The 72,089-nt window shown below is 37.3% G+C and overlaps 6 protein-coding genes and 2 long non-coding RNA genes across 10 annotated transcripts in view; 6 read left to right on the forward strand and 2 right to left on the reverse strand.

The window, feature by feature from the left end:
* The first annotated feature begins 23,432 nt into the window (after window positions 1-23,432).
* Window positions 23,433-25,707, forward strand: LOC141910246 (uncharacterized). Its single transcript, XR_012619882.1, has 4 exons — window positions 23,433-23,553; window positions 24,466-24,594; window positions 25,232-25,378; window positions 25,649-25,707. It is a non-coding gene; the product is annotated as an uncharacterized LOC141910246 (long non-coding RNA).
* A 4,828-nt stretch (window positions 25,708-30,535) lies between these two features.
* Window positions 30,536-31,549, reverse strand: LOC141910016 (allatostatin-A receptor-like). The gene has a single exon (XM_074800706.1). The coding sequence runs from the start codon at window positions 31,547-31,549 to the stop codon at window positions 30,536-30,538; it is 1,014 nt and encodes a 337-aa protein (XP_074656807.1).
* Window positions 31,550-37,510: 5,961 nt separating this feature from the next.
* On the forward strand, window positions 37,511-40,772 carry LOC141909827 (uncharacterized). Of its 2 annotated transcripts, none has more exons than XM_074800469.1 (9): window positions 37,511-37,766; window positions 38,177-38,493; window positions 38,594-38,719; window positions 38,840-39,038; window positions 39,478-39,649; window positions 39,742-39,887; window positions 39,956-40,144; window positions 40,256-40,350; window positions 40,438-40,772. In XM_074800469.1, the coding sequence occupies exons 1-5, from the start codon at window positions 37,549-37,551 to the stop codon at window positions 39,491-39,493; spliced, it is 876 nt and encodes a 291-aa protein (XP_074656570.1). In that variant the 5' UTR covers window positions 37,511-37,548; the 3' UTR covers window positions 39,494-39,649; window positions 39,742-39,887; window positions 39,956-40,144; window positions 40,256-40,350; window positions 40,438-40,772. The 2 variants fall into 2 exon arrangements, with proteins under 2 accessions (XP_074656570.1, XP_074656569.1); XM_074800468.1 differs by having other exon boundaries at window positions 39,971-40,144; window positions 40,438-40,770.
* A 795-nt stretch (window positions 40,773-41,567) lies between these two features.
* LOC141910018 (uncharacterized) lies at window positions 41,568-51,927 on the forward strand. Its single transcript, XM_074800707.1, has 11 exons — window positions 41,568-41,582; window positions 47,586-47,623; window positions 47,717-47,792; window positions 48,251-48,348; window positions 48,966-49,056; window positions 49,150-49,337; window positions 49,559-49,647; window positions 50,508-50,596; window positions 50,882-51,007; window positions 51,336-51,652; window positions 51,808-51,927. The coding sequence occupies exons 1-11, from the start codon at window positions 41,573-41,575 to the stop codon at window positions 51,925-51,927; spliced, it is 1,242 nt and encodes a 413-aa protein (XP_074656808.1). The 5' UTR covers window positions 41,568-41,572.
* On the reverse strand, window positions 43,367-44,329 carry LOC141909900 (P2X purinoceptor 7-like). The gene is made up of 2 exons (XM_074800584.1): window positions 44,048-44,329; window positions 43,367-43,790 (listed from the first exon to the last, which is right to left on the reverse strand). The coding sequence occupies exons 1-2, from the start codon at window positions 44,311-44,313 to the stop codon at window positions 43,367-43,369; spliced, it is 690 nt and encodes a 229-aa protein (XP_074656685.1). The 5' UTR covers window positions 44,314-44,329.
* Window positions 51,928-55,536: 3,609 nt separating the features above from the next.
* Window positions 55,537-58,146, forward strand: LOC141910180 (uncharacterized). 2 transcript variants are annotated; one of them, XR_012619852.1, is made up of 3 exons: window positions 55,537-55,631; window positions 57,680-57,784; window positions 58,096-58,146. It is a non-coding gene; the product is annotated as an uncharacterized LOC141910180 (long non-coding RNA). The 2 variants fall into 2 exon arrangements; XR_012619853.1 differs by lacking the exon at window positions 55,537-55,631 and adding an exon at window positions 57,257-57,597.
* Window positions 58,147-61,139: 2,993 nt separating this feature from the next.
* LOC141910020 (uncharacterized) lies at window positions 61,140-66,545 on the forward strand. The gene has a single exon (XM_074800709.1). It carries the CDS (start codon window positions 61,140-61,142, stop codon window positions 66,543-66,545), a length of 5,406 nt encoding a protein of 1,801 aa, XP_074656810.1.
* A 103-nt stretch (window positions 66,546-66,648) lies between these two features.
* Window positions 66,649-72,089, forward strand: part of LOC141910021 (uncharacterized) — an 8,374-nt gene continuing 2,933 nt past the window's right edge. Inside the window, exons 1-3 of the mRNA XM_074800711.1 lie at window positions 66,649-66,773; window positions 68,067-68,170; window positions 68,669-68,901. The gene's annotated coding sequence lies outside the window, so the exon portion shown is untranslated. The remainder of the gene's footprint in view (window positions 66,774-68,066; window positions 68,171-68,668; window positions 68,902-72,089) is intronic.

Here is a 72,089-nt window from a genome sequence, read left to right on the forward strand (position 1 = left end):
GTTCTATTACAATACCGATGCATGTAAGAAAATTCAATAGGAGATGCGAATACTTTGACTTCCGATTATGGAATGCCTACTTCTAAAAACTAGCATCAGCATACATAGCAGGTTTCCCCTAATACAAATATCTAACAACCCGCAAAACCAGCTATCCCGCCAGATGGCGTGAAGAGCAGTAGGTCATCCGTTGTCAAAATTAGTTCATTTTCACTGAACTTTGAACTGGATTTTTTTGACTCCCGAATCCATATATTATCACAGCATCATCGAATACAAATACTTTCGATCTTTTACTCGGATATTGGTATAATAGTTTTCTTACATAATTGAGCTCCAGTTACTGATACATTGATTGAAAACTTACAGTTATATATCGGTGACGATGGAATAATACATTCAAACGGCAGAATCGACGATGCTGACATTTCTGATTTGGCAAAGAGTCCTATCCTATTTCGTTGCCAAAGTATAAAAAATTTGTGGATTCGGTGATTTCGAGATCACATTCTTGAATTTTCATCTACGTGTAAATGCTACCATCGCCGATGTACGAACTCGTTATTGAATTCCAGATCTCAGACAGCGCGTTAAAACGTAATTAAAGCCATGTTTTAAATGCAAGTGTATTCAGGGTCAACCTTCCACTACATCTGCCTTTGCCTAGCAATCGAGTAGTATCGGTTCTAGCAGTCGAGTAGTATCGGTCCCATATTTCGATAATACGGATTTTACTTAGGCCCTCTTGTGATAAAGTCTGGTCATAGTGAATCGAAATGCTACGCTTGCCTTTTATATGTGTCGACCTATCGGTCGAGCTATGGTGGCTGATTCGGGAGATGTAAAAAATTTTTTCGTCCTCCACGAAAACGCGCAAAAACAAATCTGACCGCGCAAAAACAAATATTACTGCGCAAAAGCAAACTTATAACGCGCAAAAACGAAATAATCCGAATATTTTTTTTAATCGCCAGCGGTCGTGAACTTAAAAAATATTACGCCTGCAGGTATGCTGTCGCCATCTATTAGATCAAACAGTTTCTATGTGATAACTTGTTAGATCTTCCTAGTCCCACCCCTAATTAACATACGATTTGAATATAAATTGGAACTGGTAGAACAATCTGAAAATAGCTTTTTCAATCTAACCCTACTATTTAACCCAACTGGTGAAACATTGCAAAATGTTCAATAGGGTTAGTCATAGGGATAGAGATCTAAACGACGTAAAGCAATGTAAACAAACAAACAACGTCAAATTTCATTTATTTTTATTAATTCTGTATCTACAAATCTAACGCATGGTCTAATATGGGAATTGTTTTTTTTACTTTAATATAACGTGCACGGTATTTATATCTAACACGTTCGGACCAAGTGCTGCAGATACCAATTCAATGTTCTGCTAGAAATGTCTCTCAGAAAATGAATCTTTCAGAAATGAAGATAAATATCTGTATTTAAGGTAGAAAACTAGCAGAAAGTTGTGCCGATATTTTCCTTAGTATTTTGAAAGGTTTTGTGACACCGTAAAAACCGATACGATATGTTAACATACATTAATAACTACCACGCGTTATTAATATGGTTGTGTGTTGGCTGGTGTGCCTACGTTATCAATATATAATGGGGCTAGACTGGTTGCCGGTCAATCATATTCAACTATCGGTATTTTCAACAATAAAACTTCATTGTATTGTGATCAATCGAAGACAATAACAAACGATATATGCATATATTTATTCATCAAGGGGTCGTAAACTTGAATCAAGTTAGTTTTTCTTTGAAATCAATTAATACAACTACATAGATTAATCATTTCTTAAGTTACTGTTTAATCTAATAGATGGCGACAGCGTGACATCATAGTAGCGCGCGTAAATTATCTAAATATATGTTTTTTTTTCGCGTTACTTGACGACCGCGAAAAACAAAGTTTTAGCGCGCAAAAACGTTATATTCCGTTTTGCGCTTAAAGTCTGTTTTTGCGGTCGCACAAAACAAATCTTACCGCGCTAAGACGGAGTATTTCGTTTTTGAGCGTTAAAAGTTTGTTTTTTGCGCGGCAATATTTGCTTTTGCGCGCAAAAGATTTGTTTTCGCGCGTTCTCGTGGACAGAAAATTCAGAGATTTAAATACTGACGAGATTATTCTGGCTCTTAAGCGGTGCACTATTCGCCGGTCAGTTCCTAGAAAATGTACATCCGACAATGCATCTACTTTTACATCGGCCAATGAAGTCTTGAATGAGATAATTACGTCGCATGAGGTTGATAGTTATTTGGCTGAAAATAGAGTTCAACGGGAGTTTATAGTCAAACGTAGTACCTGGCAAGGGTTTTTTTATGAGCGGCTAGTGGACTTGGTTAAAGGCATGAACAAAAATGTTTTATGCATATTACTTGCTTTATTTAAACTTACTTTATTTACTTGCATTACTGGTATTTTTTGTCATTCGGGAACAAAACTTCCCTCCCGCGTCTGCTCTATAAGTCTCGGGTTGAGCTTTTTATTTCAACTTTTTATTTAAAAAAAAACAATAAAAGTAAAATTCGCCCGCCCTCGTCATAGAAGAGAATCTGATGAGAAACTAGGGTATTTCTGTGTGGCCTAACAGACTTGAGCCATTTATTAATTACTGTCATTAAGTCAGATTCGGTTCGGAAAAAGACACCTTTAAGTATCCACGTCGCGTTTATCAGAGACGTCCGCCCGTCCATTTAACCCTGGTCTATTCATGGTCTATTCAGACTGCCCATTTTTGCAAATGACACACTCGACGTATGTGTTAAGGAGATGAAGCGAAATATCCCCGACAAAAATCGACTTAAGAAGTGCCTCGTTTCTCGATAATTACCGAATCTTTGTGTTCAATATTTATTCACTGCTCGACGATTATGCTATTCCCGAAAGTAATTTGAATTGTTTTACAAACAAATTAATTCAAAACCATACATATTGTCATACGAATGAGAGCCATACATGTCTTATACTTCGGTAAAGTTGAGACTTGTAAGATAGTCTACCCCGAGTGAAGTTTAAAGGGGTGTTCACACGACATCGTTAAGACCGGCCTAAACTTGGTCCGGTCCAGTTTGACCAGACCAAGCGTTCACACGAACAAACATTCCATTCCGAATTTGCCTTTTCCATTTTAGACCGGTTTTTGACGGACCTAAAAGAGCGAACCCAGGCCCGATCCAAATTTTTAACGGACTAAATCTGTGGTTGGAACTGGCACGAGGTTCGGTCTAAATCGTATTCTGTGGTATGAATTCAACTGTATTAAACTCGTCACCAATTCGACATCAAGCTGATCAGCATAGTTTTTAGATTACATATAATTTCTATATTGCCTAAACGTTAATTTCTTTACTAACGGATTATTATTTATCTTAAATCCGAACGTGTGTTTCTCGTTCAAATTTAGACTGTTACTGGTACAACGTTTACATGAAACACATTGTCAGATATCACCTTTAAGTGGCCAGCCCTCTCAGAGGGAACCGTGGTAAAATAATTATTACCACAGTTCGTACCGACAACAATACCTGCAAATCCATGACACGCCTAGATGAAAGTGCCAATCAAAATCTTACACTTAACTCACTATTGATAGGTGAGTGTTGGAGCGTGAAATTTGACAAGTCACTTGGCTCTATAATAATAATTCTCAACCAAGTCAGAATATTGTGAGATGGCCAGCCATTTCATTCATACATGTTTTCATTCAGTCTTTTTTCGTATGAAGGTCAAAGAATTTAAAGACGTATAAAGATATCGAAAGGTGTCAATACGTACGTATTTCGTTTTGCCTCCAAGAATTCTCATAAGGCCACACAAAAAAATCCTGTTTCTCGGCTGGGCAATCACCAAAATGGGTAGGTCGGTAGGGAATTTTTTTTTCTTTGTATAGAAAAAATATTTCGGGTATTCTTCTGACAGCGGGTAGGTCGCCGTAAATAATTTTGACGGGACCAAATTTCCAGTTAAAAATAGGATTAGCAGCTAGACGACCACAATAATAAAGGGAAGTTGATGTTTTTTTGTATTATATTTCACACTTGGAAACTGTTTATAAAAAGGAAAACATCAAAATCTTGAATAGGCGTATAATATATTGTATACGGAATTCCTGGAATTTTACAATCCAAGGTCGCCAATATCTGATTAGCATCGTTGTCTATATCCAGTATAAAATTGTTAAATCCGATGTAATAAGATATTTTTATCATGTCGTCTCGGTGCCGACATCACGATTTCACGAAAAAGAAAAAATATTTACGAGAATGGAGAGCTTTGTAGTCGGTCGGCCACATATATATTTTTGAAAATAGTCATTTAATCCACAATTTTGAAATAGGGTCGGTAGGCAATTTTATTTTATTTCGAAAATGGTTATTTCAAATGACAAAATATTAGGTCGGTCGGGCCCGAGAAACAGGGTTTTCTTTTGGTGTGCCTAAGGATTGAGTTGAGACACATGAAAGACACAAGTCAGTCAGTTCTTAAAGTGATTTTTCCTATAAAATGACGGTACTGTAGACAAATAACTGAATTTAGTGAATCGAGTAAGGTGGTTTGATTTGAACACTGTCATAGTCATGGCCGCGAGACCAAAAATGACGAGTCAGGAGTCTAGCTGAAGGTTCGAATTTATTTGACAAAATTGGAATCGGGACATACAAAATTAGCTTACAAACAGGTAGAAAAGTATTGTTCCCGAAACGCAGGTCTAGTGAATATTAACAAACACATTTATATCACAAGGCAAATGCATGGTGGATGCATTCATTGAGCCGTGAATCAGCTTATAATATTTGTGACCTCCTGGTTACGCCTTAATCATTATAGACCTCGATCTTTACACTTCTAACTGAATAGAAATAATGAGATTTCAACTGAACGCTGTTAAATATCTCCACAGCTCTTACAGTGAACGCAGTTGAAATCAGTTTTTATTTTATAACATTGACCGTGGGAATTAGCTTCTTCAACATCGTTTAAAATGTTACCATTAGTGGCCGCGACTCGTATTACAGTACATGAAACTTTTTAATGAAATGGCGCATCCCTGCTCCTCGTCATGAATTCAGTATAATATTCTTTATCAATACATGTACTACGCGCGTAGGAAAGATGACCAAAAGAACACATTCTAACAAAATAATCTAATGCAAGATTACATATCGTAGAAATAAACCAAGTTCAGGTTTCCGGGGTAGCTCTATTTAACTGATTCGTTAAGTTTTTGATTAAATTAGTAAGTTAAAAATTGATCACATTGTGCAATGCTAAGATGCTCTCTACAATAACGAGGAAAGAGATTGATTCCGGGGTAGCTCGAACGAATTAACGCTGTAATTTTTATTTTATTTCACAAGACAGCGTGGGTATAAAAATGTTTAAGCACAAACCGTGTCACGAAAAAAATTCGACGACTTCATTATGAGGGATCATGAAAAAATCGAGAAAAGCAATAGAAGATTTGACAAGACAATGAAATGAAGAGGAGGCAGAGAATTTAGGGGAAGTTTGGGGATTCTTGTTTCAATGTCTGGACACGCAGGAGCCGTGGCAACCCGATCAGATGTACGTGTGACGTGTCTCTGGCTCGTCAATCCCGCCAGTATAAAATTACCGCACGCACGACGTCGGTTCATCTTCGTTTGCCGGACATTAAGGCAGAGCTTCTGTTTTTGCGGCAAGAATCTGGACATAAAACCGTATGTTTTACCTTAAAAGAAAACTTTCGCTTAGTGACAAACTTGGCATACAAATTTCATTGGATTATGACGGGTTAGTGTAAAAAATCAGATAATATTCGTTTTTGACGACATCTACACTTTCGAACTGCTAGCTGCATTAGGATCGCAACTTACACAAAAGGTTTTTTTGAAAAAAGGCAAAACCTCAATGCGCTCTCAGGAAGGTAAAACTAAAACTTAATTAAATCTGGAATGAGCCACTTCCCCGCTGAATATAGCGTTGCCATGACATAGAATAATTTGTAAAACCTTACAAAATACCGATAATTGATGGAACACTATATGTAAATATCAGACAGATCCGTGATTTTTTAAACGATGCTTGAACCTTTCAAAAGTATGAATTTGAAAATTTGAATGCCTATATTCTCCAGGTCAATCATTCTCATTCATGGAAAATTATATATTTTCAGAAATTCACTTCTATTTTTTGCAAATTCCATACTAAATCTTATTATCTCCCATATAATGATCCCTGTACGCAGTACATGAAAAAAATCTGAATTTCCCGTACAAGCATAGTTTAACAGGTATGCAGAATAACATTTTTCCTTCTGTCTTTACGAGCGTGCAATCGGACTACTTGGAATAATTCATCTGTCCCAATGTGTTGAATTTGTATAATATTGCCATCAATCGCTGGGGTTCGATTATCTTTTTGGAACCAATTACATTGAATTGCATTACTCAGATATTTCATGTCATTTAACTAACCAATAGTTTCACTTGTTTCTAAATTTTGCAAAAGAAAATTTTATTTTTCTATAAGTGATATTCCCGGGGTACCAGTCAATGGATGCACTGTATTGACGTAAAGAAACATGATCCAGAAATATATCTAAACTTTATCCTTAACGCATGAAACATACTTTAAAAATATCAAAACCTACCGTGTCAGAGGCTTCCCGTATGAAAGTGGTAAGAAAAATAAATTCAAAAAGAAAGAATGCGTGTGTCACTGAGACAGGTTATTTATAGTATTACTGTTTCAGTCCCCTCGCCGTTACGTATCTCCTGCAGTGAAATATAACCCAGTTCACATGTTCGGACACTGTGATATCGTCCAGTTTCAAAACGAAGATGGCGGGACCCAAGGCGTAATTCGGAGAATTCGCGGCGATTTGTGAAGTTTTTGGCAAGAAAATGATTTCTTTAATAAAGCGCGATTTAAATAGTTTTGTAGGATTGGTGTTTTGGGTTTACTGTTTGAGTCGTTCATTTCATTGAGCTAGATGAATAAAGGGCTTTCGTTTTAGATTACAGAAGATTAATTATTTGTTGGGATGGTTTAAACCAATTGAACCAAACACCTGAGAGGTCGTGGCATCCTAGAAGTGAGTGGAGATTTGTGCACCAGTTCTGGGTAGAGTGCATAGACATTAGGTCTTCATGATATGCTTTACATACCATTGTCGAAATGTCTATTTAAGAGATGCGCAGCCAGTATTTGACCGTAGTGGCAAGAAGGTGCAAGCAGCTGCATTAACAGAGCGTTTCTTTACGCCGAGTAGAGACTTGCCTAATTTGATGAACGATTTTCGCAGGGTAGATAGTTTCATAATATTGTAAAAGCGAGATGGGTATATTACACATGGATTGGTTACAGCCAGACATTACTTGCCAGATCATTCATTCAATCTATAAATGTCCGAAGCTACGATCAAGTTACCGATGGAAATTCATTCATTATAAAAGGGAGCCTATGCAATGTAATTCAATGGTTATAGCATCTTATAGAGCAGACATTCATGTGATGTCATGGTTATAAAAAGGCAGGACCGCGACGAGTGAGGGTTCGGGGTAGCAGACGAACCACCTTAAATTTTTCAAAATTAACATATTTTCATGTTTTTTTTTCTTTGATAAGCCTTTGATAAATGATAAGCCTTAGCTTTGTTTCTCATCTTCTTCCAGCGGACCGAATTTCAGCTATTCCGACCGTTCCAACTATAAGTGGATGATAGATGGGAGTATATTTCGCAAGATTTCTGATATTTTATTCGTGCCAAATTGTGTCAACCATAAAGTAACTTTATTTCTCTAACGGTAGATAGCTATCAAGAATAAGACTGTATTCCTATCAAATTAATTAAACAAATATGCGAGAGTGCACCATCAATCCTATATGGCGAATAGTTTGACAGTATCTCTAATGAATGAAGAATAGCTATCACCAGTAAGACTTGTAAATAAGACATTTTGTAACCACACGGATCTCTTTCTCGTGAAATTAATTTATCGATTCATCAGAGGATGCAGCCATTCCATGCAGCGGAGACGACCATCCATTAATATTACATGGAAATATGAGGGGTTAAGATTTGGATGCTAATTTGATTTGCTAGAATTTGAAGGCAAACAAGAAATTACAATAGGATATAACATTTAGAAGTTTCTAATAGATTTGTTACTCCTAACGTGCTACTTGTTGATCCGAGATGAATTATACTGAGATGCACTTAGTTGGACGACCTTACAGCAGTTACATCGTTCTAATGGCATTGGTGAACAAGTCTGGCACCTACCGTACAGTTTCATTGGTCATACTGCTTGTCATGTTCTTGTTAGGAGCGTTTGGAAATTCGGCTACATTCCTGATAATGATAAGTCGCAGATTCCGCAGTTTATCTTACGCTAACTACCTGATCGCTTTGTCTATCAGTGATTTAGTGTTCTGCGTCGGTTTTACACTGATGCCTATTTTACAGTTTGTTCTCTTTAGTCCAAAGACTGGTGAAATAATCTTGGTAGATTCACTGATCAGTTGTCAAATATACGAATTCTTAATAAATTCGATGGGCGCCAATAGTGCCTGGTTAATAGTAGCGATATCTCTAGAACGTGCGGCAGTTGTCCTCTTCCCGTTCACATCTCGTTTGATATGTACACCAAGATTCGCCCGATGCGTCATTGCTTTTATGTCAACAATAAATGCATTCGTAATTGGTGTTCATCCTGTAGCAACAATGAAATTTGTTTATCCTTTCGGATGTTACCACAAGTCTTCGGACCAAACCTTACTTTTTATGGTATGTGTAATATACGTTTTTCTTGTACCGTTAACTTTCATAATAATATCAAATTCAGTCATAATAATTCAGTTATTCAGAGGTTCAAAAATGGTTTCGTCCGATCAGAAAACTACAAAATCAAAACGTACAACAATAATGCTTCTAACAGTTTCACTCGCATTTGCAATTTTTACACTGCCAAACTCTCTGGTCGTACTTTTACCAATCTCACCGGAACATACAGACTCCCTCATAGATATTTCCTCCCAGTTCGAATCGTGTAATTATGTCGTGAATTTCTACATATACCTTTTACTGGGACAAGAAATTCGTGAATATTTCTGTATGATAATCCGCTGAAGAAATTTATTAAAATAACCATCGATTTCAAGTTTTTGATTTATTCAGCGAATATAATATAACGCTTTAAAACAGTTTCATGAATTCTTCGTAAAGCTAATAATTACTGTACCGACCAACGGCCCCTATATGACCTTCCCAGTAAACACGCGACCTGAAATCAATGTTGATTCAATGTTCATGTTGAGATATCAACGTTGATTCCATGACACCAGCTCTATTTCAATGTTTATTCCATATTTTATTATGATATTTGAGATAACGATGATGAATCAATGTCCCAATTTGCAACCGTTGCCACTTTGATCAAAATTCAACCTAGATTAAACATTGCTTTTTAAATGTCGATTCAATGTAATTCAAAATTTGTTTATTTTCTACATATAAATAATTTATGTTGTTTATTTTCGTGTCTACTTTACCGTGCGAGTATTTTGTGTGTATAATATTTGCTAGAAAATAGCATGCTGGTAGTTTTTTTGAAAAGCTTAAGCAGGATTCGAACCCATCTAGAACATGCCGTCTTCGAGGTGAAACTGAGAGATCTGAATTATACCACACCTTGCAATAAGCTGATCATCCAATATGGCGTCTAACAGCGACGTTTCTTGCTCATCAAGGACAGTAAGTTAATCCACCGCCATCCCGGCGTTCAAGAATTAATATTAATACACAGTTTTTATAAATGATTGGGAGATTAACGTTCGAGCCTATTTTGAGTTTCCTCAACTCTAGGGCCTATGCCGTTCAGCAGTGCATGCCATCCCATGCGGATTTATTTATATTTGCCACGCCAAAATTAAAAAGGCGGCGCTAGTAATGCGGTTTCCGGTGTTTAGTAACCCCACATGAATTTTTTTATTTCATCGTAAGATTTAGGCCTATCAAGGTTTAAGTAAATCAAAATTTTTGATAATTTTTTCAATATCAATTAAAATCTATTTTATTGAATTTGAATTATAAACGCGAATCAAAAATTATAGGCCTACTGAAAATTATAGGCCTAATAATTGACAATTGTCACGCTGTGTACCCGCACGTGACCGTAGGCCTACTATTCAATTCAGTTTGTTATGAGTAGGCTATATGATTCATTCTGGGCATGCTTTGACTTAAAAAATTACTAGAAGCCTGAAGTCCAAAGCTGCGCCAACACTAACCGTCCTGGATTCGCCGGTACAATGACGGATTCATTTGTCACAGACATTTACTGGTTGTCCCGGTTACCCCTTCATAAACATCCCGGCGATATTTTTGTTTACCTATTCTGGGTTTTAAAACTTTGTGGTTTCGTAATGTTCTACCGGTATTTCATCATCGTCCCATGCAGAGCGACTCCTTATCTGCCCATGTCACTCAGTCCCAGATTTCTTTCAGGTTTATGGGTAATTTTCACTATATCTGCACAATTTAAAATCCTTGTTGTAATTCTTTTTATGCATTAAATGTTTTTGAATATGAAAACACTCGTGCAGTTGAGTAATTTCCAACAATCAATAATTTGTACCATGCTCTCGTCTATGCGTATCATTGCAACATAGTTAGGGTTGTTGAAGTGTTTGAATCGCGGCCCGTGCAGCGTCCCCAGTTTTCATAAAATCTTGTTATTTTCAAACACGCCATTTTACCGAAAAGACGGGTTTTGAAAACCTTGCAATTAAAGAAGGGTTTGAACCCGCGTTCGAACCGAGCTCTGCGATTTTATTGTGTGTAGATGGTGGAACCCGCGTTCAAACACGGCTTTGCATGTGAAGCGTGTGAACTGTATGTGGGATGCCGTTATCAAAATAAACAATGTCTATTATTATACACTCTAATGGAGGTGTAAGATATCTCGTGTGTAGACGCTACAGCATTCAAACACGGATTATAAGCAGAACCCCGGTCCGAGGAAACCCGCATTCAAACACAGGTTTACGCGCTAGTAGGCTATAGACAAGGCTTATGTTTCAGACTAATTTTGCACTGATAACTGTAGAATTAGGGGGTATGGAAGTGAATTAACACCAACCTTCCCCGATTTAAGTCTACAGCCACACTGAAGTACACCATTCTGCAAAATTGACAGTCTGGAAGTCAATATGTCCTTGATTAGACGCAATTATCAGTGTCTTAGATATGATAATCAATCATACAATAAAGCTCGAAAGATATAATCCCTCTCGTTGGGATTAGATCTTTCAGTCCTTATTATAGGATTATCAATCATATCAAATCAATGTAAAGAATTTACTTTCTTGTTCTTAATTTTCTTACAGTAATCCTGATTCAATGGCCTCAGGACGCCAAAGACGCTGGCGATTTGTTGACAGACAGCTTGAGAACTTATTATCTCATAGTGAGGGGGAGTTACAGTTATCATCAATTGATTCTGATACTGAGGAATACTCTGATCATGAAATAGAGTTTAATGAACCTGATTTGTTAGATCAGAATGTCGTGTTATCTGGTAATGATGAAACTGAACCTCTTTCTAGTGATGGTGTGGATGATAATGATGATGATGATGTTTTTGATCCTGATACCAGCTTGCATCAAGATTTAGCTGCATGGGCAGTTGAGAGCAAATGTTCGCAGTATTCGCTTAATAGATTGTTAGAGATTTTGCGAAATCATGGTTTTGATGAGCTTCCTAAAGATTGCCGAACTTTGATCAAACGGCCTAAGTGCATCGAAACCACAGAATTAAGTGGGGGCCACTACAAATATTTTGGTATCAAGACTGGTGTGATACAATGTCTAGCGGCAAATCCACAATTTATTCAAGAGAATAACTCTATCGATTTGGTGATTAATGTCGATGGACTACCATTGTTTAAGTCTAGCCGGAAACAATGCTGGCCGATCCTTGCGTACTTCTCGGATTTTGTTCCATTTATCATAGCTTTATGGATCGGAATTTCTAAACCAAATGATGTAAATAGCTATCTAAACGACTTTCTCATTGAATATCAGCAGTTACAGGAATCTGGCATCATCCACTCTGAAAAACATTTAACCGTTGTAATTAAGGCATTCATATGTGATGCTCCTGCCAGATCTTTCGTTAAATGTACAGTAGGGCATACAGCTTACTTTTCTTGTGAAAGATGTAAGACCAAAGGCACTTATACCCGAGGCAGAATTGTTTTCAATAGTTTACGGATCAAAGATTTAAGAACTGATGAGAAGTTTAGAGAGTGTGCGTATAACAAACATCAAAAGGCAAGGTCCCCATTGATAGATATAGGGTTCAATTGCATATCAGCCTTTCCTCTAGACTACATGCATTTATTGTGTTTGGGTGTTACCAAGAGGATGTTATTGTTCTTGACTGGTAAGCAAAAAAATGGATGTCTTTTATATGATTTTATTTTTACAGGTTTTCAACAATAAATTTTAATTTTAGTTCATATGAATCTTAATACTTTGTATTGATGTCGGAGTAACGTTTGTTTAATGTTGGTGTATGAATGTTACTTATACACTTACTTATACACCCAAAAATCAACTTTAATTCAATATCAGGATTTAACATTTCATTAACATTGTAATAACATTGACATGTTTACTGGGTTATTTCCTATGATACACGCGCGTTCCCCTCTCATTCCATAACCAACCTCCACTTTAAAATCGTATATTGCCTGCCTACAGTCCGTTCAGTCGGAGTATCTGGTCCGGTATACGGAAGAAATGACCCGAGAAGAAATGTCCCCAGAAAAAATAACAATTATAATAACGACAATATTTTAACATTTGATTACAAATAATAGCTCTACTTTGATTTGATCATTTGTATTATAAATGTAACATCTTCTCAAATTTGACGTATCATGTAATGAGTTCATATGATCTCAATAAGCATAACTATTTAATGCCAAAATTCTAGGCCTATAATTCTCATGGCCACTCAATGCATTTTTTATGGTTAGTGTTTGTGCTAACAAGTTTGTTCTCTGGTATTATTTTGAGGTGAAATTGACTTTCAGTTTCAAACACTGGAGTCCTCTGATCGGGACAAAAGCTGTTGGAATTCAGTTCTGTGATACCACAGGCACTTGAATATCGGCTTTGATAATGGATAAATATTTGATAAATTACCAGCGATACGTTAATCCTACTTCGATAGATCCGCCATGTTTGATAACGAATTTACCCATGATGCAATGCGCGCCCGTCGTTTAACTATACTATATGGAAAGGCTGGAAACGATGCTATCTCCGTAATGCTTAAATCTACCCGCAATTATCGGGACAGCGGTGACGTCACAACCAACCGAAGAGCCATGTCGATGATGTCCATGCTACTTCGGGAAAGTTCGGGATTGTTCGGACCACATCGGATGACAGGAAATATGGCGCACTGATTGGGAACACGGCAGGGATGGATAACCACATAATTTTACTGCTTTTACGCATGTTTGAAGGCCTTTAAAAGGAAAGTACACATAGTTATTGCTGCTGACATGCCTAGTTGTCTATTCTCCCATTTATTTTTATCATGGGATGGAGGGGGTGCCGTCAAAACTTGTAGAGTGCAGTACCACCGAGCCAGCAGCATGAGGGATTCGATGGCATATTTTGTCCATAATACTAATAGTCCGTTAGTTTGAAGTAATAATTCATAATTTTGGTTCTCTCACATTCCAGTAGGCCTTTACATGTCCATTTCTTGAATTCGGCTGATCTTTTCCACGAATGTTCGACTTTTGGCCTGGTGTTTTAAAATGCTGATTCTGGTTTGAGCTTGCCTTATAGAAGATGGACCCAGATCGTTTTTGCCGAGTTCTTATCAAGTTTAGTTTGGTTTTTCTTGCATTGTCCATTTTCCGAATTGGTTTCGTATCCAACTTTTCAAAAGTTTCACCGTGCCCATTTAGACTGAGTGGGGTAGTCTTTTAATAGTGTATTAAGTGCATTTACTAATGCGTTAGTGAGGCTTGGCCAGGTTTATAATGTTTCAAACAATTCATTACGTTGTTTATGAGAATGGGCTTGTGAGCAACCCATTGAAGACTAGGTCACAGGCAGTTGCTGTTATTGCATTCACTTTTCCGTTTTTGAGATTTTGCAAGGTGAGTTAATGTTTCATTACCACACTGGGCTTAAAATGGGCTTGTGATCTCTCCATAGAAGGCTGGGTCTGTGTACCTGCTGTTATTGCATTCACTTTTCCATATTTGAGATTTGGCCATGCGCTTATTGGTTTTAAAAAACATTGACTCGGTAATGCTGTTTCTCGTTTCCATATGAGAAATTGCTGAAATATGCTTAATCAACAACAATCAAACATCATTTTCTTAGCGACCGCTGGCCATAGCCTGTGTATTTGTGGTCAAGCAGGTACTGGCAAGTTGTTTTGTTTGCACCATATATATAAAACCATGCGTAGAAATGGTAAGGTGGAATCAGTTTGTGCGAGTACTGGCATAGCATGCCTCCAGCTAAGCAATATGAATGCAAAGACTTTACATAGTTGGAGTGGTATTCAAGATGGACGATATTCGAAATCTGAATTATCTCATCGGTTTTTACATAATTCTTCATTATCCAATGTAAAGTCTGCTATATCTGAGACAGAGGTTTTGATCATTGATGAAATCTCGATGATATCCCATCATGTTTTCGAACAGCTAAAGTAGGTTTGTCGGTTAGTTCGTAATAATGATAGTAATTTTGGAGGATTGCAAGTATTCTTAGTGGATTGCAAGTTATTCTTACAGGCGCGCATTTGATCAATGCGCATGCGCTTATCATAATTATAAATTTATTCTGTAAAATTGAAATGAGCGAACATAGAAAATTCAAACGCATGCGCACTGGGCAAAAGCGCGCACACAGGCGCGCTTTTGATCAATGCTCATGCGCTAATCATAATTATATATTTATTCTGTAAAATTGAAACGACGGAACATAAAATATTCAAACACATGCGCACTGGGCAAAAGCGCGCCTGTAAGCGCGCGTTTGATCAATGCGTATACGCTAATCATAATTCAAACGGCCGAACATTCACCAAGCAGATTTACACAATACATTTACAAGTATGTTCGGTTGTTTCATCCAATACATTATTTGATTTCTATAAATAATAAAAAAAACCAATATTACTGAAATACGCGTAATTATTCATCTCCCGTTGAGGAAAAACTTGGTATGTGTTTAGTCTTAACTAAACTTGACTAGACTGCTATACTAGACTATCTATCTTTGTAATCATTATTATCTGTGGCATTTGCTTTCTCCATATTTGTAATCAATCATTATTATTATTATTATTATTATTATTATTATTATTATTATTATTATTATTATTATTAATCAATCATTATTATTATTATTATTATTATTATTATTATTATTATTGTTATCATTATTATCTTTATATGTATCTATCACTTAGTTTATTTTTTTTTCTCAGGGCAATCCCCCTATCAGGCTCAGCCCCTAGGGCTTGGGGTTGTCCTTCTTATATATGTCTATTTATCTATGCAATCATATCCAAAGAAACTATGTTTATAATCTTGTACATATTATAAGTAAATAAATCATTCAATGTTCATTCAATGTTGGATTAACATCAAAACAATAAAAACCCTGCCCTGGTGTATAAAAAAATTAACTCATCTAAATTTATATCCACCAGAGCGGACTGAATCAAGAACCCTGCCCTGGTGTATAGAAAAATGATCGTATCTAAATTTATATCGACCAGAGCGGACTGAATCAAGAACCCTGCACTGGTGTATAGAAAAATGATCTTATCTAAATTTATATCCACCAGAGCAGACTGAATGAAGCCCAGGCCAAGGGGAATCATGTCCTGTGATTGATCATGTATGAATAATGGATTCGTTAGACATAGATTCAAAAATTAGTTATCTTACAATAATTAGGCCTATTTGAACGTTGAAAATGAAGTAGATTGGATGTATTACTGTGATCACAAACTTCGGCGCTCAAACTTCAAAATTACGAACTGTTGAAGTAGCATACCTATCGAGAAGGGTCCCTTGTCTTTTTACAATAGTACTAGGATACACTGGGGTCAAAAACTGTTTGTTTCAGGCCCCTATGCGCCGAATTTACGACATCCTCGTGTTCGAACTAACCGCCGATCAGTGTGCACATTTGTAAGCAAAGTATTAAAACGCACCCCGCATTGGACTAGAGCATGCGCAGAAGAAATATGCTGTAGCAGATAGAAAACAACGCGCTCCCACATACATTATCGGGTGTGACTTAATTGATCACTCACAACCACCTTTTGAAGGCTAGTGGGGAAGGTCTTATTCCAATTCAGTGGCTCTATCGCATGCGCATGAAGGTGTACGATTCAACGATAGTGTGAAAAGATGATGAAGAGAAAATATAGCGTATAGGGAGAGATTCGAACCCGGGTCAATAGTAGTTTGCTAGCGTAGCGTCTCCCCACTAGACTATTGAGCTCGACGAAATCCAATCGATTGTTTTAACTACATATTTAAAGCCTCACCTTTCTTTGCTTCACAAATGATTGCATTTTCTAAAGCTCGTTCCTTTGGTGAAATAATTAAAACTCATTGAAATATCGGGTTTAGTATGGTATATGGCGAAATAGTTCGCGGAGAACTTACATTGGAATGAGTAATTCGGTCCTATTCACGACCGATTTTACTTGTCGGCAATGTCTCCACAATCTTGGACGGCATTTCCAAAGCCGGTGTGAAGCTACAATTAACAGCGTGCCATGCTAAAATTTGAAATCTAACTGGAGGAATAAAACCCAAACAACAAGTTCAACATAACCGTCCTACGGGATGGGTTTTTTAGGCCTGGAGTAGCTTCAACGGTCGGTTAAGTTCGTCTCACTGCTTGTTAGTAGATAATTTCCAAAAGTTTTCAGCTGGTTTTTGCGTTATGCTGATATTGAAATAGGGATGATCATCCCTCTTAGTTACTGTGATTTGATTTATACTAATTTGCTGTGTAGCGTACAAACCCGACATCAGTCTCACCGCCCGGGCACTTGTCACACCTGCCAGGCACCAGTCACAACGCCTGGGTACAACTCACACTAGCCGGGGATGAAATGGGGGCAAGATCAGAAATTGATGAGGCTTACATGTACTCAAAAGTTTTGATTAGCCCAAAGTAAAATTTAACCGGAAATTGTGTATTGTAAAGCATTCTAAAGAACTGTGGTCTGCGGGTGGTGAATGGTTGCAGGATTTTTCAAGCAGCGCAACCTGATTAAGGAACCAATGTATCAAAGCAAAATAAACCGGACGTTGGGGTTCATTTAATTTTCATTTAATTTTCTTTTGATTTTCATTTCATTTTCATTAATTTTCATTTCATTTTCCTTTAATATTCATTTCATTTTCATTTCAGTTTCATTTCATTTTCATTTCATTTTCATTTCATTTTCATTTCATTTTCATTTCATTTTCATTTCATTTTCATTTCATTTTCATTTCATTTTCATTTCATTTTCATTTCATTTTCATTTCATTTTCATTTCATTTTCATTTCATTTTCATTTCATTTTTGTCTTATTTTCATTTCGTTTTCATTTCATGATCATATCATGATATTTTGATAATTGTCTTCTATCTATATAACGTTTAACAGTTTATTTTCAAGAGAGTGCGCGATATGATCAACGAGAAAAACGCTAAAATGCGTATTAGTCCACGCCCAGTCGCATCCCAGTGTTTATCAAAATACGCTTGGAGACAGTTAGCGATAGTGTCTTACGTGAATACGTTTGCAGGCAGATTGTTCTATCGGATTTTAATATTGAAGGCGAACTACGTAGTGTCCGCGAAGGTTCGTCTTGCATCTCTGTTTTCAGATTTTGAATATATTTTGGTCTAAAGTCCATTCCGGCTTCGCTATTGATCCAATTCCTCATATCTTTTTCGGTTAATGTCAACAAATCCGCTTGAGTGCAATCATTTGAGTGGGCTTGAAATCTATTCGGAAATACCATTGTATTTCCCGATTTATGCCCAGACTTTCTTAAACACGTCACCCGGACGTTTTAGACTCCACGATGAACCGATTATCAATTATTTCCGTAAACATCAGGAATTCAACAAACCATGCACGTTTTACAGGAATGGTTACTGAAATGCAAGCTTTATGTATAGTTTTGTTGTCAGTAGTAGCAGCAACGACGGTGGCAACAGCAGCGGCGGCAGCACAAGCACCAGGTAATAAGTCTCTTACGATTCATTGAAAGCAGTTAACGGTGCTTATTCTGATTGGTCAATAAGACCGGTGCCCTCGGAAACGTACTCGCAGGCAAACGTGCACCAATCCACTCGATGGTGACCAGAAAGCGTGACATAAGCTTGTTTTGTAGCTAATGCTAGTTAACTACCTGACGTATCACCTACATCGAATAGATTCGCCCTTTGATTATTTTTATAACAATAATTTAAGAGCAAAATTCATCACCGGATATGTCTGGTGTTTCCACACGAAAATCAACTCCAAAATCGTTTTAATTTATCTTGGTCAGCCCTTCTGCATTTGGTGATGTACGTATAGAAAAGGTTTGCAATTATCTTATTTATATTATTTTATGATGTTTTTACTACAAGCAAGACATAAACGAAACTGCAATATGGTAACTAACCATAACGACTTCAGCGCCCCCACAGGTAAAAATATGAGGACCCTAGAGTGGCAATATGTTTATAAACAATAAGATCTGATCTATCGATTGATGTATGTTGCCAACCATTAACACAAAATGCCGTAATATCCAATTTTTTGAACCTTCGGCAGGCCGACTATTATTCATATCTGTCATGTTCGCGTGTATTGGGCCTTTCCGTTTTTCTTTCTATAAATGTATTGTATTGTTTGTTCAACTCTGTGCAATGAGCTGATTGGGGAGCAATAAACTTAACTTAACTTCATTATTCAGTTATAATTGCAGCTATGATTTCCTATGTATTTATGTGCGTCAATCCAACTTATTAAATCTATTCACTTTTATGCGAGTTTTTACATTACAGCAGTTAACGGCGGTTATACTACATGGGGAGGTTGGAGCCCTTGTTTCCAAACTTGTGGCGGCGGGTCTCAGACGCGTTATCGATCGTGTACCGATCCAGCACCATCCAATGGCGGTTTGAGCTGCGCCGACCAAAACCTCGGACCTGATAGCGACTCGAAGCCATGCGAATTAGTAATTGCGTGTCCCGGTGAGTGTTTCATTGCGTTGGTCACCGACTAATAAAATTACTGATTTCAGTTGCTGAAACGTTAAGCGGTGGATAAATACCGTAGAAACAATGAACTTAATTGTCACTGGTTAACCCTGAACAATCTTTTAGGCCTTTTTGAATTGCTTGGTTTACGGGAACCGCCTCCGAAATTTAAAGAAAAGTCAAATGAAAATATTTTATTTTTCTTATTCCCGTGCGTGGAACAAATTCAGTGAAAAAATGAGCAAAAAAAGTTTTTTTCACCACCGCCGAACAAGTATCCTGGCTGGAATGATATAAACATTGGAAAACGCGAGTTTTTTTTATCTCACTGTGCAGAATTCGAACTTCCCAAGAAACATTTGTTTGGATAGATGTACAATGCCCTATCGGCAGTTCCGTCTTCCTTTAAAAAGGGATTTTATTTCAATAAGGGATTTTCTTTTAAATTTCTATTTCCTCCTCAGAAGTGATATTTGAATAGGTCTACCGCGTAAACCGAGCAGCTATTAAAAAGGCCTCAGGACCTGACTCCAGGGTAATCCGAATTGGTGATTGCTAATTTCACCCAGAGTGTTTCACCTGCACTGAAAAGATTCGCCCTAGCTAGTTTGTCTTCATATTGATACAGACTATGTATTTGTGTGTGGGTCAATCGGACTTATCCTAATTCAGATAATCAGATGATAATCCAGAATTCGGATAAGGCCGAATCATCTTTTTCAGTCGCAACTCTTTACCGTAAAAACCAGCGTAAATTATTTGGTCCGCTGAGATTTCGGCCCCGATTATATCACTCATTGACCATGAGTTTACTGAGTACGTACGCAATCAATATTGATGACGAAGGCAAAGTTTCATTAGGGTAAGGTTAGCAGTGGGTGAGGTCATGGTTTGGGAATTGGAGAATTGTACAAATTAGTATATAAGTCTAAGGTTTTGGTTCAGGGAAAGAAGAGAACAGGAGGGAGCTAATAATTTAACAATAGGAAGAAGAATAACAGAAACAGTGTGATCATATAAGCAAGACGTGTTAGCACTTTATATCTGCCTGATCGAGGAAAGAGGAAGATCCAGCGGTACGAGATTAATAAGAACAACAATAGAGGAGAGTCAGAGGACACAACACTGGTGGGTAACTTCGTGACACAACAAGTTGTGGGGAATCGAGTGGAATAACTAGGTACAGATTGTTACGTGACATATCAGTGGTTGAGATTGTAGTTTTATAACAGGCATATATATGAGGACGATTGAAGTAGAACATTAGAAGAAGTAGAATTTTTAAGCTACCTAGGTACGGCTTCAAATAGACTGCTGGCCGATATGTTCTAAGAGATGAGGGGGAAGAAAGGAATTTTGTATGAAGGAATGGAATGAGGGAAATTACAATGAATCAGTTTCTTGATCACATTTCAAAAGTTATCTTAATTTTGGCTATTTAAAAGGTCTTTCGGAGAAATAGTGAGCGAGTTTCTCGGAACGGAGCTTTACAAAATACGTGTATCGTTTCTCGTCGTCGTCGTCGTCGTCTTTGTTGTCAATGAAGATCGAAATATTCATCATCTTTATTTCCAGCTCAAAACTTTTGCGACTCGACCAACGACTGCGGGTGGATGTCGATTGCATCGATACAGAGAATTCTTATTATTGTAAATGTCAGGATGGTTTTGTGCTCAGCGCTGATCGAAATCGGTGCAAAGGTAAGCAGGCATGCAATTTCTTATTACCGACTGCCCCGTGTGCCATTAGCTATCAATTCAGGAGACGTATTAGCCGATTGTTTGTTCCTGTATTTTTTTCTGTTTATTTCTATCAACGGTTAAGGCATTTATTTGTTTGATAGGTAGATTTCGCTTGATTTGTCTTGATTTGGTGTCCTTCACAAACCCATCACTCACACCTGCATTTTCATTCAAACAATCTCGAGATCTTGGTAATAACTGTTCTACAAGGTTAATGATCATTACATTTTGGCCGTTTTCCACATGTAAATAGTCCGATTATAGTTCGTGTTGACGAGATTGAAAAGAAAGAAATTTCGAAACGCAAATAATCAACCTACACAATTTGATTATGCCAAACGAATGCTAAAACATTTTCATAAAAGATCCTACCTTTTTGTAATTATCAACAACCTAATAATTACCTGGTGAAATTAGCAGGGATGAGGTGCACGATTCTGAATTTTCAAATTTTTCACATTGCCATTTTTTCACATTAAAAAAACAGTTCTTTTCACATTTTTTTCATACGAAAAGCTAATTTTTTTCGCATTTTTTACACAACATACCAATAGATAATCTTCTTTTTCTACGTGATTTTATGCAAGAGGGAAGTTTCCAGTTACCAGGCGCCTTTTGAGTCCCGCATAGTTGGGCGGATTTTTACATTTTTACAGTAAAACTTTTAGCACGATTTATCGTCGTCCATCTTCATTTTGCCACAAAATTAAAAGTTATGGTTGGTTAGAAAGGTAATTATTTTCTGATGGAGTTATTTCTATTTGCTCGGCTGCAGCGTTCGGACGCGGTTAGAATTAAAAGGAATTTTCACACAAAAGTTTACTTAGCAGGTTTTTTTCAGATGCGTAGTTTCTACAGACCGGTACTTTTATTAACAATATTGATAACTATAACAAATTGGAAGACACTCGATATCGCTGCTTTGCAGCTATATTCGTTCTTCTTATCTTATCATTCTTCGTTCAATCGACAGTGTCAACATGTTATATTTCACAGCATCAATAATCGTACGTATTTGTTATAACAATATGTAAAGGTTTCCGTTCGATTGTTATTTCCCTTTACACAGAACTGAATTGCGCATGCGATAGCGGTTGGACGCGAGCATCGCCAGGCAAATGCTTCAAGTACACTGCGTCGGGCCGGGATGACATTCGCTCACAATTGGCCAAGATCGACAACGCAAACGAAAACGAAGTGGCCAGAAGTAAGTATGCCATACATTTTTCGGAGCAATTTTTCGATTTGTTAAATCTTGTTCACTCCCGTCCAGAACCTTTTGAAAAATACGCAATAATTTTGGGTTTTCTGGTTTTTTTCACCTTTTTTGATGGATGATATAATACATGATTAATTAATGATTTCGTATCTGCTGGTACAGTATTGAGGCTAAAGTGATCGGAGAACGCCGGCCTTAAAAACCGGCCCAGTTTTTTCTATATCGGTAAACGAACTTTTCTATCACCGCTTTTTTATAGAGCTCATACCGAACTACACGGGCGCGTTTATTGGTTTTAGGAGACCGTTCAAAATGGTGAGTGTGATGAAATCTTGGACAAGCCACCTTATTTTCACTGAGACGAACAACGTCAGACTATACTTCAACAGGAAAGAACACTAACGTCCAATCAAGGGCAATAATTCAATTCATTTCAAAAATATCTTGATCTATACGGTTATATCCATACGGATTTGGACGTACGGAGTAAACAGATAGGAAATAAAAATAAAAAACTATACAATTGCAACATATTACCGATTACAGATGAATACACGATATGATAATGGACAGGTGCAACGCAGATTTCCCCGCCAGATGGCGTGGCGAATACTCGGTATCAGTTAATTAGCAATGAACTTCAAATTAGATTTTTTGGCTACCGAATCCATACATTAGCATATGACCCAGCAAATATACTTTGAATTGATTTAAAGTTCAAAAATATGTAGTTTCAATAATATTTGATCGATTTAAGAGAAAAGACCATTCGGTTTTCATTGAAATTTAGACGAAATTAAACGCAAATGACCGAGCATAACTACTATGGAGCGAACCTAGTGGACCCTCGCTTGCTACAAGAGCGTTGGTAGTTGGTAGTTATGAAATAAGGATCCATAAACGTAAATGGAGTCTGCGGTGCATTTTTAGACATCTGCCATTGAAAATTTTGCAAAACTTTGGTGACCACATTCATAACAGACCATGATAAATTGTAGGACTGAGACCTGGAAAAAAGGAGCACCCGCAGCAATTCGACCCATCGGCTGTCGTCAACCGTAAAAACGTTTTATTGCAGGCATACTCAAATTGGAATTGGGATGAACCTAACAATAGACCTGCGCCTGAAAACTGTGTGGAAATGTTTCCAAATAATGGAAGGTGGAATGACGTCGACTGCGCATACTCGAAACCCGTGATTGAATATTATTCCTGTAGTTGTCGTGGCGGTTACGAGTTAAGTGATGATAAAAAGAAATGCATCGGTACGTAGTGCACCGTCTTCTTACTCATAACTTCTGCAGATATGAACAGATCTGCTTGACACCCCCTCAGACAATCCACTGTCGGTACCCTGCACCCCCTCAGATAGTCTGCTGTCTGTACCCTGCAACCCGTCAGACAATATGCTCGCTGTACCCTGCAACCCCTCAGATAGTCTACTGTCTGTACCCTGCAACCCCTCAGATAGTTTACTGTCTGTACCTTGCACCCCTTCAAACAATCTGCTGGCTGTACCCTGCAACCCCTCAGACAATCTGCTGTCTGTACCCTGCAACCCCTCAGACAATCTGCTTTTTGTACCCTGTACCCATTCAGATAATCTGCTATCTGTACCCTGCAAACCCTAAGACAATCTGCTGTCTGTACCCTGCAACCCCTCAGACAATGTGCTGTCTGTGCCCAATAACCCCTCAGACAATCTGCTGTTTGTACCCTGTACCCATTCAGATAATCTGCTATCTGTACCCTGCAACCCCTCAGATAATCTGCTATCTGTACCCTGCACCCTGTGTTGTAAATTGATGTTCGGTTTGCTACTATAGAATTTGATTGTAGTCTAGTTTAGCATTAGTACTGTAGGATTTGTACCTCTTTACTGAACTCCTTCATGCTTGAAAGAGCTGCAGCAATTGTAAGTTATGAATTTCTAGGAATACAATAGGTTAATTTTCCTCAGCTTAAATTCAATTAATTACTTTCTATCTTTGTGGCAAACTTGAGACGCCGAGTTTGATTTAAGCTAAGTAGCTAAGTTGTGTAGATTTGTCGCGGACTCGTTTCGCCTGTTCGGAACACCCTGCACCCCGTCGGACAATCTGCTGTTTGTGCCCAGCACCCCTTCTGTACCCATCTCCCAGACAATCTGCTGTCTAACATGAAATTGCTTTTTTTAGATATAAACGAATGCGCTTTAGGGCTCGACAAATGTGGTCACGTGGGAACGTGCGTCAACACTGAGGGTTCCTATCGGTGTAACTGTAGCGACGGTTATGAATTAAGCGCCGACCAGAAACGATGTGACTGTAAGTTCCATCATTCCAATCGCTCTCGTCGATTATTATTCTCATTCCTCATTCTTCTTGTTTTTCCCTCTCCCTCTTAATCTCCCTCTCCCTCCCTCTCAATCTCCCTCCCTCTCCCTCTCAATCTCCCTCACCCTCCCTCTCTTTCTCAATCTCCCACTCCCTCCTTAATAAGAAAGCATTCTCAATTCTATTTTTGTTTTGCCGGTGAATATTTTACACATCCCAGTTTTACAACAAAGCTGATAGCACTCCTAACTTCACATTTTAATCAAAAGCACGGCGATTAACATCCTCCAGAGATTGCCACGGTACGAAACCCTGCCACACTAGACCGAGTGCGCAGTTACACGCGAAGCTTAGATGATGTCATTATCAGCCAATCGGATATCCCGTTTGATTTAAGCTCGGGTTTTCCCTTTTATAGTTCGTACGTGAAAGCGATTAAACAACGAGCAATCGCATTGGTGCCGCAAGTTTTTGTGCGGCAAAGTTGCGCGTGTACTTGCGCACCTGGTCTAGTGTGGCAGGGGTTCGTACTGTGGCTGAGTGTAGCGATGTCATTAGGTTCGAATCCCTGCCGCGGGAAGATGGGTGATAAAAGGGCCTTTTCTATTCCTATTTCATACGGATGCAGTTTCAGCGAATTGTGGTTGGATCCCGGTGGGAAACAACAAATGTTTCAAGATTTCTGCGCTTGCTAGTACGTTCAATCGGACCAAACTTTGTCCCGGCTTTTCAATAGCTGAAGTGGAGAGCTGGACTGAAAATCAAGCGGCCAGAAGTAAGTACAGAAAAGAGTCGATGATGATACACCTGGGTCTCGTACGTAGAAGGCAAGTGTGCTAACCCGTAGACCAATCGAACCAGACCAAGTTCGGTAGATATGAGCTTCTAGTTGTCCGTCGATTTACATTTTTACTTTAATAAGATCACTTTTAATAGTGACGATATACAAATTCAAGATACCTACCGACCATCTTCGCCCAACCTTCTTCGCTTTTATTCGGATTGAGAAAATTGCGATTTTGAAGTTTATAACCGTTTTCATTAGGGCTCATTCCCGCAGACTACGGATCAACGTGGCTTAACTTCACTAGACCGTTTACAATGGTGAGTCTATTTGGTAGTTAGTAGCTTTTCCATGTAAATTGATTAACTGGTTATATATATATATATATTCAAAAGACCGTATCAATGTTGATTTTGATGGCTTTATCAGGCGCCCTCGAGGGGTCCACTTAACTAGACATGGGAAAAATGAATTACGATATTAGCTAGATGAATTTTGCCACCAAGACTTTTCAGCGACAAATATTTTGTCAATGTTTTCTAACAAACTAGTTCATTCATTCCATTCATTGATATACTCCAGCACATTAGCATTCGCTAGTATTGTTGGAGCGTGCGCGTCTGTGTTAAAAGAGGAAGGAAAAGAATGTGCATGGAAAATCTGATTAATAATAATGATAAAAGAGATAATGTACATTTTTAAAAACACTCAACAGGATTTCGGAATAAATCTAGGGTTGTGCCACAGATACCAGACTCCTGAAGGATACGGGTGACTGGGTAAGAACATCTAATGGAGGGAGAGTATTCACTTGGGCTTTGGAAATTGCTTTTGGAAAAAAGAGTACTTGTAGCAGTGTTTGTAGTTTCTTGAATGCTTAGAAACGACGCTATTTTCAAAAAATCTTATAATGGGAATAATTTATGGTTTTGATTATGTGGTCGGAAAGCGTCCATTATCGTATTCGAACATAAATTCATTGAGGAATAGGAAGTTTTAACAATTTTACGTCGAGCCTTTTTTGCTACCGGCCACACCTGCCTGGAAGGAAACGGGGTATTTTCATGAAATGGGATACCGAACAGATGTATTAGATGTATTGGGTACAGGTTAATTCTCTTTTTTGATCGATGTGTTGAACACTTCGGTTTCAGTTTGGATCCGATAAACAACCTTCCTAGACCAGGAAGTGACCTTAATGGGGACATGTTTGTCCATTGCCTAATCTAATGCCGACAACTTTACCCGTAGAGTAGAACATCATACTACTCCGGAAGCTAGCTCAATTGTCTTTCTCATGCACATGACGTCGTGGTTTGTTCGCCAACCAGTTTGTTACTTACTCATGTTCGGAGTTAATATGGAAATTTAAACCATGACCATAGGGAGAAACTGACCCCAACCAGACACGTCTGAAATTTGGCCCGTGTCAATTTAAAAGTGCACAATATTCACCAATTCGCATTCACACGAAGATTCATAATTTGGCACGGGCCTGGTCTTGCGTTTTGGGCGGACTATATTCTTCCCGTTTTAAACAGGCATGATTCCGGCACCTCCACGCGCGGGCTCAGGTCAGAAATTATCGGTGATTGCGATGAATATTATTTCAGAACTACAGCAACTGGATGCGGGGAGAACCAAACAATCGGAACAATGAAGAAAATTGCGTCGAAATTCAACGCTCTTATGGCGCATGGAACGATGAACGATGCACTTCCAAACTTGTGCCTGCTGTTTGCTCGAAGGCTTGCTAATAACAACAAAATATGCGACGAGGCGAAAAGCACTTTAGATAGGTTAACTATAGTTTTCTAGACTAATTCGCCTATGGCGAAACTACTATACATAAGTAACGAAAACTCGTGCGGCTAATTAACTAGTTAACCTATAAAGTACTAGTAGTCTCGTCACCGGAGAGCCTATCTTAAAATTTTTTACCCGATTTACTTATCTTAATCCTTATGATTTAAATGTATCGTACTTGAAACGGTAATAACGGTATAACTCCACAGCTCTGCGTGCATACGCTTAGTTGTTTCCTTTTTAAAAATATGTCCATTTGCAGGCTCGAAAAAGTAATCCATTTTTTTAAACTATCAGGTTTTCACCGACAAGTTCGCTCTATCAATTCCACCTGCTCGGTCAGGGTTTATGTCAGCTTTTTATTATCAGGCTTATTATTATTACCATATTTAGTGCTGTGTATCCAAGTAAAAGTACATGCTGAAAATCACTTACAGCATATTAAAAGATCTTCTGAATAAAATCACGATATTCTATTCGGACCAACAGTCTTCTCTTCAATAGATTGAGTCGATACTATGTGAGAGGTCGATTATCCGGACCGTATCTTTTGGATAGGGCCTTTTAATCTTCATGGGCCTTTTAATCTACATGGGACATAGTGGTCTTGGAATCGTAAGTCGAGTCATAAAGCTCAATTTTGCTGAATGAAGCGAATGGGATTTCGTTTCTTTTTATACAATTAGAAACGTGTCCTTAATTTGTGCTATTTGTAGCTAATGGTCCATTTACAGCCCAACCAAATGCTGTTCCAACGCCAAACGCGCCATAATTTATAAGCTTTTATTATTGCCTATCAAAAGGCCGATCTCCACATTGATCGATAGTTACACAATGCATGTAGTGCCATATGTGAACTTCCTGTCTAGGAATATCTTCATGTGAAACTGGCAAAGATGGTCTAGAATAAACATCCTTGAGCTCTATCATATTCACCTCGTCTAGGTCATATGACCTACCAGTCAGCTTCACTGTCATTATTTTCCATAGTAGGCAACGAAAGTCGCACCTTTTTGCGCGTGACGCCAATACGTCCTACCAATTTCTCAGTACTGAGGGAGAGTAGTATGAGCCTGTGTCGTGGAGTGCATATGTAATAATGACGTCATTGTCATTATGTTTAAACTGAATGGGAACAATCGGCAAGCCAACGATTACACCTGTCTTCTTTGTAAAATCATTCTGCGCCCCAATGGTTAATGCATTGTTAGACGAACTGCCATTTTGATCAGCGGCCCGGCATTCAATACAGCGTGTCCTGTTGACATGCGACAAAGGGGAATGTTCCCCGCTACATATATTGCAGGCGAGGAATCAAATAGGTGAAACGCAATCCATTATCATTCACGAATTTCACCTGTTTATCGTAAAACCTCGCCTTAAAATCGGAACAATCTATTAACTTAACAATTTGTACATAATACAAGTTTTATTGCTTGTTGTCTGTTGTGACTTGTCACGCTTGATTTCACGCGATGAACCGAAACAGCTTCTAGCTGGGCTCTGCTGCCTGTATCGGCCCCACTCCGCGCAGGGGCGCCACCGTGCGGGATTTACGCGAAGCAGCAAACACAAACATGGCCACTCTCTCAATTTTCAATGATAGAAATCGTGTGTGCTTTGCAATTATTTCTGCTGTTAGGGTTTTAAGGCACAATATAAGTTGATGATGTGATATGGCGATGTTAATTAATGATAATTACGCGGTGAAGCTAGTCACGAACGGTGCCGATTGAGTGTACAGCTGCCAAAAACACTGAAATGTGCGTAGTTGCGTAACTATTTGCAGTGAATTGCAGACGAAACATGAAGCCTTAACGACCGTTTAAAAAAAAATTATACCAATCGCAATAGTAAAATAAAAATGAGATAGAAGTTAAAATTCTGGCCATTTCTAAAATGTTATTACTAATTTTTAGTCAGTGCGGAACGTTTAGTTTTCCAACAATAATGAGGGGTCGTAAGTAGTCATGCAATTCAAGTCATCATTTATTACACGTTACTTCCGTGTTGTTGAAAATTTCGCGAGTCCTGGACCAAACCCCATTGAACAATGTGATCTGTGTGCTGGCCACAAATGCACACTGATCACACTACCCTACCCATTACACACTCCAGTTCCCACAGCTTTCATATATCCATCCAAATATTTAGAGGGTCTTTCTTCCTGGATATTGTCCGTTATCCTACCGAATACTGGGTGGTTGACAATCCGCACCTAGTTCTCAATAAAGGCGCTGATATCTGCGAGAGTAATTTTGCGAAATTCTAGTTGAGTAATATAGTTCGCTTTAACTCACCACCGTTTCCGGGAGTCGACCGGTTACTTGACGCAGATTGTCGGGATTTTGTTTAAATAACCAATTTCGTTCGTTCAGCGTGTTTCTACAAGTAATCGATGATAAAGAAAATCAGATTAGGTGAGCCATTAATCAGACGATCAACGGGAGCGATAGCAATGCGATGATTATTGCTGTATTTTCCAGACAGGAGATGCTTCGTTTATTTATATCATCTTTTCATCAGTTCTTGTGCGTCGCTTCTAGTGTACTGAACTTAATAATACAGTCGTTCACTATTACCAACGTTTTTGTAACCATTGAAAGCTTTCCATCTTTGTTGACTGGCAGCACGTATATGTTTAAACCTTTACAATCTTAAGACATATCGTTACTATTGTAATGAGATATATCAAACTTTCTATTCAAATCCAAAATCCAGAATTAAAAGTAACGGGTTCTTAACTTAACCCTTCATTTTTGGAAAAGGGGTTCAATAAGAATGTCCAATGAGCGCGATACCTCACATAATAGCAGCAAAACCACTAAAATACGCGAAAACAACACCAGAAAAGAATGAAACTACCAGACAACACAGAACTTAAAATCGAACAGTATACTAATAACACTATACTATGTGTAACTGACTTAGAATCACTGAATGAAGTCTTGACAACTTTAGCTCTTTTTGAACGGGCATCGGGTGCAAAAATTAAACTAATAGGGAATCTATTCTGGTGAGCTTCGAACTCGCAATAATTCGTACAGCAGCGTATCGCCTATACCACCCGAACACCGGGTCCAGTCAGCAGTAGTGATGATTGGCGCTTTTATACATGTATCGCGTGTGTCTTATATGCCTCTCATTTGTTGGTATTACCCCCAGCCTATAACTCTAAACACGTACGCATCAGTCTGAGTTCGATTCGGATGATTCGATTTTTTTCTGAATAAGCTACTACTTCCGAGGTAACAGCCTCTATGGCACTTTATGAACGGTGCACATCCGCGATTTTACAGCGTCCACTAACGACCAACTTTACAGGCGAATGCGACGAATAGATTATCTTTTCGATGCATTACAAATAGTAGTTAAGAGATCTTTTCTAAACTGTTCGCTACTAGCCAGATAAATAAAACCATTCAAAACATGATTCGCCCTATATAGTAGAGTTGCACCCACGTGGCCAAAAAGTACAAACCAAGCGTATGAGCCGAATAGTCTACAATTAGGGACATAATATGTGGTGGTTTCCTCCAACGAGCCTTTCTCCAGAACTAACGTGTCAAATAGACACATCGGGAAAGTAAAACACAGGAACGCTAACGCTGTTGTAACGACTAAAGCTGTGATCTTATTCGACGCTCCTTGTTTTTTATAGGATGCAGTACCTTTGGCGACAGGCAGTTTAGCTGATTTTCGAACTGATGAAATTATTATCCAATTAGCTACGGAGATAACGACAAAAGGAACATAAAGGGATATAGTATTTGTAGTTGCGTAGTAAGCAAAAAGTACATATTTTTCTACAATTTGACAGTTTGTCCAGATTCTATATTTAATTGACTCAAACTGTGAACACCAGCCGAGATTCTGCACCGTCAATAAAACTGCCGTAACGAATAGCAGTTTGCAGCTGCGTTTAATCGTACAGATAGACACTGCTTGTAGGGGTTTAGGCACAGCTTTAGCGCGATCTATAGTCATCAACACTAGAAACCATATAGCGATCTGACTTGGCCCGATCTTGTGGAACTGCTTCAAAACGCATTCGACATCGTTGAACGGGTGTCCGAAGTAGTTCATCAGATATTGAGTTTCAACCGATACAATAGCGTACAGATCGGCGACACCGATGACCAACATGTGGAAATAACTGGTACTAGACGCCGAGCGTTTAAAAGTGCCCAAAAGTACGATACCAAAGTTAACGCATCCAACAGCGGGAAAAACGAACGCCAAATACCAACGCATGTCTCGACTGATATAGGCCGCGTCGTTAAACAATCTGCGTAAACGTTTACAAGCTTGCCTACGAGCCAACTTACTGGACATCAGTGAATCCGTTATATTCATCGTGGTATTGTTGATAAGTGACGCACGTCACAAAATCCTCAAATAGCACGGAAGAGTTTAAAACCATGGCGGAAAACCGACACTGCTCCCAGCAAAGATACTAACGATAATGATAATTTCCTTCTTACATAGCACTTTGAATATAAAATCATTACAGCGCTTTATACCAAATTGGAAAGCATGTCGATCAGAATGAACTGCCATCTCATAATGTTATTGAACTGAACATGTCTCCTCGCATATCAGAAAATCAATTCCGATTTACTACAAGGGATATAATAGAAATAATTTGATATTCAGTCTTTTATATTACAATCACAATTTCATTTGCAGGAGGTATTACTTACATCTAATTGAAAATCAACTCTCACAAACCTCACACAATTTAATTAGATAGGCCTTATAGCAAGCGTTTGTGAATGTGTAAAATATAAACGCAACTATATTGAATATCATTATTCTTTGTCCAAGAATTCATCATAAATTGTGAAAGTAAAACTTCTGAACTGGTTGGAAAATATATTCATCAATTATATACGGGGACACGCATGTCGAAATATGATCAGCTCATTAGAACCACGTATTTATAATCAAATCCATAAGAGAAACAAGTGTTGTGATTACTTTATAGTACAGCCCTATCAATGATATTAGTCATAATTAGAAAAATAGATAAAATGCATGTACGAAGATCTAGTTATTGAGATCCAGAGAGAATATCCAGATTAAGCTATGGCACTGACATGGGACATGCAACCATACGGACCTGATCCGACTGACGAGAGACAACCACAATAAACAACGTGCATTGGAACTAAAGTATACAGAAATCAGTATCAGTTATACTAGGAAGAAACATGGTGAAATAGCATCACATTATCCGGTTTGCTCGACTACAGTAGTAGAAATTGGGCTTTTCATACCAGAGGTATGAGGCATGTTGTAAGTAGGTTTTGGGTAAAAATACTATGTAAAATATATTAATGGTTTTTGCTGCCTTGCGACAGCTTATAAACGTAATTTTCAATTCTGTCAGAAATATAACTCAGCGCCTGACGATTTCGAATTTGCGAATAGTAATTTATTATGAATTAATCCAGCGTAATTACCGGGTCTAAACAGCGACAAGAATAACGCAAAGAATCGTCATCCATTGATAAAAGTGCACCACGAAAAGCCTTAAATTTACCGGGCGACCTTGAGCGTCAACTCAACCGTAAATCTCGGATTCGAACTCCTATTAGTCCGGACACGTCAATTCTCGCTATCTGATTCATATATGAGCGATTCAAAACGCCTCTATTTTGTTTACGCAAATCACGTAATCGGACTGATATAAGTCCCGATGCGTCATTTCCCGTTTCTGTTTCATATATCTCCACCATTTTGTACCATCATCCGTTTGGCAGATGAACTCAACATTATCTAGATCGCTTCAAAGACATCGACGCAGTTGATGCCACATCATGTTCGAATCCATCCCGACATCGCTATGATTTTGTTACCTATAATTCCATATTGAAGTAAATTAATGTTCATTGAGTATACGTGGTTAAGTTAGTTTTCAAAGTAGATTTAGTTCAAACTTATGTGCAATATGTAAACTGATAAATGGAAACAAAAGCAACTTTTTAAAAAATCGTTGTTTATTTCTGAATGCAAATTCCTCAATGAACAATTGATGCATAAAGGTAGATCAACCTAGTATTAACGAAATTATCGAACAAAACGCGCAAGGAGAGCATGTGCGACGGACTAGTTCATGCAACTGCCACCAGGGGACTTTGAAAAACCATATCTTGGGTTAAGCCATTTTGGTACATCGATACTTTCACGCGAAAGCCCTTATATGTAGCTGGATCCACATTATCCAGCATATTGTTGACCCAGGTTGCGCTTCTCGGAAATAAGTCATATGTTATAGACTGTAGAATTATTTCGATGACACTTCCCAGTGAGATAAATGAACCAGTTAGGCAGAAACCCGCTATTGCTGCTATGCAGCTATATTTGGTTAAGTTTTATCTATATAAATGGAGAATGATAATGCAAATCGTTGGGGCTTCATACCAGAAGTATGAAGTATGTAGGTAGGTTTTGGGTAAAAATATTAAGTAAAATACATTTGGTAAATTCCTGCTATTTGAATGCAGAATGATAATGCCCTTAAAATTTCTAAAATTTCAAGAATTTGTAAATGTTGTATTGAATTTAATAAATCTAATTCCATGTAAGAATATTTAGGTAGAGGCACGAGAAAAAATACACGTTTCGCACCTAAAAAAACAGAATTTTCATCTAAAAAATTAAATGAATTATCAGAAGACGGTGAATATCATATAGATAGATTAGAAAAAAAATTGATATTTAATATGGAAAAAGAATAAGCGCATATTTAAGTCATACAGGATTAAATAGCACACATAGATGTAGACCTATATTACCTGAAAGATACATTCAATTATCAGATGAAGAATTAGTTGATAATAATAATTAATAATAATGTTTATTTAGGATATAATAGAAAAAGGAAGATGGTTGTCATTTAATAGAATTCATTGAATCGGAATAATATTTAATAATTAAAAGAAAACAAAAAAAACAAAAAAAAATTGAAATCATGAAACCAAAGATATATTAAGCGATTAAAGGATAAGATATGATTCATTATCAATAAATTATCTGGACGGAATTATTTATTGCTCTGCATAGATAGATAAACATAGTGAGATATTTAATCACGTGAATATTCTAAAGTATTTATAATATATGTATTACAGTAGTCTAATTGTTTTTTTTTCAAATTGAAAGATGACAGTACATAGAAGAACGTTTTGTTTTAATTAATGCACATTTAATTAAAACCATTTATTTTAATCGATAATTAATTCAATTTTTAATCAAATCATAATTAAGCTGAAAATCCTCAATTCAATAATAAGTTTTCATTCTTTCATTCTTTTTAATCGAAATAATATAAAATCTCAAATAACGTTTTCCTAGGAAACAGAGTTAATATTGGTTTCGGTGTTTTGAGCTAGTATGTATACATATATAGTAATCTGTTTCACTTATAAAATTGGCTGCCCGGTCTTGCAGGGCTACACGTAATAATAATTAGTATACCTTTTAGAATAATGTAGATTTAAAAACAACATTGAATCGGCAGCTTCTATTCACTACGCCTAATTTACAACTTGATCGTCGAGTTATTTACCTAAGGTGAAGGTAACTTTTTCCTTCATGGAAGTCGGTATTGAAATAAGTAACACATCTTCCGAGATATAATGAGAGGTCATCTGTTGTTTTATTGGACTTTTTCACTACTGAGGGATGCGTGTTTACTAAAAACTACGAGATGTTGAACCGATTTAGTGGGATTCAATAATGGTAGAGGTGAACAAAATAGTAAAATCTTCAACGAGTAGCCGAATCGGGAACAAGTTATACGTATTTCTTAATGGAAGGTATCATTTGAACAAGTAACCGAATCAAGAATAAGAAACGAGTAACTTACTTCACTTGGGTTTTGTTTTGGTGACAAATCGCGGATTTATACGAGCAATTCACGAAGCTGAAATAGGAAAGAACAAATCGGTGATATTTTGACTGATTTTCAAAAATATTCTATTGCTCATAAAAGCTAGTAAACGTTAGTAGAGAATATCACAGTCCTACAGTTAGAAACAAGTTTTATTGGTACCACATTCAAAATTGTAGTCGATAGCTATCAGGGTGTGATTTGAATGATGATAGATGTTTACAGAATGGTGACAGAAAGACCACTAGTTGTACGACTTATCGATGCGAAACTAGAAATGGATACATCATCCACTGATTAATTTCAACAGATATATGAAACATGTTACTGAGGGTCTTACTGTTGATTACTGATTAATTTGAACAGAAATATGACGTATGTTACTGAGGCACTTACTGTTGATCATTTTCTTTCATATTCCAATGAAGTTCATGAATATAGTCAATTTGTTACTGATAACACTATTCAGCCGTTGAGACTGTTCATAAGAAATAAAAACCCCGTAATATCACTGAAACTATACGATATACGTAGGTCTAGCAATAACTATCGCCTAAACCTGTCAATGACACCAACGGTTTCGATGTTTTTCAAACTTTGTAGCGGCTCGAATTAAACTTTATAGATAAATTCAAACCTTTCTTTTGTCCATTTTTATAAGCCGGACATTCTAATATATCTGAATGCTACAAGTTTCAGCTTTCAATGTTCTGTCGCCCACTGATTAAATTATTCATACTGTTTATCAATTCAGTTTGCATGGCTCTGATACAAATTGGTTGGAATTAGAATAAATGCGAGTGTTTCAGTTATTGCAAAGATAACGGACTCACAGAACTGCTGCATGTCATGAAAAGAATGCACCGTAGAACAGACAGCGACTGGAGCTAGCAGGGACAAATACCTCAGATAGATCTTTTCCCTTGGTCTTATTGATTTGAATGCGGAATAAAATTGAATTTTCTGAAATTTGCTCAATTAATAAAAATGGATTTGCTGTCTAACCTTGTTCAATAAAGTAAAATTGAATTGAATTGGATTTGTTTTTTTTGCAGAATAAAATTTCATTGAATTTGTAGTTTGAGCACATGGCTAATTAGCATATCAAGGTCATCCACCCGATTTGAGAAAAAGCTATTTTTCCCGGAATTCTGTGGTGCTAATAAAAATATTCCTCCCAGAAACCAAATCAACTAAAGATTTCACAGAAATCGATATTGAAATATAATTTTAGATCATAAAATGAAACCCAGAATTAAAACGGTAGACAATACCGCGGGTTCACGTGAACACCTGCTGATCTCTACGGCTAAGCCAATCATAGAGGAGTCTTTGCTTTCTGATTGGCGTTTTTAAACAGATATTTTTGCGATCAGATTTTTCAGATCAGAAAAAGCTCATACAAATTTTAACGAGGCCTTCTTTCATGGATGATAATGCTTAAATGAATGATTTGTATGAATATATGCCCAGTTGCACTGTCAAAGAGCCTCATCTGGAAACCATGTCATTCAAATTTGCTCCATTTGTAAAGTAATAGTCTCAGCCTACGGCCTTCCTTTATTGCACACTTGCACACTCACCCTGCCCCCTTTTTGGTATAATAATGTAACTTTATTGTTTATGTCCGGCATGTGCATTTTGGTTTCGTTCTTTTTGTAAATTTTCCTAAAATGTGCATTCGTGCGCGGTGGCAAATCATTATGTAATGTATATAATTTCATAAAGGTAATAAACTTATGCTATAAAAAACGAACTGATATATACGGAACTGACTCTGTCAACACTCGTAAAAATACGTCAATGTTACATAAAAAATCTTTTGATTTCTAGTTCTTCCTTTATGTTCTTTATAAAAACTTTACTGAGATTCAGTATTTTCTTGTTTACTGGAAGTTTTCTAAGAACTCGCTCTGGTGAGCTTTGAGATCATATTGTAAGCAGGACAGACAATCTTTTATTTGTTACAAGAAAAGTCTACTTTTCTTATCTTTTTTTAGATTCCGAAATCATAAATCCGAAGCAACGTCACATAGTGACTGGTCGGTCGAGATTTTGTTTAAATCAAAGTATCTATTTGTAGGTGTAGACCTTGCCGAGACATCACTATCGAGTCCGCGCATGCGCTATGGAAGTTGAAATTGTTTTGAAGGATTCAATACCATTATTTGTTAAAGGGTAACTGACACTTTTTTTTTATTTCAAAATTCGATAAGTTCTATCGAACTAAGGAAGACTTTGAAATAGTTCTGTTCAAAAATGTGTAGTTTCCGCGAAAATCGTGATTTTGTAAGACAACTTTTGACCTCATTTCGTTGTATACATCGCGTTAGAAATCATCGGCAATTTCCGTCGATCTCCGGCGCTGTGACGTCAATAAAGTGAGCACTGAAAATTCTCTTCTATGAAATAACGTTGCGTTTTTACTACTCGGCGTGTTTTCACTGCTTTTTCTCAAATGCCAAATCGTTGTGTTTGCTTTGGGTGCGATTATTCGGATAGGGGTATATTTCTTTTTCCGAAGAATCCTGTTCTTCGAGAAAAATGGGCTTCTTTTGTAGGTTTAAAGCGATTGAATTGGAGCGGCCCAACGTCGAATAGCGTCGTGTGTTACCGGCATTTTACCAACGATGATTTCGTTAATAAAATGCAGTATGATGCACAATTTGCAAAGAGGTAAGTTTCATTCAGTCATCTTAACATTTATTCGAGACATGGTTTGAGAATAATTATTGTATGGGCTTGAAAATCACTGTTAAAAGGGTCGCATTTTCAAGTCCAATTCAAATCAATAAAATTTATTTTTTCCACGCGCGGTATCCAATTCATAATTTTTTATGTCAAAATGCCGTTTAACTTTTGTTTGCTAAGCGTGATTGTAAAACCATGCCTTCTAGGTCAGCTTACATCGTGTGACAATAGAAACATCTTTTCATTGAACTACTACTATAGGCCACAGTGCATTGGCCATCGTACAATAGGCTTTTATTGTCATTGTGAGTGCCTTACTTCACTCACTAACTACAATAACAAAATGAATATTTCACGAGCCTTGTGAATTAACGGTTGCCTTTTGCTTGAAATAGATTGTTGCTGAAACAAGGAGCCGTGCCATCGATCCACACTGTGATAGAAACCCCTGAATCTACATCTCAACCAGAGGATTTCTTCTCGCCACCACGAAAGCCTGGACGAAAAGTGTTTGAGAAGAGGGAGAGACGGCGAGTCATTGCTGAGACTGAGAGCCAGGTTTTGCATAATCTTCAACCAAATTTGGTTGAAGATTATGCAAAACCTGGTGAAGATGACGGCGGGGAAGTGTATGCGGAACCCGGTATCAAATCAGAGTTCGAGGCGACAAGAGAATTTGCTGTGCAGGCTGAACCGGATTGTAAATCTCGAGGTAGGATTTTCATGATGGTATGGTGTATCATTGTCATTCAGTTTTGAATATATCACTGTAATCATTGAATTTCATGTTATTTAATGATAATTTTTTCTAGGGATGCAAACGCTGAAAGAAACTGCACAGGTGAAGACCAAAATTGTGTACCGCATCAAACCTAAGATTATCTACAGAACGCCATTTAAGGCTCAGCGTTCAGTTGGAATCCAGGAAAATGCATTGAGTGAGTATTCTTTATTCAGTCTATATCGTATTATGGTACGGCTTGTATTATGGGGTTTTTTATGATATCATCTATTCTCCCTATCTATTTAATCCTACTACTGTGATTGGTCTGTTTTAGCCCGAAACATTGGTATTCAATGTAAGCGACCTGCTGAAGAACTTACAAATACCTCAAAAGCCATTTGTATTGGAGAAGAATCAGATTTAGGGAGTGACAGTGAAGATGATGACTATCATCCAGATTCGGCAGAAGAGTCAGAGATGGACAGTGGCTCTGAGGATGATTCTGAAGGCAGAGTTATGTTTGAAGAAATGAGGTTAGTAAAGTATAATATTTTAATCATGAATGAACGTTGTTAAAAGTAAGTTCAAAAATTCTTTGTGTAGAATTTACATATCACTCACGGAATCAAAAATGAGACGAAATACTAATTTTTCATTTCAAGGTTTAACTAAGAAACTAGAAATAATGTCAAGGAAAAAGGAATGTGAAGAAATCAAGGATTGGATAAAGTCAATAAAATGTCATTTGTACTGGTGCGCTGCATCATCATCACCCAGGGATAAAGAAGGCATCAGTAAAAAATGGTCATCAGCAGTCAAACACATCCAAGACAATCATGAAGACTGCAGCCATGAACCCATAACATCAGAAAAGAAATGGCTTTATCCAGGTAAGATATTATCTATTGCAACTACTGAATCAGAAATTATATCTAATTTCATGTGATGAAACATTTGATGTACTATTTACAGGATCTTTGGTTGGTGATTCTATGCAAAAATATCTGACGAATACACGGGTTATAAATAAAGTGAAGATGATGTCACCATACGGCCAGACCAGTAAACTGGAGTGTCTTCACAGTTTATTCAATCATTTTGCCCCGAAGATGATTCAGTTTTCTTACAATGGAATGACAAGCAGGTAAGCAAAGTATATAACAATTGAGTGATTTCTATTTTTTCATACATATGTCCCTGCTAAGACTTATATCAATGTCTTATGTCTTCTCTTAGGTTACAAATAGCTGCCCTACATTTCAATGAGAATAGTGACAGAATACAAGGCACAAAGATTGATGGGACAAAAAAATATAGCATTGTCTATCCAAAATACAAGGACACCCACACATTACGAAAACTACTCACTGATGCCACTTATGGTGAATATTAAAGTCATTAACTAAACTTATGTAAATAATTCATTACCAAACACATTGTTGGCTAACAGTGTTTTTTATTTCAGAATATGTCGACATTTGCTGGAACAAGATACTCGAGGACGTGGAAGAAGCAGATAGGCCGAGGAAAATAATCACAGTACCACCAAATCTCACATCAAACAAAGAAAAAATCACCAAAGAGGAAGCCATCGCAATGCACAGGACAAGATTCAAAAAAACTAATAGATGATTGAATGGTAAGTCTCTTGACATTTGTATTGAAGGTATAATTTCATTTAAAATTGTAATACATGCACATGAAAACATGACAATTATATTGATTTTCTTAAAAAATACATTCTTTTTAGGTCTGCGGAAAAAATGATGACCCGAAGTGATGATTTAATTCGAAAAATAATGTACGAAGAAATATATTTGAAATTTGGCAGTTCAAAGATACCGAGTACGTTTTATTTCAACATCAGGAATCATGATATATCTTGTATTCGTTTTATAATTCAACCTAAAATATTTTTCATGTCTTTTTCAGGTGATAAAGACAAAATATCTACATTTGCATGGGAAGATTAATGGTGAAACTACAAGTCTAAGTGAAAGTTGTAGACACCAGTTCACTCAATAAATGATCTGTAGAAAATTGATAGGAAACTGAAAATAAAATTATTGATCTGCTTAAGCATAACAAAACTGCTCCTTACTTGAACAATTAATTGCGATCAGATGTTTAAATTAGAACTCAATGGATTGAAAGCAAAACGTTTTATACATTATAAATATGCAATAAAATTTATATTTTATATCTAAGCGATGTCATTGTTTTATTAAAATATCTGTAAGAAAAGCACAAGTTAAGAAGAATATATAAACATCGTTAGAATTTTTAAGTTGAATTCTTCTATTTTAATTCATTATGGTCCATCTGTGACAGTGGTATTATTGAGTTTCAACAGCAGTCTCAATTCATAGGCAGTGCTGCCATCTTCTAACGATATCATAAACTATTCCGCATTCATTATCCAACTCATTCAACAGTGCCATCTTTCGTGATAAAACTTTCGAACTTTGTTCCAGCGTCAGCTTTCATATAACTTTTTGTACTGAGATTGAACCTTAGGAAAATTACGACTAATGCGCGTCAGTTGCTCGTAAGTATTTGCTTCTGCGAGCAACGACTGCCGCTGAAGAACATAATTCAAAGTTAATGTTACATTTTTCTGGGAAGCTGTCACGTATAATGTCCTTTTGTAATTATTTCGGTTGAATAATGATATTTTTATGGGCAACGCTGTTGCGCTAACGACAAATTAACGGGCTTTGGCAATGTCGTTCGCTAATGAGATGGGTTGGAGAATTGACTATATATACTGGGGTTTTTTGGACCGTGGGGGAGACCGCTAGAAATTTTTAGATCGTTGAGATCAGTTCGTGAAATAAAAGTAATTTTGAAGACAGGAACTCTGTGTGTTGCGACTCGTTTATTCTTGGACGTTTGTTAACATTCTATCACTCAAGTGGAATTCAAAGATCCCGATAGTGACAAATGGTGGAGAACCTGGCGGGCATTTTACTTGAGTGAGGTATCGAGCTATTTAACAAAACCAACGGAAACAAAGATAATTCACTGGAACAATACAGGAAGTAGGAACTCGAGAAACGCACGGAAAATGGATTTTGGTAAATATTGAACAATACTTGTTATTTAATTTTGATTTCGTCGTGTGCGTAGAACAATTTTCTGTGGATAGACCGAATATTTTGCTGTCTCCTCCGGTCTATCGTACATTTAATTGACTTAATATTGAAGAACCTAGAAATTATTTGATTGAATTTGTGTATGCCGGTCGAAACGAGGTCTGGAATGGACCGCGCTTTGGCAGATAGACTAGCTGAAATGACAGCCAAAATTGACGATAAGCCAATGGGCATGACTCGTCTACAACCGCCACAGTTTACCGGTACGGTAAGCGAAGACGCTAATATTTGGTGGCGGCAGTTCACCCAATATTCTACTTTCATGGGCTGGACCAATGAAAAGAAACTTAAAGCAGTGGGGCTGTTTTTAGATGGACTTGCTTCGGCTTGGTATTGGACCGTGGTCGAGGCAAGCAAGTCAAAAGACGCAACCGTTAAGACAACGGCGAATAGTATCTTATCAGATATTGACAACTTTGAAAGGGAATTCAAAAAGAAATTCGATTCTGGATCAATGAAATGGGTGCGTGAGCAAAGTTTAATGAACAGAAAACAATTACCGGGGGAATCGTTGGACGTCTATCTTCAAGACATCCAAATACGTTCGGCGGCTCTTGAAAAGAACGATCATGATTTAATGGTCCTATTTATCAATGGCTTGGCGGACAATTTGAGAGCGTTTGTCGTATCTAGATCACCAACAACTATGGACGAAGCCGAACAATACGCGCGCTTGTATGAATCCGTGTTGGCGCTGCAGGCGAAACCGCCTCCAATTGCCGGCATCATATCATCCACTGAGAACCGAAATGAAATTTCGGATCTCAGGGATGAAATCAGGAATTTAAGCCGGGAAGTCTCGAGACTTCAGGTACAGGTCCGGAGGCAGGATAATAACCTGCCGCCACGAACTTCAGATCTGCTTCCGGATCTGTAGTTTGTGGTAGATGCAATCGAGTTGGGCATCACGAACGTAATTGTTTTAGGCAGAACGGTAGTTATCGGCCGGATAGACGGTTTAATAATTCTAACAATAATTTCGGTAATCGTTCCAACGATAATCCTAATAGATTCAGGCCGGGAAACAACCCCAGGCCCGGATTTTAGGGGATGATTCCGAGCCAAAACATTCGTTTACAAAAGGTTGCCTAATATATTCATCAGAGATTTTACTGTTTTAATTCCTGCTTTGTTTCTCGTGTTGTTGTTCCTGTTCTTTGTACGTGAGTCTGTCACGATGTCGTTAATCGTTCATCTTCCACGCGTGAATGGAGAATTCGAGGCAGGCATAGCAGCCGGCGTCGATCCCCGTCTCGCCGACACTGACAAGCTCCCGATACATAACGCTGGAGATCACCAGGAAGCAAAGTCCATCGCCTGTGCATGGCTCTACCACAAGTATCGAGCATCAGCAAGCGATGAGGTACTTGCAGTTTTGATGGGAGGAGTCATAGGTGGTCTGGACCTAGGGCTTTTCTCTAATGCGGATGGAGACGTGCTTGTGTCCAACCATGCTACTATATCGGCAACCGCACCAGAGCTGGAGACGTTTGTTAAGGATAAAGTTAGCATGGACGCTGTCCGTAAAGGAGTTACTTTGGCCATAGCTACAAAGGCAACTTGGTGGGCCATGAACCACCACACAGGCCAGGGCCGAGCGCAGGGCTACGCGAGAAAAGTGATGAGCACCTTTTTTGGAGAATCCAACGTAGATGGCAGCACTGCCTATGAATTGAGACTGCTGTTGAAACTCAATAATACCACTGTCACACATCAATCGACACATTACGAAATCCTTTATATACATGGTCCTCCTCATAACCGTCCTCAGGGAAATGTGCGCGGATGCACGAAACGACACAAGCAGGCAAAATTCTCCTATTTTCCTTGCCCAAATATCCCCAACACCACCGAACAAATGATCTGTATGCTACATGTCTTAATTTCGCATTTGCTGGCCCTTCAAAACTTTTCCGTCCGTACTGCCGTTTAAATTCGGTCCACATCAGCTGCAGGACCCAAGGGTTCAAACAGATCGAAGCGAAAGCTGCTGTGTCCGTCATGCAGGTCTCTTCATTTTGTCCGGACTCCTCCCAAACCCATTCCAGTCTTCTTTTCACGACATCAATCTCCATACAGCACACACACACTTGCTCCGTCTCTAAGATCTGACAGTGTCCACATTGGCACCTAAAAAGATTATCCATAAAAATATTTTTAAGGTATGGATATAGGTATCTACTTGTTGTAAGCCTATGCTGATGCAATGCAGTGCAAGAATAGTCCAGCAGTGCCAGCACAACGACGTTGAATCGCACTGAGCTTTTGAAACGAACATGATAAGATTCTCTCAACTTCGCCAACAAAGCTCAAAAACCCATAATTAAATCTACGGCTTAATGAATCTTAAAATATATATTTTTAAGTTAATTGTTATATGAACATACCACTGATTCAGATTATCCAGCTCCAAACGGTTTATTCGGCCTTCGTCGTCGTCTCCCTCTGCCTCCGGTCTGGGTCCATCGCCGTTTCGCTTCGGTTCTGCCTCTGGTTCGTATAAATACGGCCCGATCATTAATTCCTCTTCGTCACTTGTTTCCTGCCATTCAAAATCACTAAGCGATTCATCTGAATTTGATGCCGAAGTGGCATTAAATTCAGATGAATCGCTCCCATTGTCCGATTCTCTATTCATTTCTATAGACGCCATTATTGAGTCGCTGCCTTTAATGACGTAGTTCTATAAATAGCCCGCAGTACACGTGTTTTTCCGGAACGATGTAAAAAAACGAGGCGCGCGAAAATCAAAATCATCAAATATCATTATAAATTGAAATTTTTTCCGATCTTTCAAATTGTCAATCTCAATAGTATACTATAATGAATCATTTTATTCCAAAAGTAGAAAATTCTTGAAAAAGTGTCAGTTACCCTTTAATTTGTCCCTTGTTCAATGACATGCGCGCAGCGCACGTTATACCTTAAAATTGGACCGAGTCATTTAAAACTCTGCCAACTTGTAAATTCTACAGGAAGAACACTTTTAGATCGATTGTTATACTGCCATCTTGTTGAAAGCAATTTTCGCGAATTTGTACTTTTTGCTCGACGCAAATTATTTTTTTTTGTGCAATAGAATATGAATAAATGAATGAACCGCAAATATTTCAGCTTTTCAACATCGATGGTTTTGCGTCACCGTTTCCATCGTTTGCTATTCAGAGGTAACACTTTTCATCGTCGAATATATTTGTATAGGGACAGGGTGGACCTATCCAAGGTTTTTGATTACTGCTTAGCTGCGGAAGGGCACCTTTGTCATAGAAAATTTTGGGGCTCTGAGAGGCAATCTGAATCAATTTGGGGCATCATATCCCTTGTCTGCATCCACTAAATATGACATTTTGACATGTTAAAGACAAATCATTGATAAAAAAAGAAGTTTACCCATTTTCGACTGTTCACATTTGTAATTTTAAAATCTATTCTACCTGAACTTCAAAAATAAAAGGACACTTCTTATCTTCAATCATGAGTACCGTTCAAGCGGTAGTAGCGGTAGGCTGGATCCGTCACTGAGGTATTATCCCCGACCCTTGACTCCCATTCAGTCTGTTACTTGACGAATTTTGTTTTGTAATGCTAAGATTTCATATGGGGAAGTACCCGGTGTAGGTTATGATTCTTGCGAGAAAAGTGATCGCTGATGACATCTATATCAACTGCTGCTAATAAAGCGAATTCATCCTGTCAAATCAGAATTGATTTTGCTCTTTGCTGGCCGCGTGTCATTCGATCGAATCAGATTTGCACAGCAGGATAAATTTTACGATTTGTTAAAAACGACGGACAAGAAAATACTGTCCCTGATTTTCTATTATTATTACTAGTACGGTATTTCTATTCTATTATTACTAGTATTTCTACTTATGCATACAAATCTATATAGTTCTATCTATTTGATTCACTTGTATTTCATCTGATGAGGGGATATGATCTCGAAAACGTTCGTGTTTAATAAACCATTTTTACTCATTAGAAAATGAGGTTTTCAACGTTACCGCTTTTATGGTTGTTCGGATACTTGAACTCTTTACCCATGATCAATTTTCTAATACCGCGTGAGTATCAGTTTCACTTTGAGTTTTGACCATTCGGATCAGTTTTACAAGTTGAGCTTTTCATGTTTTCCATTTGACAACCGTAAACCTTTGTAAGTACCTAATAACCCAGATCACGACGAACTAAGACGCACTTAAATATCCCTCCAGGTGATATGAGTCAATACTGAGATATTGAATTCGGTTTCTAATGACTATTAAAAATATGATCATCACGTAGTTATAATTGTTGTCTCACTCGGCTGAGATTCTAACAGATGGTTTATATGGATCTTTAATCAATTAAAACACCGAATATTAATGCAATCATCAGCGCACAGGGCGCGGATGATTAGTCAGAAGTCCCGCGGTATTCGATGAGAGAGGAGATCAGTTAGGAGACCGAAAGCAAGTCTAACTTATCAAATTTCGGAGCCGCCACGCATCCAGACTGTTGTAGCTATAATGAAATCAAACTCAACGATTGATTTTCTCATAAAAGGTGCGTCAATTTTTTCCACTGTAAAAACCGTTATTTATGGTGGATGGCATGTAAAAAAAAATGTTTACGTTTGCTGGTTTTTGTTCTCACCCGAGCATTCAAAACTTTTTGGATTTCTCACACGAGAATTTGAAGATAATGTGGTTTTCTCGCGCGAGCTTTCGAAACTGCGTTTTCTAAAAAAGAAAACATAAACGTTTTGTAATTTAGTAAATGATATCATTTTTTGACGCCTTATAAAACGTTACCATTATGAAACCTAAACAATGATAACCATTCAGCGTCATTTTACAAACGACAACCGTAAATCGATGTGCAAAACGTCATAGGTTTATGTGTACACATACAAGCTATTTGGCAAAATATTATTGATACAGATGTAGAATGGCTCCCTGGGATTATATAATGACCTCTATTTGAACGTCGAAATGTTATATCGTATTGAATATCATGAGAAGACGTATTGTAATAGTAAAGGATGTATGATTATATCAGGGGCGGCAGGGATAAATAGAAATGATAAGTTAATCGGATTATTCGGTTAAATGGCGGATGTATACACGATTTGGAAGTCTGATATAAAAGTCAGACCCTGACATGGGGATGCTAGTGGAATGACGAAGCTATCTACGATCTGAGTTGGGCCGGCGTGAATTTCATCGGCGGCTACAAGCGGTCTATATAAAAACGTGTAAACATATAATTTCAATATTCAAATGTTTTAGAAAATATGTTCGATATAAGACGAATGCAGGTTTCATGAGATTAGCAATTTATAATAGCATAGCTGTCATATACGGCTCCGCATCGACTGATGGCATGTGTATAAGGTGACAATTAAATTCAATACTTTATTGATCCTTATTACATTGAAATTCCGGGATAAAATTCCAAAAATCAATACATTTACAAATTTTAAAATAAGAAAATACAAGACACACGGGTAATTCATACAGAATAACATGAATAAGTTAATTATATGACAATGTCTACTTCAACCCAGACTCAAGTCTAGGATATCAAGTGACAGCCAGACCGGGCCCCAGGACCGGGCTGGCTGGCTACACGATATGCTCAAAGTCATGATGAAGCAGACATCAGAAGAGCTCTTTCTTCAACCATGGAGGCAATGAAGTTTCAGACCAGCTTAGAAGCAAAAGTGAATCGAAGTCACAAGTTGACAATTTTTTTTTGTTGATTAGACCAGTCGAAAACTGTATCATCTACCCAATCGCCAAATCTCATAATTCCCGAAATTTCTTAAAACTTCGTTTTCAAATTTGCAATTCCACATTAGCTTATACCAGAAATTCTACATTTTTCCGCAGGCGTCAAATAATTTATTAAAGTTAATTTTCTTGTTTCCATTTACCTCCAAAGTCTCGCTGACGGCTGGTTATTTGATTGAAGCGATTCGGGTAAGAAACGCAATCCGTATAGTGATACCTGGATGATTATTCGAATCCATCAAAACTACGTTCTAATGAATTGTCCACGTGACTGGTTTTTAGGGTACGACTTGTGATGCGCGATTCGAACGTTTCGCTACCGATCACGCCATGTGTCTGAAAAGAGGCGCCGACTCAGGTAAGAATACCGCTAAATCGATAAAAACAGAAAATTCTGTAAACTCGACCGCCGATTCCACAACTATGTACTTCTGTAGGCCCCTACTTCGAGATTTCCGATTTCAAAATCAAACCCACTGTTTCGCTCGCGGCAGCAGATGTAGTGGGTTTGTAAGGGACACCAAATCAAATCAAATCTACGAATCAAATGAATCAGAGGGTCAATCCTTATTTTCAGAACACGTAATAATAGCTTAAATGTTTAGAGTGTTTTCCAGATGCTGTTTCCAGTTGTGATGAACTGAAATAGCGTCAAAATAATAACGAAGATTGTAATGTTTGCAAGATTGGAATTTCAGATAGATTTTTATTTCGGATATCCAATTGATTTCATTTAATTGTTCCTTTTCTCGTCCTGTCTAAATTTCGATGAACATCCTCCGGGATCGAATCCCCCCCTGTCTGGTTTTGTTTCAGAAATGGACGGCGCCTCACGAGACGTTTTGCCAAAAATCGTCAACAGTTTTAGAACTCTGAAAATGACCCGCGATCGGAACAGATACATGTTCCGTATGGTAAGCTAGTAGTAACAATGACAGAAAATATAATAATGATAATTATCAAAGCGATTTATAAAGAGCTTCACCAGAGCGATTCACATGTTAAAAATGCCTACACAAAGAAAGCATTTTAACTGCTCCATCGATGGAAGTGACTGCCCGGCTGTGATAGGAAACTCGTCCCACTTAGGGGCACAGTTGGAAAATGCACGACCACCATTATACTGTGACTATGAACAACTTCGAGCAATTATCTGAAAGATTAGATAATTGCTCGTAGGAACAACTAATGAAACTTGATTAGCTGATCGAATTGCACGTGTGTGCTGCTTGTTATAGTTGGGTAGTCAGTGTTAACTAATGATGTTACTCGCAGGTCCTAAGTAGAGCCGGTTTTTGACTCTAAGTGACATGTTTTGTGCTGGGTGTCAAATCCATTGCATATGGAAGACAGACGATGGAAGTCAGATCATGTGGACGTAACGCTTAAAAATGGGCACATTTCGCGCGCGTTATGAACAGCCCCCGATTTTGTTAGGAACCATTTAATAACCGGGAGCCAGACACTTAAATGATAATTTTCTCTTCTCATTACACGTAAAATCGATATTGCCGATGTTATTGTGTTTCAGTATTGGGATACTGTATTGAGTCGTATGGCTGAAAACTACGCGTCCACTTGTCCCGATACCGTCATATCCGAAACGAGGAACTATATACCAGGTAATACACAACCATCCAGAAATAAAACAAGAGACCTCCCTCCGTACAACCCTAATGACGTCATCATCCAATAATATAATCTATACGATTCAGGTCGAGGTCGCGTGGATCAGTTGGTGTTAGTAATGGCGGATGAGGTGATGAACGTCTACCGGAATTACGTCACTGCGGCCGAGTCACGTGACTACGCGGGTATTCTCATGGATGTGGCTGGAGAACTCAGTGACGGAACGACGAATCAGTTTCTGTCGATGTTCCTCTCCCCGGATAATGCGGTGAAAGTAAGAGCTTATAGCACCTCCCGTCGATTCGAAAAAAAAGTTTTGTATTACCAAAACAAATTCGTTTATTCAAGAACTAATTATCTTTTCAATTTTTAAAAGTTTTATTTTAAAGTTTTCCACAAACTCAAGATGTAACGCGCTATGTCAATCATGTCAGGGATTTGATTCTAAAAATGGCTTGATTTCTATGATTATATTTTCTTGTTTCAATGTTATAGTTTGAACATGCTACTGCTATGAAGTTGGGCTGCGGTCTGAAGGCGTGTTCACCGCAAAAGAACGTGCTCGTTTGTAACATAGCCCCCAGGTATTTAGCATTTCACTCAAGTTTAGAATTGATCATGGAGTCACCCGCATGGAGCTTGCAGAATTGGTGTCTAATGTCAATATCAAATTGCTCCGGGTCGGGTTCCTGCTGAGCTGTCTTTTCAGTAGTACATACCTGATAAAGTTGTTTAGTAGGGCAAGCACAGATGAGCAGCTTAACTAAAAACATCGATCATTTCATTGAAATGTTACCGAAAATTCTCCTTTAGAATTGGGTTGTCTTCAAAGAGACTTTTTGGTAATCCCTCATTACAGCATAAAATGGATTTTAAAGGTTGATGTTTCAGTTCAGCTGCCTCAATCTGTGCTGGTTCAATAAACACCTATCAAGTTTGTTCCACTAAAACTGGCTGAGCTAGGCCACCCAACTGACGTCCTCTCACGCAAAAGTTTAAACAAAAATTTACTAAACGAATATTTGAAAAAATCTCAAGAGCTTTAAACCGACCTAATAAGCAGATTATCATAATCAGGCTGTCCCGGGTTCGAAACCGAGTTGATTCCGAGTTGGTCTCAGATGCTGAATCGATGATAAGAGAGGTCCTAGGTTCGAACCCATTGATTGTAAATTCTAATTGGTTCCTAATTAAACATAAATCATTAATTCGGGAATGATCCTACCTTTTCGATTTTCGTTTAACTTAACAATTCCGGACATTCAGTAATTTTTGGAAAGTTCCAAAAGATGGCGAGCTATGATTATGGTCTTTTCGAACAACATGTCTTTAGTAGCTCCATCGGAATTCAGTCAGTTCCGGTAAATTCTGATAGATGACGATCCATGATTCCAGGAACATCTGCAAATTTTAATTCATCCTGATTATTTTTGCTTTACCATAGGAAAGTTCGTCAAAACAGTGAGCGAATGTCGAGTGCGGAACCTTCACTGGATTGTCCCGACAACTTCAACGCAGAATATCAGTTATGCGGTGAGTTTCAAGTAACGCATTGGGCGGGGGAATATAAAATAAATGAAGGACAAAGACATTATTTCTTATGACTGGATGATTCTTTGGTCGTTTTCCTACTCCGATGGACAGGGGTAGGGGTAGTTCAATGTAGACATTTATATGCGGACATGGGGGAGGGAGGTCAAAACTTTGAAATTTAGCGTGGACGTCTTTTGTTGAAAAACTCCTTAAGTTGTTTCAGTCGGTAGATCACCATTATAAACAACAATTTTATTCTGGTTGTTTTTATTTGATTGTTTTCAGATTGTGGTGACAGGAATGTGTGCAGTTATAACGCTTTGCTTTATCCGGTCACCTGCAGTTGTTGGTGCGATAGAGTTTTCGTATATTCCGTCAAACCGTACGTTAACAGAGACGATTCATGTTCGCGTAAGTGTCTCGAAGGTTCTCACGAGATCCCGTCGCGTTTCCCGAAGTTTCAAGCGAGGATCTCGTATGTTCCTCGCGAGAACCTTTGAGAAACGATACAGGATCTCGCGAGATCCTTCGAGAAACGATACGGGATCACTAATCGTTTCTCAAATGTTATCGCGAGATCTCGTAATTTTCTCGAGGGTTCTCGCAAGATCCATCTGTACAAATACAATATTATCCTTAACATACAATTTGTATCACATAATTCGTTATCGACAACATTACGAAATATGTTTTATTTTTCAAGGCGTTGATAAACTTCATTTTCTCGTTTGTTCTGTAGTAAATTGTACAAAAGTGAGAAAGGATGAAAGTGTGACGCAACAGTTTGACGGGATCGATTCTAACCTGGAGATGAAGGATTTAGAAGCGTCTTGTATGACACCGGATACATCTCCAACAACTCCGGCTCCAACGACTCCAGTTCCAACGACTCCAGCTCCAACGACTCCAGTTCCGACGACCCCAGCTCCAATGACACCAGCTCCAACGACTCTCGTTCCAACATCAACAACGACTCATAATTCGAAGATAACTTCGACTCCAAGTACCAGGACTCCAGCTCCAAGTGCGCCACATCCAGACGAGTCAAACGGTAGGGTATCTCTAGCAGCCAGTGAAGATAGTCACTGAAAATTTGTCAAATGCCTCGTGAAAAAATTCGCTCAACACAACCATTCAGCCGGAGACCGGGTCTCTAGTCGACTTTCCCAAGTGAACATTCAAACTAAAACGGTTTTTCGATTTGTTTCTAGGACGACAGAAATTTGTTATCTGCAAGATACGTTTTACAAAGAAAAATGGCCGCTCTCCGGCGCGTCGCCGCAAGAAGAGGAGATACATGTGTAGGCGGCCTACAAACTCCAGAATATTGAAACATTTATTCGGGCGACTGGCAAATAACACCGCACAGGTGAATATAGCGCCATCTAGTGGACGACTCCGTGACTAAACAGGCGAAATCAAATGTCGTAGATTTATTGATGTAGGCGTATGTATGTATATATGCATATGTATGCCAAATATAGCAAGAAATACATGAACTGCAGCCTACACAAACTATATTAGTTTGATTTCTTACAATGGGCGACTCGTAATCAGAGAGGGTTTAGGTACTGCAGTAACCATAGAATGAGCGGGCCGTACAAACGGCCAACAGTCACCATGCACCAAGTCACTTCATCTGACTGGTCACTAGTCACTTCAATCGCTAGACAAACTTACAAACTTCGTCAGTCACTACTGGTCTATGGTCGAGTGATTAGCGTGTTCGTCTGGCGCGCGCTGGAGGTCGCAGGTTCGAGTCCATCTTAAGGCGTATTTAAGGCGTATCTTAGGGTTATCGGCATTTTTTGTCGTTTATTTTATTCTCGTGTTCCAACCTAGTCACTCTGGAAGGTCTAGGATTTTTAGGAGATTATCCCTCATGAAATAAAGAAGCGTCTTTAACCATTTCTGGTCGTTGATTTTACAACTTATGACGTTATTCAATGAAATTAATTAATTGCTAATTTCACCGATCGATTCCGGCGCCCAATTAGCGACAACGGGACGAAAACAAAACAGGGAGTCGGATCACAGGAATCAATTCTAATTCGATCGCAGCTGCAGCAGCAGCAACCTCCTCTTATCGTCGCTTTTGTTAGATCTTCGGCGCGACTACGCAATCTATTATCGGGAGCGTTAGATTGGCGGCAGCTCGTCCAGTTATATATAATTGCTGCGAGGTGACACTAGTGCAGATAATTGAAAAGAAAATTAGCAACTCGGGATGCAACACTGTTTGTTGTCTAACGATCTGGAGCAGGTTCTTCACCTGTACCACTGAAATACTGTTCGTTCAGAATCGTCGGTGATTGTCAAACTCTCTGAAGTCGTCATCGGATGAGTCACGTCGATTGAAATCGTTTGTCTCATCGCTCTTAACTAACTGTAAGTCGTATTTTCTTTTCTCGATACACTCAAATTCACCACTTCTTCCAATTCAATTTATTAAGTGTATGTTATACGCATTTGGATTAGTCGTCATATTACTGAAGTCATCCGATGGGTTTCCACCGCTGCCTGCGCGTTGCAGTTTTGGCAAGGATGTTATTAATCAAAGAGATATTGACACCAGAGATATTGTCAATGGCATTTGTAATTTCTGACTGGATATCCGCAGCAGAGGGAGCAGTTATATATCTTGCGACATCAGAACAAGGCTCACAAAAAAATCCAACGGGTAGGGCGTTGTCCGAGATGGAATTGTAAGCAACCGTGAGGGGGATATGGAAGGAACCAGTTTAGATTAGAGTAGATAGCTTACAATGGATAGAGTGCGCAGATGTTGGATTTATATACAACATTTCAACATTACAAAATATTCTCCCATTCCAACTAAATAACCAATTGTACTTGGTGCACGCACCATGGTGGTTGTAACAAGCAGATTTACCCGTTTAGTCAGCTGAAACACGACCATTGGTGATTCTGAAGTTTCACATAGATCTAGGAGCTTTACCCCAAGAGCATCAACAGCATGGTTGCCACTTGGGTTTCCCAGTTAAGAGGCTATCACACCCAACCCATAAACTAGATCATTAATCCTATAATTTAATACGATACATGAATTGTCCATTTTGAAAATTGTTTATATCTGCCAATTAAAAATTTTTTGCAGATTTAAATAATGGTGAGGTATGGGCTCTAATATCGGTCTTAAAGATAATGCGGAACGCTTTCTTCTGGAGAAGTTCCAGCTTTCATAAGTTTGAGATGGCAATAAATGAAAGAATAATACAACTGCAGTAAAGTTGTTTTTGACAAAATTCCATAAAGTCTACCCATTATACAAATGAACCGTAATAGTTTAGTACAGATGCCATTCATTTGTGACTTCCAAGTAAGCTGGTCGTCAACTTGAACGCCTAGAAATTTTGTTGTCGAAACTTGTGATATAGACATATTGTTGATTTTGATAGAAATTGAGTGTTTATGTTTAGCACGACTGAAAAATATGAAATGAATCAAATTCAATGAAAGCCTGTTTGCCCGAAAACAGATATTCAGTTAGTGTAGTTCTGTATTAACTATCATAGTTAACTCGTTAAAATATTGATATGAGAAGTGAATACACTGGCATCATCAGCAAACATGATAAAATTAAAAACGCTTGATGCGTTTACAAGATCATTTATATATAATAAGAAAAGGATCGGCACCAAAATAGAACCTTGGGGCACACCACATAATACATGATAGGTAGTGGTAGTAGTCTCTTTAAAAAGAACAGTCGGAAAACGGTTTGAAAGATAATTTCTAAACCAGAGTAATGGCGTACCTCTGATGCCATAATGGCAAAGTTTTGACAATAAAATTTCATGATTCACTCTATCAAATGCACGCGAAAGATCTAGAAATATTCCTATAGTAGATTTGCCATTGTCTAAATTATTGATGATTTTATCTATGATAACAGTAATTGCCATGTTGGTGGAATGGTCTTTCCTAAATCCAAATTGACATGGAGATAGCATTTTATACTTGTCGAAAAAACTTTTTTGTAAACTACTTTTTCTAAGATCTTGGAAATACATGGTATTGATATTGTTTAGGTCTGTAGTTTGAAAAATGTGAAACATCTCCCGATTTGAACAAATGTAATATCTTTGATATTTTGAAGCATTCAGGTACTTGCCCATTAATCAAACTTAGATTTAAAATATGAGATAACGGCAGAGATATAGCGTCAATTACTCTCTTGAGGATCTTTTGATTGATACCATCATGACCAGTGTTATTACTATTTTTAAATTTTGAAACAATATTTTTAATTTCTAAAGAATCTGTGAGAGAGAAAAAGATATCATTTTGTTGTGGCGGACCCAGAAAAGAGAAAAATGTTAGTAGGTAAAATATCATTGGCTAAATTTGGACCCGCTTGTGCAAAACACTTATTAAATTCATCGGCTATACTAACATTATTTTTGTACATCACACCATTCTGTTCAAAACATGCGAAAATTTAGAATTTGACGATGTTATATTAATAAGCTCATTAATTAGGGTTTCTGCTGCTTTCGCAGAAACCCTCTTGTAATTCTGTTGATTATTATTATTATTATTATTATTATTATTAATTTTCCCCTTTCCAGCCAAAAATTTTTCATAAAATGTAACTCCTCTCAGATTCGACTACTAGCAGCTTATAAACCTAATTTTCAATTATGAAAGAAATATAACTCAGCGCCTGACCATTTCCAATTTGCGTATTATAATTGATTATGAATTAATCCCGCGTAATTATTTGGTCTAAACAGGAAATAAGAATGTCGCAAGAATCATCATCCATTGATAAATGTACATCGTGAAAAGCCTGCAAATTACCCGACGACCTTGAGCTTCAAAATAAATCACGGATTCGGATTTATAAATCGGTGTTCGACCTACGACATCCATTCAATGTTTTCAGATTTCGTGCGCATGCGTCAATTTAGCTCGGACGCCATTTTCTTTATTTTACAACGTGCGACGCCACTCTACGTTACTTGCATTTTTACGACTTTGTTGTGTGTTTCTGTGACCAATCTTCAGAGAGGTATGTATATATAACGGTTAGGCCTAATATGATGTATTTTTCCACGTAATCTGACGACTGGTATTAAAAGCCGACCGGAATTCGTCTTGATCCGCGCGTTGTGGTAGCAGTCGGGTCTGGTTGGTGTGAGATCGATATCGAATCCCGCATGACTTACACATAGAAGTAGCTTTTAAAAGGCCAAATTTGGGCTAGGTGTTAAGGTTGACCCAATGCGTATGATTTAATAATAGTGTTTGTGGTATGGGTAGAAAATATTTAGGCCTATATAGACAGCAGCTTAAATATTGAATTATGGGATTTGAACTGCACTAGTGTGTGTGTGTCTGTGTGCGAGAGCAGGGAGCACTCCATCTCCCTGACCCTGTGACTTATGATTAAGCCACCCGATTCTGCTGAATGCGAACAAGTCATCAGGTTTTCGTGAATGTGAATAAATACTATAAGAAGGGACTGCCAATTTTAATGAACACAGAAATATCTTAATTGAAATCGTATGTCAGCTAATTTCAAATTGAAGGCCTATTATACATAAATTACAGTACACTCCGCCCACTCATGTCAGACCATTTGGGAGTGTAAAAATGTATCCTGCTTTTCGGATCTGATTCAAGCTTAAGTCTACTGTTTGTATATTCAATCTACCTAGGCCCATAGGCCTAATTGTGCCTGCCTAATTATTGGGGAAATCGACAATGTCAGGTTCTTGAATTTCTCGACTGATGGCGCTAGTTAGAACTGGATATTGGTACCTAAATCTGCCATGTTCTAGTTTATTTGCAATAAAAATCTGGCCTCTCAATTTTTTAGTAGGCAGTAGTTATTTTACTGGATCTGGTCACTGACTTCTGAACGCTATTTTGCCAAATATTGTCTCTAAATTGGCTGATTTACTACGCACATGCGCAAAGAGGTGCGCGGCTTAGATAATTGGAAGGAAGTGTGGAGAACAGAGTTTACCCGGACCAGTGAATTACTAGCCTAGCGTCTTCCTATTAGATCACAGAGCTCATTGAAAACCATCCGAATGTTTTAGCTACATTTAGCCTCACCTAACCCTAACCCTATCCCTACTTGTGAAATCGAACCCTGTGGACCCTCTTCTCACCCTCTTGACACTAACCCTATCCAAACCCTTACCCTAAACCCAATAAAATGATTTAATTGTTACATAATAAATGGATTTGGCAAAATAGCGTTCAGAAGTCGGTGACCGGATCCAGGTTAAATATGCACTTCCTTTTTAGTAAGTGTATTTTACGTACATACATCATCACGTTTAATCCTTTAAGTATGATATCCTGGAAATCTGTTAGATTGGACAAAACGTTACTTCAACTGTCAAAAATTTTCCAAAAATCACAAATTTAGTGAAAAAAAATGCTCATTAAAAACTTGAAGCGAGAGATCTTTATTGCAAATCAACAAAACAAGGTGGATTTAGGTTCCAATTTCCGGTTCTGACTAGTGCCATCATACGAGTAATTCCAGAACTTGAATTTGTTGATATTTGTATTGGCATCATTCCTTTTCTAAAACGGAACCTGACGACCAATTATTCAATTTTCTATTTATTTATTTTTTTAAACAAGACTCATCATGCAGGTATTCCCCACAACAACAGGTTTCAGAGGGAAGACCACCCTTTTATTTTTGTTTCAACCCATCTTAAAATGAGCCACCAATCGGTAATCGGGCGAACCATAATAGTGTTCACTGCCTGTTTTAATACTCGTCGTTGCACATTTGTTCAGGATACTACGTCTAGCCTATGTGGGTTATAGGGTTTATTCCAAAAGTTTGCAAACAAAATCCAGTTAATTTGTTTAGTTTTGGAGACATTTTTGATGCATTGTTTTCAACACATTTTATTCAATTTTCTTCCAATCTTGCCATCAACCAAACCCAGCGGAGCTATCACAGCTGACAGGCTGCTTGTTCAACACACCATACCTATTTGTAGCAGGTGTCACCTATTGTTTCGAAATTTTAGAGAAAGTTCCTACAGGCTGATTAATAATGCTGTGATAATGTTTCTTTTGTGATAGGTCACATACTTGATACTTGTTGATACTTGAAATAGGATATTGATCAGTACATTACTCATCATGCCTAAAAGGAAAAGAAGAGCTGGTAGCTTTCAGCCGAAGAAGGTAAGACCCTCTTTTCATAGGCAAATGTTAATCTTCTAGTAAGAAGTATGTAGGCCTTTTTTCCGAGTAAAAAATTCATTAAACTGTTCATCACATGTGTTAGCTGCGCAATATTTTGGTGCCTGATTTTGGTATTTTATCAGAAAAAACCATATCAGTAAATCATAAACCAGTTGCTTAGAGGGTGTGTAACTGACCAGTGTCGTATCATCCCTGGTTCTTGTTGAGATAATTATAAGCTATTGAATTGAATTGAACTCATTAGAAAATTCTACGAACGTATAGTGAATGAATTTTTTTTCTATTTTCAGAAGGTGGAGGTGGTTGGAGTTCCCTCAGCCCTAACTGGACAAAACAGAGATGAAAAAAGGATCAATGGAAAAAAATTATGAAAAATCTCAAGATGAAGACTACAGAAGAGTTGAAAATGAAATCTTAAATGAAAACCTAAAAAACGCTCAAAATGAAAACTTTAACGAAACGCAAAAAGAAAACTCTGATAACAATCAAAACAAGAAGTATGAAGTGAAAATCAATGAAAACTTTGAACCAAAAACTAATGAGAACTATGAATTGAATGCAAATGAAAAAGATGAAATGAAAATGACTGAAAAACATGGAATGAAAATGAATGCAAAATATGAAATGCATATGAATGGAAACTATGATTTGAAAACAAATGAAAAAGATGAAATGAAAATGACTGAAAAACATGAAATGAATATTAATGAGATCTATGATCAGACTATGAATCAAAATTGTGGAACTAATTCGAATGAAGATATGACAAAAAACAAAGTTAAGACAATTGAAGTGAAATCAGTTTTTTGTGACTTCAATCATGACAACTGTGATACGATTATGCATGACAACTATGATAAGACTAAACAAGGCAACTATGAAAAGGCTATATATGGAATCTGTGAAAAGATTACACTTGACAACTGTGATAAGATTTAACATGATAACGCTGGTCACAATATACATGAAACCTCATCGAAAATGAAAGCTGACTCATCTATTCAACCAATTTCGAGTATGATTTCGTGTAGAGATTGTGATGGCAATTTTGGTAACAGTGAGTCATGTTTAAGTGCTGAGAATATGAGATGTTCATCAATTCATGGAAATTTCCACCAGGGTCATCCAAAATACGGTATTCATTCAGGTAAGCAATGTGTAACAAATGCATTAGCTGCAATGATTCATGCATCAAATAAAGCTGTATGCCTCATGATATTGATTCAGTATTGAATATTGGAAATGATTTATACGCAACATTGACTAATATGAATACAATAACAAATATGTATTTATTGATCAGTGAGCTACCAACTGCTGTTGAGATTGGAAATTCCATTTATAATGTGACTGTTGGATCCCCTCAAGTTGCTATATCTGAATTATCTGATGAAATGAGAGCTGGAAATTTTGGAATTATCAGTGAACTACATGAATGTTTGCACAATAATCTGCTTAATTACGACACATGCTTTATAACATTTGCTGGAAATACATTTTGTGTTTTAAAACAGGATGACATGTACTGGGTATTTGATTCACATTCGAGAGATGCATCAGGAATGATGCCCGCTGATGGACATGCTGTATTAGTAAGGTACTCTTGTGTTAATTGTATTGTCAAACATTGTCAGAATCTTGCAGCTTCAATGAATCAGAGGCAACCAATACAGTATGAAATTACAGTGGCTTCTATCAACCATGAAATTGAAACTACTGTAGAGAATAGCATTATCGAAACAACGACTACATACTCTCCAAACTACCAACAAACAAGTAGTGAAGATGAACTGCCCTATACAAACCCAAAAGTAGATGAATGCGATGTAATTGTTACTAGTGAATCCGTGCAGCATGATGATTTAATTTACAACCCACTAGAAAAAGGTCAGTGCAAAACATTATGCTCTATTCTAGGTATTCATTGTCGACCCTCAACTCTCGGATATGAATGTATGCCCAAATATGATGGACAACTCTACTCTCCATGTAATACGCAGAAAATTAAAGGCGATGGAAGCTGTTTTTTTCGGGCAATTTCATATTCAATCTGTGGAACTGAGCAATATCATCGGGCTATACTCACCGAAGTTTTAAAGCACATGCGGCAGAATTCCGACAAATTCCAACCACATCTGAGAAATCCACAACTTACTATAAATGAGTATATTGATGAATCCCGTATGAAATATACAGGTACTTGGGTGACAGAGGTTGAAATTCTTGCAACAGCTGATTTACTGCATGCTGATATATATACATTTGTAGGCAATGGTTGGTTACGATTCGCTGGTTCTACTTTCAGTGCACCAAATCGTGTGTGTGAATTAAATGGCAACATTTATTTGAAAAATTGCAGAGGTGTACAATATGAAGTTGTGTCATGTGTGAAACAATCTGAGGAATGTATTTGCTCTTGGTGTGGCAAGCGACGAAATACTGAAAAAACGGATGATAAAAAAGCCCTGAAAAGGCAGTATAATTATCAAAGATATCATGAAGATGAAGATTACAAACAGCACAAACAGAAATTAGCATGTATGAAATCAAAAAATGACGAGGCCTATCGTTTAAATCAAAACCAGCAGAGGCAAATCAGATACAATGATGATGACTCGTCTTATCGTAGAACGAAGATGTCTAGTACTCTTAGAAGATACTATAATGATATCAATTATAAGCAAAAGGTAAATAAGCGAACATCAGAGAAATACAAAAGTGACGTTGACTTCAGAAATAAAGCTAAGCTTTGTAGTATTCAGAAATACAAAAGTGATGAGCAACATCGAGCACAACTAAGAACTAACAGCATCGAGAAATATCATAATGATGAACAGCATCAAGCCCAAGTTAAATCTTACAGCATTGCAAAATACCAAAATGATGAACAGCATCGACGCCAAGTTAAATCTTACAGCATTGAAAAATACCAAAATGATGAACAGCATCGAGCCCAAATTAAATGTTACAGCATTGAAAAATACCAAAATGATGAACAGCATCGAGGCCAAGTTAAATCTTACAGCATTGAAAAATACCAAAATGATGAACAGCATCGAGCCCAAGTTAAATCTTACAGCATTGAAAAATACCAAAATGATGAACAGCATCGAGGCCATGTTAAATCTTACAGCATTGAAAAATACCAAAATGATGAACAGCATCGACGCCAAGTTAAATCTTACAGCATTGAAAAATACCAAAATCATGAACAGCATCAAGCCCAAGTTAAATTTAACAGCATTGAAAAAACCGAAATGATGAACAGCATCGAGCCCAAGTTAAAACATTCAGTGTTGAAAAGTATCAAACCAACATGCAACATCGTGATAAAATGAAAAGACTAAGCATCAACAAGTATGCAGGTGATCCTAAAATCAAGGAAATGGTTGTTGCTTCCACAAGATCACGTCGTGAAAATGAAAAATTGAAAAAGAAAGACATCAACTATGTGATCAGTGAATTTCGACGTGTATCTAAAGACGGTCCTGAATATGTCTGCTCTGTGTGTCATCGACTCTTGTTCAGAAATCAAGTTAAAGATCTTATTGAAAACAATTACACTACTCATGGACCTACACATGCTGAAATTGCTCAAAAATGTATAACAAATACATATCTACATGTCTGCAATGAAGATTGTCCAACACCATGCACCTTGAAAACTGAACCATCAATTAAGCAGTGGATTTGTCACAATTGTCATCATAAGTTATTGATGGCTAAGATACCATGTGAGGCTGCTTGCAATAATTTGCAGTTAGATAGAGTTCCAAGAGAATTATCACATCTGAATCCACTGGAGGAGCATCTTATTGCGATAAACATTCCATTCATTAAGATGATTGCTTTGCCGAGGCAAGGACAGCATGGTTGTCATGGGCCTGTTGTATGTGTGCCAAGTGATGTTAAAAAAACTACTACAATATTACCTCGTGATTCATCTGATGATCAAATGATGAAAGTTAAATTGAAACGCAAACTCACGTACAAGGGTCACTATCAGTATCAGTTTGTTGACCAGAAAAAAATCATGGATGCTCTTACCACTTTAAAATCAATTAACAAACACTATCGTGACATTGAACTGAACCAAGACTGGACCAATTGTCTTGAAAAAATTGATGAAGAATCAGAATCTGAAGTGCTCTCAACTGATAAATCGTCGTCCAATATAGATGAAAGCTGTGTGAATTCCTTACCTACTGCTAAGAGTGAAGCAGATAAGGAAACAAATGGAACTGATTCACAGGAAGAAACCGAGGCAGAAAATCTACACGAAATGTATATGAATTCATGTCTACAACCAATTGATATTGGTCAAGAAATTCTTGATGCACACTTTAATGATATTTTGTGTCCGGCACCAGCTGAAAATAACAGCCCAATACAAATATTAACCGACAAAGAAAATGAAGCCAAATCATTCCCCACATTGTTTCCTACTGGAAGATTCACTTATCATGCTGTTCGTGATGAAAGAATCACTCTCGCACGATATTTACATACCCGATTGATGAACGCTGATCCAAGATTCTCTCGAAATACTGACTTTATTTTCTATTCACAATTTTTGTCAGAAATTAATCAGGTTGCATCAAATGTATCGATAGCGCTACGAAAAGGAGTGAAAGATAGCACTCGGCAATTTCATGTCGGATTGGATAGTCTAAGAAATCTCAAAGACGTGAATGATATCTTCAAGTATAATGATGGCTACAAGTTTTTGAAACCAATACGAGGAACACCACCATTCTGGCAGGCTGCTCAAAAAGACTTATTGGCTATGGTTCGGCAATTAGGTGTCCCTACATTTTTTGTGTCATTTTCAGCCGCTGAAATGAGATGGAATGAACATTTAGAAGCTATAATGCGAATCGATGGATGCAATAAACCAGTTAGTGAATTGTCATGGTCTGAGAAATGTGGTATTTTGAGACGCAATCCTGTCACTGCTGCACGCATTTTTGATCACAGATTTCATACATTCCTTAATGATGTTATCAAATCCCCAGCGCAACCTATTGGTGAAATTCAAGACTTTTTTTATCGAGTAGAATTCCAGATGAGAGGCAGCCCACATGTACATGCACTGATATGGGTAAAAGACGCACCGAAATCAGGAATTGATGACGACGCTAATGTCACCTCGTTTGTAGATCGATATATCACCTGTAAATTACCTGATGATTCTGAGGATCCTGAATTACATGAAACTGTAACCAGTGTCCAAATGCACAGCAAAAGACACTCAAAAACATGCCGCAAGAAAGGTACTAAATGTAGGTTTAATTTCCCAAAGAATCCTTCATTACAAACATTTTTGACTCAAGAAAAATACGAACCCCCACCACCACCAAGTACTGATGAATCGAATAATGAAGAACCATTAAATGAACAAATTGAGGCAGCTAGCAATGCAATGAGTCCCGATCAAGCGAAAGAAATATTACAGAAAGTGTGGGAATTGATGAACAAAGAGGATACTGATTTATCAACTACAGAATCACTGTACAGATCAATTGGAATCACACAAGATATGTTTGAAGAAGCTTATCGTTGTTTATCACGTAAGAGTAGTGTCGTTTTGAAAAGGGAACCAAATGAATGTTGGGTAAATCAATACAATCCTGCATTATTGAGAGCCTGGCAGGCTAACATGGATATACAGTATGTGACTGATGCATTTGCATGCGTAGTATACATAGTATCGTATATCTCAAAGAGTGAACGAGAAATGGGTCTTTTATTAGAACACACAAGAGCGGAGGCTGCAGATAATAATCAAAGCGCGAAACAAGCCATGAAATCATTAGGTTCAACTTATCTCCATAATCGTGAGGTGTCAGCTCAAGAAGCAGTGTATCGAGTTTGTAATCTAAAAATGAAGCAAGGATCTCGAAAAGTTCAGTTTATTCCTACAGGTGACAATATCATTAAATTAAGTAAACCACTGAGCGTATTACAATCAAAAAGCGCAGATCACGATTTGACTGATGATGATGTATGGATGACTGGCATCGTAGAACGATATCAAAATCGACCTGATGATGAGGAATTTGAACAAATGTGTTTGGCTCAATTCTGCTCTGAATATAGGATTCTCGCAAAATCTCAAGTGAACAACAGCAGCATAGCATTGAAAAATGAGAGTGGATATATCAGAAAGAGAACCAACACAGCCCCGGCAGTTGTCAGGTATGCTAGATTTTCAAAAACAAAACAACCTGAAAAACATTATCAAACAAGTCTACAATTATTTCTGCCATATCGTCAAGATGAACAATTAAAACCACCAGGTTTTGAAACATTCGAAGTTTTCTATGAAACAGGGCATGTATGTTTAGGTTCAGCACCATTAACGGCTGTTAAACATATTGTAGACAAACATCGCAGTTGGTTCGAAGCCGATATTGAAACATTTGACATGGCGCAAGAAATGTTGAATACAAATGATGAGTACGAGGATGCATGGGCTCAAATTGCACCGGAATGTGAACATGAAAGACATGAGGCTATTGCTGAATCACAACCTAATACCCACGATGACAATGAAAATGACCCTAATGATATACCGGATTTGCAGTATACCGCAGAAAAAAAATCACCTGGCAACTATGCAATTGAAAATTCAAATGCAGCCCTATCAAAAGACGCTGCATGGAAATTAATTCGATCATTGAACAATCAACAGAAAGAGGTATTCTATAAACTGAGACAGTGGTGTATTGATATTCGTAATGGTCATAACCCTAAACCATTTCATATATTTCTAACAGGCGGAGCAGGTACAGGAAAATCACATTTGATAAAGGCTATCAAATATGAGGCATCAAGAATTCTTGCACCAACTGCTGAAAACCCAGATGATGTAACTGTTTGTTTGACTGCTCCAACAGGTGTTGCCGCATACAATATTGGTGCGACTACAATTCATAATACGTTTGCTATTAACATTGGAGCTAAATTACCGTATGTACCTTTGAGCGATGACAAAATATCTGAATTACGTGTGAAGTTCAACAGTCTCCAAATAGTGATAATCGATGAAATATCTATGGTTGATCATAAAATGCTTGGTTATGTACACGGCAGATTGAGGCAGATAAAACAATGTCCTGATTATTCTCCATTTGGTAATGTCAGTGTTATAGCTGTCGGTGATTTCTATCAACTGCCTCCAGTCAAAGGCAAACCTCTGTATTCACCGCCTGATAATGGTGTTGATTTATGGACTAATGTATTTGAAATTGTAGAATTACAAGAAATAATGCGCCAAAAAGGTGGTGAATTTGCAGCTATGTTGAACCGACTAAGATCAAAAAAGAAAGAAGATATGCTATCAGATACAGACGACGCAACCTTGAAAGCAAGAGTTACAGGTGAAACCAATGCAACTGCTTTAGGTATATACTCTACGAACAATCAAGTAGACGACGTTAATACAGCCATGTTGACAGAAAACTGCACTAACATTGTTGAAATTGCAGCACATGATTTGACTAAAGATCCAAGAACTGGCAGATTGATAAAAAAAGTTAATTACCACATAAGCAATAAGAGCTTATCATCGGCAAAAAGCTTATTGTTAGCCTATAATGCAAGAGTTATGCTGACTAAGAATATCAATGTTTCAGATGGACTAGTCAATGGAGTTCTTGGCACTGTGTCGCATATATCATTTGATGATGACATGGAATGTACTACAATATATGTGATTTTTGATGATAAAAAAATCGGTAAAGAACTACGTAATACGTCTAATGTTTCTAATGTGCCAGAAAATAGTACACCAATAGTACGAGTTGAGGAATCAGCGATGAAAAATAAAGGCGTGCGTCGACAATTCCCATTGAAATTAGCTTGGGCCTGTACAGTTCATAAAGTTCAAGGAGTTACAGCACAAAACGCAGTAGTTTCGTTGAAAAAGATTTTCTCACCTGGACAGGCAGACGTAGCACTGAGTCGAGTGACATCTATTGAAGGTTTAATTCTTGAGGATTATTCACCCAAGGCAATTTTTTGCAATGAGCTCATTAAACCAAGCGTTGAAAATATGACTCCATTCATACAAACTGAAAATGATCTATGTAACGACTGTACCCTCACTATGGCTCTACATAATACTGAAGGTTTACCCGCCCACTATAATGATATTGCTAATGATGAAAGGCTTTCGGGAATAGATTATATTTGTGTCACTGAAACCTGGTTAACTGATGATCACAACAGTGTCGACATTCAGGGATATAACTTCCACCATCAGACAAGATCTATGAGTTATGATATTGATCATGAAATGGTAACACAAATTCACGGTGGTGTAGGTATTTATGCAAAATTAACATCAGATTATGACCAGATTCCGCTACAAACAAAGAATATTGAATGTATGGCCATAAAGGATCACAAATCCGGAATAGCATTTGCTGTAATATATCGTCCTCCCTCCTACAATGTAACTCCATTCAAAATAGCTCTGAGAGATGTTATTTGTGAAATACGATCACACTCTGATCAAATAGCTATTGTTGGTGATTTCAATGAAAATGTATTAGTATCGTCGAGTGTTGCAAATATGCTCGAAACATTTGGATATGTACAATGTGTTACTATGCCAACTACAAATGCTGGAACGCTTGTAGATCATGTATATGTCACTGGTTTTGCACGACCGCACATTCATATAGTACCCACTTTCTACAGTCATCACGATATAGTTTCGCTAGGATTCCTCTAATTATAAGCTGTAACTTTTCGTATACAAAATTCGAATCACCTCGACAAAATATCCCACTGACCTTCCATATATGCATGTATTTGATAAATGTTTTTTCAGACATAACTGTTGATATTACCAGAAGATATTGAGCTAATACAGGATGTTGGTTAATGGATCATGATCGCAAAGAAGAAGAATATTCAAGACATGAATGGGATTTACTCGTCAACAAATTAATAATTATTGGTAATTACAGATACTTGATCAATAATTTCTATGTTTATACAAAAGAAAATAAGGCTCAACAAAAATGATACCTTGTTTCTTCGCAGCGGTCGGGTCATATTTGTAAAATATGGTAAAATTTGTAAACAGTTCATTTCTATAGCGGCCGGGTCTGTTGTGGTAAAATTGGTCACGTTTTTAAAGATGTAATGTATAGGGTAGATAGGGGGCTGGCTTGGTCAAGTTTTAAGCTCAGCAGAGCTGAAAACAAGGTATCAATTTTTTTAGCCTAATGGGAAATAAATAATGTATATAAATATTTTTTAGATGCCAATATTGAGAAATGTTTATAAATACACAAATTTTCATAATGTTTTACAGTAAAAATTATGATTTATATGACTGGCTATGAAATTTAAATCTGTGATATAATTCCAGGAATGATGATGCACCATCGTGCTAACAAATACAACAAACCAATCAACTATTCCTGGCCCCAGATTTAGTATCTAATGACACTGCCTCATATGGGATACTACCTGAACTAGAATAAAATAGATACAGTACATTGAAAAATATATCAACATGATAAAATAATAAAAGTATAGATACCAATACATGGTCAAAATTGACAAATGACACTGCATTTGATCAGTACGCAATGTGTATGAGTATCAGTGATGTGTATCAGAGCATGAGTATGTTAAAGTGGATTCAATTGATAATCGTTTAATAAATTACCAATAACTTTATACTGGTATGATACCTCTTGTGATTGAGGCAATCAACTGAATTTCAAATCGCTGCTCTATCAGAATCTCTCACAAAACCATATGCAGTGATTTATATTATGATATCTTCAATGGAGACTAGATTTTTGGTTCATATCTCAGAATCATGCGATCTTATAATAGGACCCCATATTGCATTGGGATATCAAAAGTGATGATTTATCTTCAGTATTTGCACCCATGAAATGACCAATGAATAAAACAATGATTTTTCCCAGACTGTGTGATACGAAAATCATGAACTAGTAAACAACCTGTGAAATCAAATAACATCACGATGCCTCAAATCAAATAACATCAGGAAATCAAATAACACTAGGACACTTCAGTGGACAGAAACTGTCCATTGAGGTGTAGCTGTCCCACCTTATATGGACAGTTACACAGCAAAAGTTCTTCTATATTGAGGAACATGCATTGATATTACTATTTTTAAAAAGGTAGGTTACAGAAAGGTAGATGTACCTCCATGAAAACGTATCATTAAGAACAATTACTTAGAAAATTATTTAACTATTTTCAGGCCACGTAAAACAAGAGGATCCATTGTTCGTATCATGACTGGCTACAGTATCTACAAAACATGCCATTAAAACATATGAACTGTTTCAACAATGTCTCCACAAGGTAAAGTAGCAGGGATGAGATAAATGCATGAGAAAAATGTGAAAACTCCTGAAATTGTTAGAAATTACCAGTAAGATTTTATGTGGTTTTCCTGATGGGCTGTTTAAAATGTTTAGAGTATGGGTCCTTTTTGACCCTAGATAGTTCATTATACATGTACATGTTCTAAATGTAGTGTCAGTCATCCATTTATTTACCCTTACCGGACAGAATTGTTTTATACTGTATCTTAAAAAATTTAACTCTGCAGTTCTCGCATGTAACTTTGTTGAAATTGATGAGATCACATTAGGTATATGTCCCCTTTGAACACAATTCTGTTTTTGGGATGAAAACATTTAAAATCTTGTTTTTTGGTGTGATGATAATAATATGACAAAAGTTAATAATGACCACATCATTAACTGTGAAATTTTCACATTTTTCATCATATCCTTGAAATATTGAGGAAATTCCTTCGCACCAATAACTGATTATAAATATCTTTCTCACTTTCAGAAAAGTTATGTAACTTTCTATTATTCAACATATTCCTCTACTTCAAACATGTCTACTTCAACAAGTCACTTCGCTTATCCTGGCAAAATACAATATGCCTGCAACAACATTACACTTCGACACCAACCCAACAGACCACACTTGTACTGAGGCATTAATGCATGTTCTTGCACATACCAGTATACTCAAGATGGAGCCATTCGAGTCATATGTCTGAATTGACAATAAATCAGGTAACTTATAATGTCTGCTTTGATGTACACTATTGTGTATTTTAATTTCTCTGCTATTTCTCTGCTATTCAAATAATAACTTTTAAATTTAACATTTCAGCAATTAACAAGCTTTATGTATATCACTGCAACATTCACTCGCAAAAATGGATAAAGAAGCGTAACATGAACTCTTATAGACTTAATGTTACTTTCTGGTTATGACGACATCTTGCTAACTAAGAGCATGACTTGTCTATGAATTCATCAGACATTCATCCACAATCTAGCTTGCAAGATGTTCATGTTAACTTTCATATTTAAAATATATTTAATCAGATATACATAAATTACGTCATGTTCATGTTTCATATTATATATCTGTATTATTCTCTGCATAATTGATTCATAGTAAATAAGTAATTTTTGTTACCTATGTGTTTCCTACTAAAGATCATATATGTAGATTAGTTGAAATCCAATGATTGAATGAAATAATTTTCAATATTACTATATCTATAAACAACATATTTGATGCTTAATTACTGATTTTCCCATGGGATTTTCCTTAGTCACTGTGCATGTACAGGTCTGCAAATTGTAGACTATTTGATTAAATATATGTCTCTTCCTAATAAAGGTAAACTTAAATTGCTTCCTTGCTTCATTTTTATTAACCATTTGAATTTGGAAAATCACAAAAGAATATACTTTTTCACAGCTTAAATAACTTAAGGAGATGAGATGGTGACTGCCCAAGCCTGAGTCTGACATGCACCAGTCAGTGCTGCCACGCTGTGGTCAAATAATTATGATCTAAGTTATTTTGGATGTGATGTTTACTCGTCTCCGTTTATTTCAAAAAGAGGATTGCACCGAGAGTATTAAAACCATCGTAGTGTTGACCGTTTCATTTTTCCCACCGATTCTGCTTAATCCCTTTAGGTCACATATCGAAGAGCCCGTTGTTATGCAGCTATAGGCCCTATTTAGGGATTTCTGTTGTTACACAGAAAACCTTCATGAAAGATTGTCTGACATTATTCCTCTTCAGTTAGATGCCTTGAATCCTAGGACACCACTTTTGCAGTTGCCCTCGGGTTATGAGGATTAATCGAGGATTATCGTTTTAAATATGATCCCCCATGCATGTGGCTAAAAAGACGTTGCTCCTCATTGAAAAACTAGTGATTAATTCCTGGGCCCGGTTGTGCAGACGTGACTTAAGTCCAAAAGTGGTTTTAAATCATAAACTGGTTTTTACTTGTTAGATTAGCTATAGAACTAATTTGGTCTTAGACTGGTCTATAGACTAAGCCATGACTATGCAACCGACCCCTGAATTTCTAAGGTATGAAGCCTAGTAAAGGATCAATCAATGTCTAGTGGCGAAGCAGCGATAACCGGGTTTTCCGCAGTCTTGATCGTATTATTTGGATACTGTGTCGACCACGATCGTGGTATCATGTTGACGCAGCAGCACCATGCTATTCAATTGAGAATGCATGGAATTTAACCTATATTTTTTTGAATAAAATCACAGTCACTACCTACAAAATAACAGTTCATTGATACTAAATTAGTAACTACAGAGTGATCGCACAACTGGAATATCACCCCAGACAATTTTTTTAAATTAGGATAGCCGAGACACAATCAGGCCATGAGCAGAGTACGATTATGTACTGCAATATGCAATCATGATAACAGATTTTCAAATTTTACAATAACACTAAAATTACTGATTTAACATAGACCATATTCATGTATTCATATTCGTGCCCATTACTTATAATGCATCATAATTAATGATAAATAATGCTAACTGAAATCATGATTATAGATTACCCTATACACGATTACAACATTTCTGATTTTTATCGCTGACAAATATTATTTAATTTTAGCCCAATACATACATTGCATTCATGCTACACAATAAAACCATGATAGTATTTATCACATACAAATATTACATCATGTGATAAATATCAATGGCAATTACCATTTTGTTCCATCCAATTACATCTAATGCAACATAATCATCGCTGACAAATATAATGTTATTCATGCAATACAAAGAAGTCCTCGTCATGAGTGATAGCTAATATTAATTAAAATCATGACAATACATTATCAAATACATTAATTGCAATATCAAACATAATATCATATATTTATCATCAGCATATATTTTCATATTAAAGCCCATTACAAATAAAAAAAACTCGCAGCTGATCCCCGGAACGACGATGTAGTGACACACGTCGATACGCCGATGATTGATGAAAAGTGACTACAAAATGGAAAACTAAATCATCACGTGAAAAACGAAAGTTGAATCTGAAAAACGAAACACTATTAATGTAATGAATGTAAAAAGGATATAAATAAATGATGAAAATACATTTATTTGATTGTCTATTTTGGGAAGCGTTACATAAGTTTCATTAAAGTGATAACATGTTATAAATGGGGTTATTATTGTTAGGAGTTGTTTGGTTTTCTAATGCTTGATGTAAAGCGATGATTGTCGTGGACTGTGTGAACACAATAGCGCAGAGGAAGTGTTACTGGCATGGTGATTGGGTTGTCTAATTGTTGTGATAGGCATTCATTTAGGGGATAATGCTCTGGTAATTAATAGGCCATGCAATGTTGATATAATGATGTAATGGTTGTATAAAGATTGCACTGTTTGGTTTAGAAAACAATCGGAAAGAAACTGTGTTTGGATGGATTTGTGGGCTTTGGCAAAAAGTGTGTGAATGGATGTATTGTATGGGTGGGGTCATGGTGTAATTGGGTGCGTTAGTGAATAGTGTAATGTTTGATGCTAGGTGTGAATGTGCCTGGGAAAATTGTGTCATATATGGTCGAAAAAAATGTGTCAGTGTTGCATTACTGATTTAGTAAATTTCACATCAAATAACGCCTGAGAACAAACTAAGTATTTGTGTAAAGTGCTCATTAACCATAATATAGAATTCATTAAGGTTGAGTGAATAGTAGGCTTAGAATTTTGGCATTAATTATTGCTTCCAATTGAGAAGATATGATCTTAATACATGATTTCCCAATGTAAGTAGATGTTACATTTATAATAAAAATAATTACAAGTGAGGGAGAACCATTTTGTCGCATACGGAACGTGGAACACAGTCGAGGGGAATGTTGTTAATGTCACATGACATTATCAGGAGTGATGA

This window comes from Tubulanus polymorphus, chromosome 8 (assembly GCF_964204645.1).
Source record: "Tubulanus polymorphus chromosome 8, tnTubPoly1.2, whole genome shotgun sequence".
Lineage (NCBI taxonomy): Eukaryota > Metazoa > Nemertea > Palaeonemertea > Tubulaniformes > Tubulanidae > Tubulanus > Tubulanus polymorphus.

Bases quoted from the DNA above. Each gene is read 5' to 3' on its own strand.
- LOC141909900 (XM_074800584.1), bottom strand. From the start codon at position 44,313: ATGGCGTCTATAGAAATGAATAGAGAATCGGACAATGGGAGCGATTCA. The intron at 43,791-44,047 runs GTATGTTCATAT...TAATCTTTTTAG, and splicing joins CTGGATAATCTGAATCAGTG to GTGCCAATGTGGACACTGTC.
- LOC141910018 (XM_074800707.1), top strand. The intron at 49,057-49,149 runs GTAATACACAAC...TATACGATTCAG, and splicing joins AACGAGGAACTATATACCAG to GTCGAGGTCGCGTGGATCAG. The intron at 50,597-50,881 runs GTGAGTTTCAAG...GATTGTTTTCAG, and splicing joins CGCAGAATATCAGTTATGCG to ATTGTGGTGACAGGAATGTG.
- LOC141910020 (XM_074800709.1), top strand. From the start codon at position 61,140: ATGAAAAGACTAAGCATCAACAAGTATGCAGGTGATCCTAAAATCAAG.
- LOC141909827 (XM_074800469.1), top strand. From the start codon at position 37,549: ATGCCAAATCGTTGTGTTTGCTTTGGGTGCGATTATTCGGATAGGGGT. The intron at 38,494-38,593 runs GTAGGATTTTCA...AATTTTTTCTAG, and splicing joins ACCGGATTGTAAATCTCGAG to GGATGCAAACGCTGAAAGAA. The intron at 38,720-38,839 runs GTGAGTATTCTT...GGTCTGTTTTAG, and splicing joins AATCCAGGAAAATGCATTGA to CCCGAAACATTGGTATTCAA.
- LOC141910016 (XM_074800706.1), bottom strand. From the start codon at position 31,549: ATGAATATAACGGATTCACTGATGTCCAGTAAGTTGGCTCGTAGGCAA.